Source organism: Helianthus annuus, chromosome 3 (assembly GCF_002127325.2).
Source record: "Helianthus annuus cultivar XRQ/B chromosome 3, HanXRQr2.0-SUNRISE, whole genome shotgun sequence".
Taxonomy (NCBI): Eukaryota; Viridiplantae; Streptophyta; class Magnoliopsida; order Asterales; family Asteraceae; genus Helianthus; species Helianthus annuus.
Window position 1 is genome coordinate 79,190,427 of NC_035435.2, and position 72,089 is coordinate 79,262,515.

A 72,089-nucleotide genomic window follows, 5' to 3' on the forward strand; every position below is an offset into this window, starting at 1 on the left:
TAATCTCAGCCTTGTTGCTCGATAACCAATCCATCCCTACTACCACATCGAAGCTTCCCAACTCGACTGGTAGTAGGTCCAAAGTAAACTCACGCTCTCCCAACTCGATCACACAACCTTTGACAACTTCATTAGCTTCAACCAGCTTTCCATTAGCCAATTCAATCGAGTACGGGATATCTAATTTACTAGCGGCTATCCCAAGCATATTCTTAAATTCTAACGATACAAAACTATAGTCGGCGCCAGTATCAAACAAAACGGATACAAAGCGTTGGTTTATGGGGAACGTACCAGTAACGATATCGGGATCCTGGCGCGCTTCCCTCGCCTCGATGTTAAAGACTCTTCCCCGTGCTTGGTTCAATTCTGGTCAGTTCCTTTTAAAATGCCCAATGTCACCACAGTTAAAACAACCCAATCTTTGCCCATTTCCACCTCCATTCCCAGCTTGATTGTTGTTTTGATTTCGATTCACATTACCGACTTGATTCGCATTGTTCCCTCGGTTTCCATTTCCTTCATTATTTCCTTGTGCACGATTTCCATTACCACCACGATTATTGTTCCTATTTCCAAAACCTCCTTGGCCTCCCCGGCCAGCACTCGCCCAGCAAGAATCCTTCAGGTGATCAACTTTTCCACAAGCTTCACATACTTTTGACCCACACCGGCCAGAATGGTGACGCTGGCAGGTGTTACACTTGGGATGTGTACCCATATAACCCTTTCCTTTCTTTCCAGCACCGGTTGCAGCTTGGACCAGTGTACTTGATTCTCCTTTCTTGCCAACACCGCTTGTGCCCTGCTTGAAGTTTAAAAACTTCCTTTTGTTCTCGCCAGACGACTCTACGTGAGTCTCCTTCTTCTTTGGCTCAACATTTGAAAACTTGTTTAGGCGGATAGCCTCCTCAGTAAGAGCCACGCTCAGATCGATGGCCTCTGTGATTGTTGCAGGCTTGGAAGTAGTGACCATACTCATGATCTGTGGAGCTAAACCCCAAATAAAGCGCTCGATGCGTTTGAATTCCGGTGTAACCATATAAGGTACCACATGAGACAAGTCGTGGAACCGCTGAACATATTCCGCAATTTTCGGACCTTCCATTTTCAAGTGCCAGAATTCAGTCTCCAACTTTTGAATCTCCGCACGGGAACAATACTTTCTTCGCATGAGCTCTTTCAGCTCAGTCCATGTCATTGCGTAAGCTGCGGCTTCACCAAGGGTTTGTACTTGTAAGTTCCACCAGGACAGGGCTCCGTCCAGGAATAGCCCAGAAATGTAGGTAACTTGTTGGTCTGGAGCGTACTTGCTCATTCGGAGAACAGATTCAGTCTTTTCCGCCCATCTTACAAAAGCAACAGCACCTCCGGTGCCGTCGAAGTTTACAGGCTTGCAGTCAAGGAACTGCTTGTATGTGCACCCTGCACATACGTTAGAATATACAAATGGCATTAGTGAACGCACTATAAATATCCAATTGTATCGTAGTATGTCCCAACGACTTAACATTACCATGAGGTGGATTGTTATTGCCGTTGTTGTTTGAATTACTCCCGCTAGTTCCTCCTTGTGAGGCTGCATACTGCGCAATGGCGGCAACAATGATTTGTTAGAGTTCTGCCTCGTTGGTAGGCATGCGCATCTGGCGTCTTGGAGGCATCTTCTAAAAGATGGTTCACGTTGGTCAGGTCATAGTAAGTAAAGGACCATAGTAAGTAAAGGATCATATGTATGCCATTTATCAAACACATAACATCTCATGTTACAATTAAACCAAACACATAACATCTCATGTTATAAATAAATCAACCACATAACATCTCATGTTATAGAACATAAACAATCTATCAAACATCACATATGATGAGAATACTGCGATTGCGTTGTCATAAATCAAGACCACAATGTAAGGTTTACAAGTTCACAACTGTATCGTACATCATCAATGACTAAGGGCCACATCGCCCTAGTCCAAACTATCTAATCAGTGTTAACAACAACCAAAATACAAAACATCAAAAATCATGATCATCCAAAATGCGGTCTCCAAAAAGGCTGTAAAGTCTGCGCAATCGCGGTCCTCTCATCAAAAGTCTACCCGTGTCGTACAAAATGGCCTAAGCTGATGGCAGTGGAGGAGGGGGAAAACGAGAAAAGAGCAAACGTCGCATATGAAGCCAATCCTCCTCCATAGTGCGATGAGAGCGCAACAGGTATGCTATCTGCTGCTCAGGAGTCCAAAAACGAGCGACATAATCGGGGGATAACGGACGAGGAGGGTGTGATACTGCAGGTGGAGTCTGGCACTGGCACGGGAGTCGCTGAGCTGTCTCCAGCTCCTGCACGCGTCGGGTCAGCGCCTCCTGCTGTATCATGAAAGATCTGAGAATATCCTCCGTAGAATACCCCACGTGATATGTGTGATACGGATCAGATGATGGCATAATGGGGGGGGGGGGGGCATAGTCTAGAGGAACGGCTCACTAGATGAAGCGAAGGATGGTACAGTAAATGGTGCAACTGTGGGAATAACGGTATGATGAGAACTCTGAGGCATAAACTGATCTCCTCCTGTCATGAAAGGTGTATTACCAAAAGGTTGTCGTGATGAACCCTCCCCAAGACGTGGTGGAGGTATGTCTTGGAGAAATGTGACCGGTAAGTCGGTGCGGTGGGCATCTGTGGTATGTGTGGGAAGCAAGGGTACATCAATAGGAACTGAAACAGGGGCTAAAACGGGTGCCACACGGGGTGTAACAGGTACCACGAAAGGTGGGAAATCATCGTCATCGTCTATCCACCCATTGTGGGTGTGAGCGTATTGTGGATCAATATGGGTCGCAAAAGGTGCGTGGTCGAACATCACCGGCACTGGATCAGGAAGATGTGCGACAACAGGATCAGCAGGAATGTCAGCAACATGAGGAGCATCAACATGAGCATCGACGGCATGATCATCCACCAATGGTGGAGCAACAACAGGATGATCATCAACAGGTATATCATCAACCAAAGGAGCAACAGCAGGTGCATCAGCATGAATAGGGTCATGCTCTAACGCGGGGTCGGGAGCAACAACTGGCTCAGGGGCCACAGCAGGCTCTGGATCGACAAACTCTATGTCAAAGTCAGCGGGATCAGAAAACATAGGGTCGACAGGGGCTACAGGATCCTCCAAGGGCTGGTCTAAATGGATAAACTCAATGTCATGGTCTGGATTAAAACCAGGTGGAAAAACAGGGTCTGAATCATCATCAACATCATGATCGAACTCAAAGCTATGGGCAGGTGCAGGTGCAGCGGATGACGCCATATCAGGGTCTGTGTCGTGTGAATGGTGCTGCACTCCCTGCGTGTGCGAAGGTGCGGATGCCACAGACTCAAAGGAGTCTGGAACTGGTGAATGAACGGGTGCCTCCTCTGCAGGAGCATCAGCAAGTAGTAGGATATCACCAGCAGCAATATGGGCCTCGCCCTCAAGCGGGTCCTCCTCAAATAGATCGACATCGTCGTCAGAGACTACGTCGAGGGGCATATCAACAACATGGTGTTAGGATCTGAGTTTGGATTGATTGTGATTTGCGTTTGAAATTAAATGAACAAGTGAAAGAGTGGTGCAGCGGAATTTATATGGAACAAACTTTTCACAATCAAACAGAAGAAATGCTATCAATCATACATTTTCAACAATGAATCAAATGATTAAATTTATTTTTAAACTTTGATTACAATGCAAGTATGATATGCAAACTCCCCCTCAGCCCGAGCTCAGTGTTTGTTCGTGGAGAAAGAAGTTAGTGAATGAGCTAAACAGAACAGTACAAAGTACTGTTCTATTTATAGGCACTTGCAAACCTCTGAGCATCTAAGCTAACGTCACCATGAAAGTGACATCTAACCTCCTAACAAAATCTAACAACTGATCTATACAAATACTGCTTATGCTAACTATTGATATTACATTACAATGCATAAACCAAATATAAACTACTGCTGCATCCTTCCATTGCTGTGAGCCCAGCAGATGTTGTCATGATCAGCAGTGCTTGATCCAAGGCGGTAGATTGAGCAGCAGAGCTTTAGTTCTTCTATCAGACTTTGTCTTGGTCAGTAGTTGTAGGTCAACAGATTGCATGATCAGCGGATAGGAGGTCAGCAGATGTTGAAACCACTTTCAAGGGGAGAGACTTGCAACCAAACATCTGCTTATTTTGAATCTACTGTTGTGATCCAGTTTTGGCTTTTATTATCTGTTCCTTTGGTAGGGTTCAATCCCAACAATCTCCCCCTGGAACAGATAATGCCAAAACTCTCCATTATTGTAGATTTTTATTGCCTCAACAACAGTTCCCTTATTTGCCCTTTGAATTGTAGTTCGAAGGTTAAGGCATCTGTATCATCTTCATCCCTGCTAAGTGGAAGATCAAGGAGATCCTGCAAATCTTCAAGTCTTAGGCCAAGAGCTTGTTCCCTTGTAAATTTCTTCACTTCGCCATCTGCCCTGACGATAGTCAATACGTGGTTCTGTTTGTCAGTTTTCCACTCTTGTATTTTTAGGCGAGATGGGTTTCTTGGGAGATTTTTATTTGTTGAGGAGTTTGGTGAGGCTGGCCTATTCATAACTGGCTGACCAATATGTGCAGATTTTTCCAGTTCAAATTCTTCTTTCAACATTACGAACGTGCCCGTTTGCACAATGGCTCTTCCAGTAAGAATTTCTGGAACTGTTTCAGAACCTAACTGGCTTTGTCTCCTTCTTTTGTAGATGGCAGTACTAGCAGGAGCAGTGGTTCTTTTGAGATATGGCTTTGATGATCCTTTCGAAACCTCTGCTTTGGAGTAGTCAGGCTTTTGTGGAGCTTTTGGATCTTTCTTCCTTAGTTCTTCCAAAGTCTTGTATATGGCCCTGACCCTCGCTTCTCCCCACTTAGACACAGAGTTCTTTGACCCATATTCAGCAATTATCAGCTCCTCTTTCATTCTCTTCAGTTCTAAAGCTTTATCAGCTTCAACCCTTTTGAATTTTTCTGGGGGAGTCTGCTTGACTTTATTCTTGATCATTTCATGAATCCTGGCTACTTCCTTTTCAAGCTCAGGAATAGTCCAGTTTCTGAACATGTGCTTCTCCCCCTTGTATGTCTTGTAGGTCATGATGTTTTCAATGTAGTCTTTTCTCAAGGACTCATCTGCCTTTTCTGAGATTTGCTGACATACATTCTTTGCAAACTGTTCCAAAGCTTTGACCTGTGTAAGTAGAAACTGATAGTTTTGTTGATACTCTCTATCAGATTTCCCTTGTTTGTTTTTGATTGAGATATCCTCTGCTTGTTTGGCCTTGATTTTCAAGTATTCTTCAATATTGGTTGGCCTGGGATATCCTTCAATCGATGGCAAACTCCTTTTGGCAGGGTCATCCTCATAGTAGAAGGACTTAATCTCTTCTCTGACTGTTACAAGTTCAAGAGGAAATTGAACACCTGCAGGAGGTAAGGGTTTGTATAGTTGAGCTGAAGAGAAAGGAATGGGTTTTGAAACTGTGACAAGTGCTTGGGATTTTGAAGCTTTTGGTGGTGGAGATGGAGAATCATCATCTGATATGACAACCCTTATCCTTTTTATTTTGGGAAGGGCAGATGATGTTTTAGGTGGATCAGTGGTTTGTGTTTGACTAACAGCTGTTGAAAAAACTGGTGTTTCAACCACTGTTGTCATTACAGCAGATGTTTTGTCATCTGCTGTCTTCTGCTTTAGGGCAGCGACAGATGGTGATGGTAAGGCAGTGGTAGTGGTGTGTGTTGAAGTGGTGTGTGTTTGAATGGGAGCAGTTGTTGTAACAACTGTTTGGGTGGAAGTTTGATGTAGATGGCTTTTGGACAGTGTTTTTGGAGAGTGCTTTGAAAGGCTGGATGGTGTGGATTTGGGTTTCCTTACTTTTCTAATAAGCTTTCCTTTTGGAATCGGATTTTGATCATCCTTTTCACCAGAACAACCCTGCGCATTCAGCTTCATGAAAGCTTTCTTCTCCTCATTCCACCTTGACAAGGCCTTTGCCATTCTATCCCTTTTTACACTTATGACAGCATCATCAAGTGCATTCCGGGTAACATCAACCTTTTTACTACCATCTGGCAAAGGAATATCTCTGAGCATTGCACCTGTTGTTGTATCAAGATACAGCCCATTATCAATCCCCTTCTTTACCCACTCCTTAATTTTCTCCCCCTTTTTGGCATTATCTGCAGGGAGGTCATCAATATAAAGTACAGTCGGAGGAGCAGTGCCAGTGGTTGTTAGCAATTGGGCCTTAAGAGCCTTGATGTCATCATTTGTATCCCGGAACCTAGACTCCATTGCCTTTTTGAGCTCTTGAACATGTTTTTCATGTTGTTGCTCGGCTAATTGAAATTGTTGATGGAGAAAAGGTTGAAAGAGGTTCCAGAGCTCATTTGTAACATCTGCTGGTGGTGGAGCAGGTGTTTGAGATGGAACAGCAGTGGATGGTACCTTTTGAATTGTTAACAACTGTTGCAGCATTTCTTTAATTTCTGCAACAGATGTGTCCAATTTTTTAACACGTGCCATCAATTCTTCGTACTTTAAACCATCACCCAATTTAATGGGATCATCTGATTTTTCATTAGCAGTGGTTTTATCAGAAGTTGAGGTAGGGAGTGTACTCCAAACATCAACAACTGATGCCCCTTTTTCTTGGTACTGGGGTCTTATTCCTTCAACACTTGATAATCTTTGGATGTTACCTGTGGTTAGTACAAACTCACTGGCAGATAACAGAGGTGTTATAGAAGGAATTGCCTCCAAGGAAGTCTTATTGATGTAACCACTGTCCAAGTGTAAACTTGTAGGTTCAACACTTGTAGTGGCTGCTTCACTTGGAATACCACCAAGAGTTACTTGTAACTCAAGGGGTGTAACCTCCTCAGGTTGTGTTGGTTGGTTAGCAAAGATTGATACATCAAGCCCAGTCTCTTGTTGAGGTATTTTCTCATAAACAGGTGATTGAGAAGGACTGGTTTGTGGTAGGTTCAAATCAATTGCATCCAACAGTAGTTTGGTGTTTGGTGGAAATGGGGATGTGAGGGTAGGTTTAGAAAGCGGAATTGCCCCGGGTATTGGGCTGTGGAGGATGGAAACGAGTGCTTCCAGAGCCTCATGATGTGGTGACCCTGTTTGTACAACCTGTTCTTTTTGTGAAGAGACAGGAGGAGTTTCAGGTAAGGGTGGAGATATTTCTACCAACTGCTGTGAGGAAGTAGCAGCAGTGGGTTGTTGTGATTTTTGTGCAATCACAGGCAGTTGCTCTAGTATCTCATCCTCCAGAGTTGCCTTTTTGATAGGTTTGGGGGGTTTTTGATTTTTCTTTTTCTGTGGCTTTTTGGTGATTTTAGGTGTGGGTTTCAAGACAGTTGTTTGGCTGCCTTTATCACGTTGAGCAGTGGGCTCAGCAGCAGATACCTGAGGAGCAGTGTTTTCTGCTAAAATCTGCTCAGGCACCTCTGCTCGTGTTTTACAAGGTGTTGACATTCTTGAAAAAGTTTCAGCAGTTAAGCTGTTCATTTGAAAAGAGTCACCTTGGTTTATTACCGCAATATCATCCTTACTGAACTTTTTCTCAAAATAATAACTTAAAAATCTTGGGAGCAGTAAGAATGATTTTGTTTCAACATTTTTAACCAAATCATTGAAAATTGCCTTGGAGTAGTTAAGATTTTCTTCTTGTAAAATAGCATACCCCAAGTTTTGAATTTTCAATGGTATTTCATTAAAAGAAGTGGTTTTGTTTGAAACACACATGAGAAGGGTATGAAATAAAAATCTGGTTGCAGAAGGGAAGAAGCCTTTTTCTAAGGTATCCCTCTTCATCATTGTGTCTGCATACCCTCTCTCAATGAAGTCAATTTTTAACTCGCTTTTAGGGAAAGAGTCTTTACCTTGCAGATCATCGAGTTGAAAGACTTCAGATATGGATTGCGGTGTTATTTGGACTGCTTTCTTCTGCAGAGTAGAGTTAATGGCTATGACATCTTTTCCTTGTTTTTCAAGGGTGACATTTTTCCAAAACTCTCTCTGAGTTTGCAGGTAAATTGGTGCATCAGCGGTCAACAAAGTTTTGTACTTTGAAGCGTTGATAATATCGAGGATGGAATTAAATGTATCGATATTGCCTGGTTTTGTGAGAAGACCCAGTAGATTGTGAGATGGTTTGTGTGGGATGTCGGTGGAGGTAGCCTTTTGAGAGGCACCTTTTGAAGCGGAAGATTTCGATTTTGTCATTTTGAAGATGAGGATCGAAGATGAGATTGTGGAGTGATTTGAAGAGATGTGATGAAAACTGTTTTGAGAAGAGAATTTTTGAGAATTCAATTCGACAGTGAAACCCTGTTTGGGTATGAAAGGGGGGTTTTATAGAGGAAGAGTGAATGCTGACGTGGCAACAGTTACAAAAGGTCTGACCACTAAGTACTGTCCGCATGCCATCCCCTGGTGAAGTGAAGGACGGTACTTTTGAACAGTACTTTTTGTGAAAACAACTGGTGAAAGCAGTAGTTACAATGGGAGTGGATGACAGTGGATGCTTTTCACTATCAGTAGATAGCTCAGCAGTGGATGCAACACTGATTATGATCATCAATGGTTATCAAGAAAAATGAGAACAGGGGATGACTTTCAGCAGTGGACAGACTTTTGTAGTAGCACAGACTTTTTGAACCCAATCAGTGGTTATGGCAGACTTTTAGGATTTTAATGAAAAATTCATTTTTAGCTATTTTTAAGGATGGATTTTTGATTTTCTGAAAACATTTTGATGCTTTTATTCATAGAAAAATAGGATTTTGCCTGTTATTCCATGTTGAGCATACCAATCCTAGAGATCAAGCTTTCAAAGGTAGATGTGTCTAATGCTTTGGTTAGCACATCTGCCAGCTGATCCTTAGTTGGAACATGATGCAGAGAAATCAAACCTTTTTCATAGCAATCCCTCACAAAGTGATGTCTGATGTCGATATGTTTGGTGGTTGAATGGGAAACTGGATTTTTGATGATATTTTCTGCTGCCTGGCTGTCCAACATGAGTGGTGTCTTTAAGGCAGTGATACCAAAATCCAGTAACTGATTCTGAAGCCAGAGCAGTTGGGCTGTACAGCTTGCAGCAGCTATGTATTCTGCCTCAGCAGTGTTTGTGGAAACAACTGCTTGCTTTTTGCTTTGCCAAGACACTAAGCAATTGCCTAGGAATTGGCACCCTCCTGAAGTGGACTTCCTTGTTTTATCACATCCAACAAAGTCACTATCTGAAAAACCTGAAAGCTCAATTTTACCATCAGCTGGATACCAGATACCAAGTATGGGAGCACCTTTGAGGTATCTGAATATCCTTTTTACAGCAATAAGGTTTGACTTTCTAGGGGCTGATTGGGATCTTGCACAGACACATGTTGCAAACATGATATCCGGTCTAGATGCAGTTAGGTACAATAAAGACCCAATCATGCTTCTATATAAGGTCTGATCAACCAAATCATCCTTGTCTTCAGACATGACCAATTTGTTGGTTGCAATGGGTGTACTACATGGCTTACAATCATCCATATCAAATTTCTTTAAGAGCTCTTTGGCATATTTGCATTGATGGATGAAAGTTCCATTTTGCAGCTGCCTTACTTGGAGACCAAGAAAGCACTGAAGTTCACCCATTGCACTCATTTCAAACTCAGCTGTCATGAGTTGTCTGAACTCTTCACACATTTTATTACATGTGCTTCCAAAAATGATGTCATCCACATAAATCTGGACAATCATCAAATCCTTCCCTCTCCATTTTAAAAACAGTGTTTTATCAATCCTGCCTCTGGTGAAACCAATGGAAAGTAAAAAGGTGGAAAGAGTTTCATACTAGGCTCTGGGTGCTTGTTTCAAGCCATACAAAGCTTTGTTTAGCTTGTAGACATGATCTGGATAAAATGGATCCTCAAAACCTAGAGGTTGACAGACATATACCTCTTCTTGAATCTTACCATAGAGGAATGCACATTTTATATCCATTTGATACACCTTGATATTGTAGTTGACAGCAAAGGCCAGAAAGAGTCTGATTGCTTCAAGTCTTGCAACAGGAGCAAAAGTTTCATCATAATCAATTCCCTCTTCTTGTCTGTAGCCTTGAACCACAAGCCTGGCTTTGTTCTTGACAACAATACCCCTTTCATCAGTTTTGTTTTTGAAGACCCACTTTGTGCCAATAGGACTTACATTCTCTGGCAGTGGTACAAGCTCCCATACTTGTTGTCTTCTGAACTGTTGGAGTTCTTCTTGCATGGCCTCTACCCAGCTGTTGTGTTTTAGTGCCTCTTGGTACTTGACTGGCTGATGGAGTGATAGAAAGCCAGCAAAAAGACAAATGTTTTGGGACTGCTTTCTTGTGAGCACCCCTTCATTGATGTTGCCAATGATTTGATCGGGTGGATGAGATTTCAAGAAGATTAGCTCTCCTTGGTAGGGAATGATGGCATTTTGTGGTGAAGGCTGCAGATGTGTATCATCTGAGCTAACCACTGCTGGTGACTTTGATGACCCAGCAGTGGCTTCAAAAGGTGGAGGCATTGGAGGTAAAGGTGTGAACATCTGCTGACTTTGATCCACTGTTTGAGGACTTTTGTCAGCAGTGTTTGATGAGGTGGAAGCAGTGGTTAAGGGGCTACTTTGACAACTGTTTTGAACAGCTGATGCTCCCCTTCTTGAGGCAGACTTTTGAGGAATGATGATTTCATATCCATAGTCTGGTGATGAATCCTCTGATGGACCTGCAGTGTTAGTCTTGACAGCAGTATTTTCAAAGGTGAATTTTTCAAGATCAAACAATTCTGCAGGATTTGCAGGGATTTTCAGTGATAAAAGTTCATTGAACTTTACATTCAAAGTCTCTTCCACTGCTTTGGTCCGTGTATTAAACACTTTGTAGGCCTTAGCAGTGGATAAGTATCCCAAGTGATATCCCATATCGATTTTGGCTGCAAATTTTGATATAGAATCTTTTAAGTTCAAAATGAAGCATGGGCAACCAAAAACTTTGAAATATGAGATTAATGGTTTTATTTTATACAGAATTTCATAAGCAGTCTTTCTGTGCCTGGAGTTGATTAACACTCTGTTTTGGACATAGCAAGCAGTGTTTACTACCTCTGCCCAAAAAGTTAATGGCAAACCTGAATCTGCAAGCATGGTTCTGGCAGCCTCAATCAATGTTCTGTTTTTTCTTTCAACAACTCCATTTTGCTCTGGTGTTCTAGGGATGCTGTACTGCCTTACAATCCCTTTCTTCACACAGAAGGCATCCAACTCCTTATTTTTGAATTCTGTGCCATTGTCACTCCTGAAGACTTTTACTGGAAGGTCAAATTGCTTTTCAACCTGTATCACAAAGTCTTGCAAAATGCCTGCAGTCTTATCTTTAGAATGTAAAAAGAAAGTCCATGTAAACCTAGAGAAGTCATCAATAATAACCAAACAATATCTTTTCTTTTTGAGACTCATGACTTGCACTGGGCCAAACAAATCCATGTGCAGCATCTGCAAGCACTGGGTTGTTTTGGACTCTTCAATGGACTTAAAAGAGCTCTTGTGCTGTTTTCCTTTTAAACAGGAAACACAGTGTTCAGGACATGAAAACATTTTTGTGGCAAGCCTCTTACTAAGCCATTTTTTGAAATTTCATTGATTGTTTTGAGATTTGTGTGTCCCAGTCTTTTGTGCCATAGCTCTGTCTCTTTGTTAGAGGCAGCTGAGAACAGACAGGCATCAGCTCTGGGACACTCTCTTGACATGTCAACAACATAAACATTGCCACTTCTTTGAGCAACAAGTTTTGTTGAGCCTTTCTTGATTATTGCTTCAATCTTACTAACCAATTCTGGTCCGATAATCCTACAACAATCCTTTGTGAAGAATGATCCAAACCCTTTATCACTCATTTGAGACACACTCAGGAGGTTGGATTTCAGATTATCAATAAGATTGACATTTTCAAATTTTACATTTCCAGACTTTACAGTACCAGACCCCAGAACCTTTCCCTTACTATTATTACCAAAGGATATATCACCCCCTCCATGGATTTTGAAATCTTGAAGAAGGGCTTTACATCCTGTCATGTGCCTGTAGCCTCCACTATCTACATACCAAAACTATCTAAGCATGCAGAAGCTCCCTGCACATGAAGTAAAGGATTAGTTCAAACAGGTTTCCGAATCCAACAGGGCTTTGGATAGGGTCTCACAGTGCCTGGGATGGAGGCAGATGCATGGACAGTGGTTAGCTCAGGGGTTTGTACATTTTTGGAAATGTATTTCTCTAACCACTGTTGGGGGTCTTGACCTATCATCTGTTGATAACCAAAAGGATGCCTGTTCACTTTTGGTTTAGAGGGCTTTTTGTAAGTCTCATAAACGTGTGGAATCCTTTGGTATGATGCTTTTTCCTTTCCTTTTCTGAATTGATTGGCTGGAGGTGCATCTGTCACCTGTACATCCCTTTGAACAGATGTTTGGTTCAGCTGTTTTGTGACAGCAGTTTGGACAGGGATGAACAGTGGTTGTTTCTTGGTGAACTTAACAGATGATGCTGATGAACTTAAGGATGTTTTTGCAGTGTACTCTTTTTTCTTTTCATCAAAGTTTTTGAGATACACACATTCCTTAGTTTTGTGGTTATTTTTACCACAGATGGTGCAGCTGGCAGCAAGTGAAATGTTGCTTGTTTTGTTTATATCATATGCTTTTAGATGAAAACAATCTTTTGTTAGATGATTCTTCTTTTCACATAATTCACAAAACAAGTTTTTGATCTTTTCTCTTTTCTTCCTTTTCTCAGATTCCTTTGCAACAGAGTTTTGAACCTCTATTGGGATATCTTTGATAGGAATGACTCTTGCTTTTGGAGCTTTGACACCATCAGTGGTTGTGAAATCCATTGGTTTGAAATTTTCAAGGATATCACACTCATCAGACCATGTGGGTTTAAATTGGTATTTCTCAATTTCCTCAAAAGTTAAGGATCCCACAGATCTTTCCAGAGTACTTTTGTTACCAAGTTTGTCGGTTATTTTAACCTCTTGGCCATTTTTGTTGGTTGGTATGATCTCAGAAGAAACAGCTTGCATTGCAGCAGTGCTTGCAATGTCATCATATTTTCTATGACCTATACCAAACTTGACATTGCTTTTAAGCTGTTTCTCAAGCATAACCTCATACCCTTTGCAAGACTCCACCCACCTTTCACAGGTGATCTAGGTAGACTCTAACTCCTTTTTGCAAACTTGGTATTTTTCTACCATAGTTTGGAGTTGAGTTTTGGTTATGCTTTGTTCTTCTTTCAAACTGCTGATCTCTTTATCTTTTTCAGTCAATTTGTTTTTCAGTTCTTTCAATGACTTTTCAAATTTGACCTCATCAGACAAGATTTTATCTCTAAGGTTTTCATTCACCTCTTTAATGTTAGCAAATGCAATAATACAGTTGTTTGAACACAGTTTTTCAAGAACTTGAGGTGATACCTTAGCAGCAGCCATCATGGCACAATCACATCGATGATTATCTTCTTCATCAGCTCTCTCTTCTTCATCACCAGCTTCCTTTGGTCCTTCTTCCTCTTTGTCTTCTTTGGACCAGGGGTTGGTTAGTGGTTCAATCAGGATTTCTGAATTTTCTTCCAGCAGTAGTTCACCAGCAACTGCAGTAACCACTACTTCAGCAACTTCATCCACTGTTTCAACACTTAGCCATTCACCTTCAGCTTCATCCCCTTCTGATATTGACTCTAATGCCATCAAACAAAATTCATCATTACAAGCATCATTAGAAGCATATAGAGCAAAATTTTCATCACTAAGTTCCTCAGGCATGCTGCTCCAATCAACAAAGCCTTGTGTGAAAAAGCTTTGCTGATCTGGTTGTGTCACAGTTGGAGCAGTTGTTTGAGGTGCAGCAGGTTGCACTTGTGCCTGAGGGACAGGGGCTTGAACATACTGAATTTGTGGAACAGTGGTTTGAACATAATGCACCGGCACAGGGGTTGCTTCATAATGAGCAGTGTTAACATGTGCTGCAGGGGCATATTGGGTATAGTGCACAGTGTTTTGTTGTTGTGGTCTAGGATTTGTGCTAGGGTGAGTTATTATGGGAGCAGTAGTTTGACTCCTACATTCTCTAGCAAAGTGACCTAGCCTACTACACTTGTAACACTTGATTTTAGATTTATCCAACCCCACCCTAAATTTCCATGAAGCCCTGGAAATTTTCTCCCTGTTCTTTTATAGAACTTGCTTGTTCTTACACTAAGCAAGGCCAACTGATGCAATATGTCCATTTCCTCTAAGTCAGTGGGATCAAAATGTTGCAGATCATTCAGCTCAAAGCACAAATTATCTGACATCTGGCTTTCAGAATTTGCTGTGAAAGCATAATTCGTTGAGTGAGGATCAGAGTTGGCAAAGTTACCCCCAGATGTTATGTCAATAAAGTGATCATAACTCTGATCCTTACTGCTACTGCCAGATTCTTCCTGACCGAACAGAGCTGTGCTGCCGAATGAATAGTTATCGACAACATTACCAGACTCTTGCAACCTCCTTTTTTGGTTCAACTCCCTTTCATAAGTCAGGAGTCTACCATGGAGTTGGGTCAGGGTCAGATCTTTAAATTCAGCTGAATTCCTGGTGACAAAAGCTATTGTGTCCCATTTTTCTAGCAATGATCTAAGGAACCTGCTATTTTGGGTTGCATTTGGAAATGTAACCTTAACAAGCCTTAGTTCACTGATGAGACAACTGAAACGTTCAAATTGTTGGGTTAGTGATTCCCCTTTGATGTGACAAAACGTTTCATACTGCTGATTCAGAATTTCCCTGTTGTTTTCGATAACCTCCTCTGTTCCTCCGAACTGTTCCTTCAATGCATCCCTCAATTCTTTTGCACTGTCACAATGTAACAGTCCAGCATAGATTTCGTTGGGGAGTGCAGAGGCTATGATGCTAAACGCTTTGGCATCCAGTTCAAACTTCTGAAAATCCAATTCAGTGTAATTTTCAGATGGTTTAGGAACGGATTTTTTGGCGTCCTCTGCGCTTGGCACCATAGGGACATGAGGACCGAAAACGACAGACCTCCAACATCCAGTGTTTTGTTGAGTGAGTGACGGGTGGTCCTTTGGACAACCCTTAAGCATGTTAAAAGATGAAATAATCCTCCATTTAGCCGTGTAATTATCTTGAATTAGATAACTACGATGCTTATGTTTCAGGTACGATTTAGGAGCTAAAAGATGGATCAAAAGCAGTTTTTGGAGGCTTTGGTGGAAAACGGGCCGAGAGGAGAACAAAAGAATAACAAAGAAGTTAAAGCAGCCGAGTACCGTAAATTACGGTTCTACCGTAATTTACGGTAGACCATTTTCCAGTTTATTCCCCACCGTAACACAGGCTGTTGTTGCCGTAACAAATTGATGTCCACCGTAAATTACGGTGGAGCCGTAATTTACGGTGGAGCCTGCGAGGAAAAAATGTAACTGCCATTATGTAATCGTTTTGGGAGTGTCTTTTGGTATTATCTCATGATTGGACGGTTCTTGGACACTTTGGGGGCGAATTTGGAGAACTTGTTGGGTTTGTGAACATTTTCAATCATTCGGTTTGTTATTTTGATTCGTATGAACACTAGTTTGATGTTGATGATGATTCACCGAGCCATGTCCGGCTAAACTCTTCGGTGATCATCCTAGGTGAATGTTTCTGAAACTTTTGTGTGTTTAATTTCTGCATTTCTAGAATGATATCTTGCGTTGCTTGAATGTCATGGTGTATGTTTGATTGTTTGTAGTTTGTTAATCAATATTGCAATTTCTAGTCTTAATCGTACGTTCTTGGTGCCATTGGCAACCGAGATATCACGGGAAGGGTTAGGGTTGGTTATTGGTTAATAGGTCATCGGGAAACAACCTCGCGTTATCTAATCCGAGTACTTTGTCCCCTTTTATCACTTCAATCACATATACACGAGTTATGTCTATGTTACTCTTTCTAGTGAAATTACACACAACTGTTTAAAGAAACTGAAACCTAGGGTGATCATTGTTCTCTCCTAATTGTTTACAACCAACTTTGATTTGAATTAGTTCTTAATTTAGTTTTCTAAAACAACAATCCACAATCTTGAATTTTAATTTTCTGCAATTTAGTTTAATATTAGTTTAAGTACGAAGCTATATAATCGACACATCTTCCACATACTCCCTGAGTTCGATACCCTACTACCACTAACTACAGTTGTTTGGGGATTAAGTTTGCGTGACCCACGACATCACGTCAAATTTTGGCGCCGTTGCCGGGGAGTAGTGCGCAACGTGTGTTAATTTAATAGTTTTGTTTGTTATTTTCGGGTTTACGCTGGTTGTGTTTAGTGTGCAGGTACTTCAGGTGTATGCATACTAGAGGCTCTCACAGGTCATCACCGCTATCGTTTGATCCGGAAATTGAAAGAACGCTACGACAAAACCGAGTTTTAGTGCGAGAAAACAAAATCATTGGTTCACCCACTTCACCCATTACACCGAGAAACATCATGGCTGATTCTCAGATTCCACCTACAACCAGTCAAACAACCTCATCCTTTATACCTACTTCCACCCAACCATCACCAAACACTACATTACCTAATACCACCGCTGAATTTACACCATCCAATGTCACCCAACCAATCACCACTCAAACTGAGCCTACTATCACCTACGATCCATCCACCACAATCCCACCATTATCTCACTTCTTTCCCCCAACTACGGGTCAATCATCATCCACCTTCACAATTGCACCCAATTCAACTATCGTGCATACTACTTCATCTTTTAGACCACAACAACAACAGTCGGGCTTTCAGTATTCGACCATCCCATTTGGGCAGACCTCAGGAATTCAAGGAGATGGTTATGATGAGGGATTTGAAGATTATGAGGGTTATGAAGATGATGGGTATGGTTATGGAGGTTATGGTGATCAAGGGGAGTTTGGGTATTTGCAAAGTCAATCTCAAGGAATGGCAAGCGTTGGTGGAATGCCACAACAACAAATTATACCACAACACATTCGGCCTAGACCACAAGGGCCACCAATCCAACAACCCATTCCATTGCAACAAGTTAGGCCACAACATGTACACCCACAATTTCAAAGGCCGAATCAATACCCACCGATGCCCCAACAACTAATTGCACCACAAGGGCCTATACCAAGACCAATGGGTCCTATTCGTCCAAGGGGTCGATTGGGCGTTCCAAGAAGGCATCTTAGGGAACAAGCAAGGGGAATAGAGGCACATTTCAGGCCAATCATTACTCAAAACCCTTCACCGGTGGTTATCCCTCACAACAACCAAGGGAGAACTTTTGAAGTAAGAACAAACTCGTTGCAAAGTTTACCGAAGTACAAAGGGTTAGCAACGGAGGAGCCATATTTCCATTTAGAGGCCTATGACTCAATTTGCAACACTTTTGGGAGTCAAGGTTTTTCGGCCGATGAAGTCAAGTTGGTCTTATTTCAGTTTTCTTTGGAGGATAAGGCAAAGAAGTGGTTCTACACTTTGCCTTCGGCATCAATATATACATGGGGGGAGATGCAACAAACCTTTTTGGATGAATTCTACACCGCCCAAAAGACCAATGATGCGCGGAAGGGATTGAGAAGCTTTCAACAACAACACGGTGAGATGTTTCATGAGGCGTTTGAGCGTTTTAACATGATGATTAAAAACTGCCCTCATCATGGAATTGAGTTATGGGAGTTGATGAACGCCTTTCATGAGGGGTTGAGTGCCGAAGACGCACGTGATTTGATGTCTATCACCGGAGGGACGTTTGGAACGAACTATGAGAATGAAGATTGGGAATTTTTGGAAAGCATGGCAACGACATCAAAGAGGAAAGCTCAAGCTTCAAGAAGAGCCCGACCGACCACTAACCGACCACAAGTGCACGCCATAGATGATGGTAATGTTCAAACCACTAACCAAATATATAATGTTTGTGCTTTGTGTAATGAAATAGGTCATGCGGCTGAAAACTGCCAAGGGATGTTGGAAAGGCAATACGAGGAAGTCCATGCGGTTCAAGGTCAAGGTCAAGGAGGAGGTGGTAGGAACTACAACAACATGAATTCTAATACCTACCACCCCGGATTGAGGAATCACCCGAACTTTAGATATGGGAACCCGTCAAATCAAGCGAACCCAAATTTTCAAGGTAGCCAAGGTAATTTTGGTTGACGGCCATCTTACAATAACCAAGGTGGGTATCGAGGCGGAAATAACCAAGGGTATCAAAAACAATACCAAACGGGTCAAGAACAAGGGGGGTTTTCGGGTGGAAACGAGGTGATGGAGATGCTAAAGAGCATGCAAATGGAGATGCAAAAACGGAACCAATTAGACGAAGTGCGAATGCAAAAAGACGAGGTTCGTGATAAAAGCATCCAATCACTAACAACCCAAATGGGTCAATTAGCAACCGATGTGGCGGAATTAAAGAAAGGTAAGGGTCAACTTCCAAGCGACACTAAGGTAAACCCTTCACATGGTTCGTCACGAGGTAACGTTAATATTAACCATGTTAGTGTTCTAAGAAGTGGGAAAGAGTTTAAGGCCAATTTGTCACCCGAATTGGTCGAGGGGGTGGTTGAGGACATCACGGGAATGGAAAGTGATGATGAACTTTCACCGGTTAAATCAAAAGAACCAATTATTAAAAAACCGGGTTTGGGTGAAAGTGAAAAGAATGAAAAAGTTGAGGGTGAACCGAGTCAAGTTCCATTTCCATCGGCCCTACTTGACCCGGGAAAGAAAAATTTTATTGTGTCAAGAGGTCCTCAAAAGGAGGAGATGTGGGATATGTTCAAACAAGTTAAAATAAATCTCCCACTCCTTGATGCAATAAAACAAGTCCCCACTTATGCAAAATTCTTAAAAGAATTATGTACACAAAAAAGGCAAAACAAGAAAAAAGTGCCTAAGCGGGTGGATTTAACCGGGCAAGTGAGTGCGGTGTTGAATGGGGAGCTTCCTCCTAAGCTCCAAGATCCGGGCACGCCATTGATTAATGTGCAAGTGGGTAATTTTCAAATGGCTAAGGCGTTGCTAGATCTCGGAGCCGGAGTTAGCATTTTACCGGGGGGCTTATACGACCAATATGACTTTGGTCCATTAGCAAGGGTGGAGACGACGGTTGTTTTGGCCGATTTGTCTCATAAGTTGCCTCGGGGTATGGTTCAAAATGTTATTGTAAAAATTGATGAGTTTTATTACCCGGTGGACTTCTTAGTGTTGGATTACTCATCGGCGGACCCTAAACAACAACAAAACATAATTTTGGGTCGGCCATTTTTAAGCACCGCACATGCTATTATCGATTGTAGATTTGGTACAGTTGATATGGCATTTGGAAACAGAAAAATGCGTTTGAATGTTTTTACTAACAATTCTAATGCTAACGGTGTTGATGAGTGTTTCATGGCAGATATAGTAGATGGATGCAACCCGCATGAGTATGAGGAGGATGGTTTGGATATTTGCCTGTGTGACTTTTCTGAACAGGTACATGCTTATGCACTACGGGTTGAAGAGGAAGCACAAGATGCTATGGCAATGAAAGAAGGTAGACCACCGTGGACCCACCAATTCGAGGGTCTACCGGTGGAAATCGATTCGGGTACAAAACCATCATTGGAGGAACCACCAAAGTTGGAGCTCAAGGACTTGCCTAGCCATTTGAAGTACGTATTTTTAGGGGATAATGACACTTTACCGGTCATTATTGCCTCTAATTTGGAATTGGCACAAGAGCAAGCGTTGATGGAGGTGTTAAAAGCGAACAAGGGTGCTATTGGATGGACGATTGCCGACCTCAAAGGAATTAGTCCATCCATCGTCATGCATAAAATTATCACAACCGAAGATGCCAAACCGACACGAGAAGCTCAAAGGCGGTTGAACCCGAACCTAAGGGAGGTAGTAAAAAAGGAGGTAATTAAATGGTTGGATGCGGGAATCATCTATCCGATTTCGGATAGTGCTTGGGTGAGTCCCACCCAAGTTGTGCCTAAGAAGGCCGGCATTCAAGTAGTCAAGGATGAAAGTGGTGAACAAATTGCCACCCGACCGTTTACCGGATGGCGGGTGTGTATTGACTACCGGAAATTGAATGCCGCCACTTCTAAGGACCATTTCCCGCTACCTTTTATTGACCAAATTATTGAAAAATTGTCGGGTCAAAAATATTATTGTTTCTTAGATGGGTATTCGGGTTATAATCAAATTGCCATACACCTGGATGACCAACACAAGACCACCTTCACATGTCCATATGGCACCTTTGCCTTTAGGCGAATGCCATTTGGTTTGTGTAATGCTCCGGCAACTTTTCAACGATGTATGATGAGTATTTTCTCGGACATGGTTGGAGAGTCGCTCGAAGTATTCATGGATGACTTCTCCATTTTTGGCACTACTTTTGATGCTTGTCTCAACGAATTGCAAAAGGTTTTAAAAAGGTGCGTTGAGAAAAATTTAGTGCTAAGTTGGGAGAAAAGTCATTTCATGGTGCAAGAGGGCATTGTGTTGGGACATGTGATTTCGGAAAGAGGGATGGAGGTGGATAAGGCAAAGATACGGGTAATATCATCTTTGCCACCTCCTAAAAATGTTAAGGGTGTAAGGTCATTCTTGGGACACGCGGGTTTTTATCGACGCTTCATCAAGGGTTTTAGTGTTATCACCAAACCCTTATGCAATTTGTTATTAAAAGATGTCCCGTTTGATTTTACTAACGAGTGTATGCAAGCTTTCACTGTTTTGAAGGAACACTTGGTCAAGGCGCCTATCTTGCAACCACCCGATTGGTCAAAGCCGTTCGAGATAATGTGTGATGCAAGCGATACCACTATTGGTGCAGTTTTGGGTCAACGGGTTGACAAGAAGCCGGTGGTTATTTACTATGCAAGCAAAACTTTATCCGAAGCGCAACTTAATTACACCACAACCGAGAAGGAATTACTAGCGGTGGTGTATGCTTTGGATAAATTTCGCTCGTATATTTGGGGAAGCAAGGTAGTGGTTTATTCGGATCATAGTGCGGTTCGGTATTTAATGGAGAAAAAGGATGCGAAGCCGCGTTTGATTCGGTGGGTCTTGTTATTACAAGAGTTCGATTTAGAGATCCGAGACAAGAAGGGAAGTGAGAATGTAGTAGCGGATCATTTGTCTCGGATACCGGTGGAAGGGACCGATGATGCAAGCGAGATTAATGAAAGTTTCCCCGATGAACAGTTGTTAGCCGTGTCCACTTTCGTTGCACCGTGGTACGCTCATTATGTCAACTATTTAGCCACGGGTGCCATTCCAACTCATTGGACCAAAAAGCGTCGACAACAATTCATGGTCCAAGTGAGGCAATACATTTGGGATGAGCCGGATCTTTTCAAGATCGGACCGGATCAAGTCATACGGAGGTGTGTGCCCGAGACGGAAGTGTTAGAAATCTTAACTCATGCTCATTCGTCCGCTTGCGGGGGTCATTTTAGTGGGCATAAAACCGGCTATCGGGTACTTTCTTGTGGGTTTTATTGGCCCACTATCTTCAAGGATGTAATTGAGTTCGCCCGGAATTGTGTAAATTGCCAAAAGATGGGTAGCATATCGAAGAGGGATGAGATGCCACTACAACCAATCTTGGTTGTAGAGATATTTGATGTATGGGGAATAGATTTTATGGGTCCGTTTCCGAATTCGAATGGCTTCCTTTATATTCTTGTGGCGGTGGATTATGTCTCGAAGTGGATTGAGGCTATTGCAACACGAACAAACGACCATTCGGTTGTTTGTAAATTTGTTCAATCCAACATCTTCTCTCGCTTTGGAATTCCGCGGGTCATTATAAGCGATGGTGGTTCACATTTCAAGAACTTCAATTTCGGAAAATTATTGAAGAGGTATAGCGTGAACCACCGAGTCGCCACACCTTACCATCCGCAAACGAGTGGACAAGTCGAAGTGTCCAACCGGCAAATCAAGGAGATCCTCATGAAAACGGTAAGAACGGATAGAAAGGATTGGTCGAGCAAGTTGGATGATGCTTTGTGGGCGTACCGTACGGCCTACAAGACTCCGATTGGCACAACACCTTACCAGATGGTGTATGGTAAGGGTTGTCACTTGCCAATGGAGTTGGCACATCGGGCGCATTGGGCGATCAAGACGGTCAACGCGGATTACGATGAGGCGGGTAGGTTGAGAAAGTTACAATTAAGCGAGATAGAAGAGATTTGAGATGAGGCGTACGAATGTGCATCGACTTATAAGGATAAGCTAAAGAAAGTGCATGATGCGAAGTTGCGCAAGAAAACGTTTGAAGTGGGGCAGAAAGTTTGGTTGTACAACTCTCGATTGAAAATGTTCGCGGGCAAACTTAAAAGCAAATGGATGGGTCCGTATGTTATTCGAAGAGTTGGGCGATTTGGTGACGTGGACATCCAAGATGAGCAAACGTTAAAACAACAAACGGTGAACGGTCACCGCTTGAAGCCGTACTTGGAAGGAAACGACATCAACAATTTGGAGCTTGACAAAGCGGGCTACATCTTACGCCCGGTCGACGAGGAACAACCATGAGAGGCCCAGGTTTGGTGGTAGTGTACATAGTAGTTTCGGTTTGTTTTGTTTGTATATTTGCACAATTGCCTTAGTTCCTCGAAGTCCGTGTTCGAAACAAGTGTGGGGATGTTCGGGTCACGAATTACTCTTACATTGTGTTGAGGACAACACGGGATTTTTGAGGGGGTAGGGTAATTTTTACAAGTTTTTGAAAAAATTAAAAAAAAACATAAAAAATCGAAAAACTAAAAAAAAAGAAGAAAAAAATCTGAAGTTTGTCATATAAACTTCGTTTTTGTCAAAATGTGGATGCCCAGCGAGCACCGTAAATTACGGTACAGCCGTAATTTACGGTGGAGGTTAAAAAGTTGTGTGCATTACGGTGAAAACCTCCTGAGTTACGGCAAGGAATTGACATTCAGTGATTACCGTAATTTACGGTAATACCGTAATTTACGGTGGTCATTGAAAATTGTTGGGTTTTACGGTAGATCTCTACTGTATTACGATGCAAGAATGGACATTCAGGTCTCACCGTAATTTACGGTGAGACCGTAAATTACGGTACGCAGCTTTCTTGTTTCCGTCGTTTGGGGTCCGCACACATGTAAAAAAAAAATAATAAAATCTAATACAAACAAAGTCTGGCCACGGGAATAAACCCTATCCACCCATTCATCTTTCACTTTCCATCACCATCTTCCTTTTCTCTAAGAACCCACAACCTCTATTGTTCTCCCACCTTCCATCTCTCATAAAACATTCAATTCCTGTCCAAATCAAGTGGGATCTTGGTCTAAATTGACTAATTTTTCACAAGCTTTGTGATTGTGAGGAGAGATTTCAGAGAAAACGCAATTTTGGGGTCGAAGTTTGAAACCCTAGTTTGAGATAATTTGGGGGTTTTGGGATTTTTGGTTTCACAAGCACTCTTCCATCTTGAAACAAGGTATGAACGCTTATTTTGTTATATTTTGGTGCTACATTATGAAGAACAAGGTGATTTAGGTTATGTGTTCTTGCCCACTTGCTTGTTGTTAAGATATGATTATGAAAGTGATTATTGAACATGGTTGATGGTTGTAGATGTAGGATTTGTGGTTAAAGTAGTGAACTTTTGGGATGCTCTACATTGTAGAGACACCATGCCCAATTTTTTTGAAAAATTATTGATATATTTTTGGTTCACTAACATCTACAACCATGATAACAAGCAAGTGTGGGGAGGATTTTGAAAATAGGGTTTAATTTGGTGTTTGTTTTTGTTGTTTGCCTCATGTGTGTAGGAAATGGCAAGGACCAAGGAAAAAGCGGGTTCAAGTTCATCTTCATCAAAGGGCAAGGGCAAGCAAAAGGAGCAACCATCAAAGAAGAGGCAATATATGGGTAGGGTTAGTGAAAGCGAAAGTGAAGGCGAAGAAGAACAGATGGAGTTAGACCCGAGTGATAAGCCGGTGTGGAATTCGGGGTCGTTGGATGATCAAACAGAAATTTGGCAGCCAACACTTTACAACGATTGTATGAACAAATTGAAAAACAAGGCTGCCGCATTTATTTGTGAAAAAGAGGTTGATGAACCCCAGTTTGGCCAGTTCGGGGTGTTTGCTAAGTTTCGTGCTTTGGGCTGGGAAGGAGCGCTCAAGTGTTTTGACAAAGATAAGAGCAATCTATTTATGACTGAGATTCAGGAGTGGATGGCAACACTTAAATGTCACAACTTCAACAAGCCATCACAAATGAAGTTGATCGGGATGGTACATGGGGTGCCAGTTGAGATGTCATTCGACACGTTGAAGAAGCTGGGAAAGTATGACAGTCTCCCGGCTAAGGAGTACATGATTCCCACGCTTGATGATTTATTGCTCAAACCAGAGAAGCACGTGAGATGGAACGACATGCTAGCGGATTTGTTTTTGCCCGGTAGGTACAGTGGTGTGTTATACCGGAAGAATTTGAAGATAGAAGCAAAACTGTTGCATACAATCTGCCTGCTTAATGTCATTCCAAGAAGAGGCGATAAAGAACAGGTGAGGTTTCCAGAGATACCTGTTCTGTATTCATTGATGCATGGGTCCCCACGCTTTCCAATACGCTACCTGATTATGCACCATTTGTGGATATGCCGGAACAAATACGGAAGAGACATCGTCCCGTACTGTCGCATCATAACGGGTTTGATGAAACAGCAGAAGGCACTCACATCCGAAGACCGAGGTTTGACGAAAAGGCACCAGCCTTTTACTTTGGATAGGTTGGGAAACGTTTGGACATATACTCAGTCTGAACGTTATCACAAGTTGAAATCAGAGGGTCAACGGTGGAGGGCATTGAAATTGGGTGCAAGGGAGTTGTTACCGGGAGAGCCGGATGAACCGGAAAGCGATGAAGAGTTGGTTCCTAGTGGGGACGAGGACTATGCAGAGGAGCCGCAGGGGGGTGCAAATGTTGGTTTTGGGGTTTTTGGTGGTGGTCATGGTGGTACGTTCTACGACTACGCGCAGCAACCGTATGTGCCGGGGTGGGCTTATAGTGGTTCAATGCAAGAGGTGATCGAGAGCCAACGCCCTCCGACGTCCATTTTTGATACTTGGTCGGGGCCGGAGAGGACGTTGTATGACCAAAACACAAGGAATAGTGCAAGCATAGAGCGGTCGTTAAAACATAGCTTCGATCGCAATGAGTCATGGAACCGTACCCACGCATACTCTCGAGAGGTAGATGCTAATAACAGATATCATGATGATCAAATGAGGCGGATGCATGCGGATTGGCATGCCGGAAGGCCGGTTGTTGAAGATCCACAACATGTGGACTATGCTTCATTGCCGCCTTATGATGGTAGCATTTCTTATCCGACTCCACCACTCCACCATTCTCAGTGGCTTGATCCAAGGCGGCAAGAGGGACCACAACAACAAGAGGGAAGCAGTAGCGGCGCATTCGGGTTTGGAGAGTGGAATGATATGATGTCATCCATCTTTGGGCCCCTAGGACCGCGCTATTATTGATCAGGTGGTATTCTCTCTTTTGTATAGTTTGTATATATTTGTTGGTTTATGTTGATTATGGTTGGGAGGATGGGTGGTGATTGATCATGTGATTGATTGTTGGGTTGGTGTTGGTTGGTGGTGTCGTGTTTAAAATGAAAAACATAAAAAAAAATATAAAATGAAAAAAATACAAAAATAAATTTGGGGTTTGAGATGAAAAGCTTTTTGTGGATGTTGATTGAGGTAGTGATCAAAGCCTCCCAAAGCCATACATTGGGGGCAATGTATCCCAAGTGTGGGGATGGGGGGAATTTTTTTGAAGATTTTTGAAAAAAAATTTTAAGCCGAGCAAAACAATGTGAAATCTTGACGCCCTAATTTATCCCAAGTTAATGCACCGGCAACCCTTATTACCCTTTTCATTCTTGGTGAGAGTTGTAGCCACACGTGTACATAAATAATCTTTGATGAGAGTGGCTACGGGTGGGGGTGCGTTAGAACTTGTGCTTGAATGCGATTTGAATCCTTAGTTAAACATGAATGTAGGAAGGATAAGGGCATTAGGTAGCCTCGTCGTTGGTGTGAGCGAGTGTGGGATTTGGGGGGTTGGACCTCATAAGTTATATATATGAGCATGGTAGTGAGAGGGGCGGGGGTTTGGTCATTTAGTTGCCCATTTTGTGCCTTTAAAGCTTATCATTTGTTTCCCCTAGCTACTTACTTGAAAATCTACCCAAATTTGACCCGGTCTTATAGTATTAGTGATAGAATTAGTAGTTTTGTGAGTTTGAAGTAGTTTTGGTTAATGTGTTATCGTATGATAGAAAAAAAAGAAAAAAAAAAGGAAAAGCAATGAGAAAAAAAAAGAGAAAGAGTTTCATTGTCTTGTATATAGTAGTGCATATTTGTTAGTTGGTGTTTGTGTTTGTAATAAAAAGACCGGGCCGAATTTTCGTTACTCATATATATTCCATTTCCTACCCTATACACCTAGCCACGTTACAACCTTGAAGTCCCTTTGATTTGCGTTCATGTTTGACCCATTTTAGGAGAATGATCGATTCAGGTACAAGCTTATGATTGTGCAACCACCCGTTTGCCTAGTGTGTGTCTAGCTTATCTTTGCTAGTTTTCACTTGTAGCCGAGAGGAGAGAATTTGAGAGGGGTGCATTGCTTGGGTGTTAAAAAGGGGTTGGTAAAGAAATTGCATGTTTTGTTTGGTTTGGTTTGATCGCTTGCTTTGAAATCATGTTGATGAGTTGCTTGGGACAAGCAACGGTTAAGTGTGGGGATGTGACGGGTGGTCCTTTGGACAACCCTTAAGCATGTTAAAAGATGAAATAATCCTCCATTTAGCCGTGTAATTATCTTGAATTAGATAACTACGATGCTTATGTTTCAGGTACGATTTAGGAGCTAAAAGATGGATCAAAAGCAGTTTTTGGAGGCTTTGGTGGAAAACGGGTCGAGAGGAGAACAAAAGAATAACAAAGAAGTTAAAGCAGCCGAGTACCGTAAATTACGGTTCTACCGTAATTTACGGTAGACCATTTTCCAGTTTATTCCCCACCGTAACACAGGCTGTTGTTGCCGTAACAGATTGATGTCCACCGTAAATTACGGTGGAGCCGTAATTTACGGTAGAGCCTGCGAGGAAAAAATGTAACTGCCATTATGTAATCGTTTTGGGAGTGTCTTTTGGTATTATCTCATGATTGGACGGTTCTTGGACACTTTGGGGGCGAATTTGGAGAACTTGTTGGGTTTGTGAACATTTTCAATCATTCGGTTTGTTATTTTGATTCGTATGAACACTAGTTTGATGTTGATGATGATTCACCGAGCCATGTCCGGCTAAACTCTTCGGTGATCATCCTAGGTGAATGTTTCTGAAACTTTTGTGTGTTTAATTTCTGCATTTCTAGAATGATATCTTGCGTTGCTTGAATGTCATGGTGTATGTTTGATTGTTTGTAGTTTGTTAATCAATATTGCAATTTCTAGTCTTAATCGTACGTTCTTGGTGCCGTTGGCAACCGAGATATCACGGGAAGGGTTAGGGTTGGTTATTGGTTAATAGGTCATCGGGAAACAACCTCGCGTTATCTAATCCGAGTACTTTGTCCCCTTTTATCACTTCAATCACATATACACGAGTTATGTCTATGTAACTCTTTCTAGTGAAATTACACACAACTGTTTAAAGAAACTGAAACCTAGGGTGATCATTGTTCTCTCCTAATTGTTTACAACCAACTTTGATTTGAATTAGTTCTTAATTTAGTTTTCTAAAACAACAATCCACAATCTTGAATTTTAATTTTCTGCAATTTAGTTTAATATTAGTTTAAGTACGAAGCTATATAATCGACACATCTTCCACATACTCCCTGAGTTCGATACCCTACTACCACTAACTACAGTTGTTTGGGGATTAAATTTGCGTGACCCACGACATCACGTCAGTGAGGATGTGACGCATCCTTCGCTCCCAGATGTTGTACTCATTTCTTTTCAGCATAGGTGGTTTAAACAAAGAGCCAATGTTATTTTTATCATCTTGAGATTGCGACATCTTTCCGGTTGTTTTACAGCTACTGATTAATCAACTTTATCGGTGATTAAACCTTACTCTGTTTTTCAACACAACGAACAAACGATCAGTATCAACAATTTCGAGCTGAACTATTTACGTCAAAATGATTGTTAGATCAAGTTTGACTGTCCTAGCTCTGATACCAATTGTTAAGATCTGAGTTTGGATTGATTGTGATTTGCGTTTGAAATTAAATGAACAAGTGAAAGAGTGGTGCAGCGGAATTTATATGGAACAAACTTTTCACAATCAAACAGAAGAAATGCTATCGATCATACATTTTCAACAATGAATCAAATGATTAAATTTATTTTTAAACTTTGATTACAATGCAAGTATGATATGCAAACTCCCCCTCAGCCCGAGCTCAGTGTTTGTTCGTGTAGAAAGAAGATGGTGAATGAGCTAAACAGAACAGTACAGAGTACTATTCTATTTATAGGCACTTGCAAACCTCTGAGCATCTAAGCTGACGTCACCATGAAAGTGACATCTAACCTCCTAACAAACTCTAACAACTGATCTATACAAATACTGCTTATGCTAACTACTGATATTACATTACAATGCATAAACCAAATATAAACTGTTGTTGCATCCTTCCACTGCTGTGAGCCCAGCAGATGTTGTCATGATCAGCAGTGCTTGATCCAAGGCAGTAGATTGAGCAGCAGAGCTTTAGTTCTTCTATCAGACTTTGTCTTGGTCAGTAGTTGTAGGTCAGCAGATTGCATGATCAGCGGATAGGAGGTCAGCATATGTTGAAACTACTTTCAAGGGGAGAGACTTGCAACCAAACATCTGCTTATTTTGAATCTACTGTTGTGATCCTGTTTTGGCTTTTATTATCTGTTCCTTTGGTAGGGTTCAATCCCAACACAGGTTAAGCGGCAAGGGGCACAGGAGCAGGGATCACCGCGAGTGGCAAATCCCCAACAAGATGGCCATCAGCAGGCTCTGCTACGACATCGGGCAGCGCAAAGGGCTGGAAGTCGTCATCGTCCGTGCTGGTAGTATCTGAAGTATACACCTTGTGCTCTGATGAAACTATGTCGTCTGATACTATAGCCATGGGGTCTGTAGTGTCCGACTCTCCAGTACCAGATGAAGGCATGTCGTCTGTAACAGAAACACACATATGCATAAGCAATCAATCATATAGTCAAATAAACATGTTAGTCACCAATAGGCAATCAAATAGTTCTCCTAGTCCCACTAGTCTAACCTCCCAGCCTCCCAGACTGAACCTCCTAGTCTCCCAGACTACCTCCCCAGTCTCTTAGACTGAACTTCCTAGTCTCTCAGACTAACTCCCAGCCTCTCAGACTGAACTCTCTAGTCCCACTAGGCTAACCTCCCAGCCTCCCAGACTGAACTCTCTAGTCCCACTAGACTAACCTCCCAGCCTCCCAGACTGAACTCTCTAGTCCCACTAGACTAACCTCCCAGCCTCCCAGACTGACTCCCTAGCCTCTCAGACCAGAACCTTCCCAATCTCTCAGATTGGCCCCTCAGTCTATATGACTGAACCATAAATTTGGAAAAAGCGCTCATACTTTTGTTTGTAAAAACTTTTGTACTCTGGATCTGGACGTAGTGTATGCAATGTAAAAATGTTTTCGTGAGAGCCCTAGTGATCATACTCTAGACTCGAGAAGGAATCCTAGTTCGCTATGATCAAAGCTCTGATACCAAGCTGTCACACCCTGGTTTTGCGGAAGCGTGGGTTTATTTGGTGTGACTTCTTAATACCATAGCTTAATCACAACAAAGCTATATGAAAGTAAAACCATGCAGATCATCCATTGATTCATGTTTTTAAAGTAAAACTACCACAACATTGTTTGAAACGTCGACACATGCAATGGGATTACAACATAACAAAATAAAAACATTGTTCATAAGATACAACCACAAACATGACACAGTTTAAGACTTGTGACTCGTTCAGGTAAAAGCCACAACCCCTAAACTTGGATGACCTCATAACTCCTACGCAGCGTGAAAACGTAGCATACCTCGACAGATCCTTAATTCCCTGAAATACATGTAAGTTGGAAAAATCAACAAAAATGTTGAGCGAGTTCATGTAAAGTGACTATGTAAAACCTTTGTAAGTATAAAAATCCCTGGTATGTAGCAAATAAGGAAATAAAGAGATCACCAATGGTTTGCAAGGCCATTGATATGTGTGAAGTGCAGTAGGAAGACTCAAACCTAGCAGATTTTTGCGTCGGGCTCAAAGTCACCCCGAGGTCCGTTCTGTTGGGCCTGGGGCTGGGCTCGCTACACCCAGATAGATCTACCGCTACTGACCCTCGGTCCTACAATGAGGATTAATGGCCTCCAGTTCCTGCCTACTCACTCACATGATCTAAGAAGTAACCCTCCTTACGCTAACCATACAATGTAAAAGTATTCGTAAACATTGTAACATGTATTTCACCCCTGAAGTATAAAAACTGAAAAAAGTTAAGAGAAAAAGGGGGACATGAACTCACAGAAGTGCGTCTCGAAATAGTAACTCCCAGTCAACCTGCTGCGTGATGACCTACACGTACTAATTTCTATTAGACGGAAGGCCGTGCCTTGGCTTAAGGTTTAAGTTTTTGGGAAATAGTTAGACAACTATTTCGTGTTTACACTTCTTAATTATTTAGTAATTATATTCCTTCCCAAGGATGGGGGTTTCGATACATGTGCGTTTTCTTATAATTCCAAAAATATATTATTAAGTCTCACTTAATAAAATATATTTTAATTCATTTGTCTAAAATATTCTATCTCCAAAATATACATATTTTTCCCAAAAATATTATATTTTATTCCATACAATTTTCCCAAAATAATACCTTTGTCAAAATACGCATGTAAGAGTATTTTCATAAGCCACATTTTAGAGTTCTTGTGGTAATAATAATACCGGTGTAACTTAAATATTTATTTGTGAAGGCGTTGGTATTATTTTGGAGTCGTTATTGTTCAATGTATTTTAGTAATATTATTTTTACTCTAAAAATAATATTTATGTAGTTCACAAAATAATCATAAAATCGCACAAGCATTTTTCTATGAAATATATATTCTAAATATATATTTAACAAGTTTTATTTACGAAAATCCACCTCCGACACTTGGAAATTTTGTAATAAAAATCATGGCGAATTTTATTTGGAAAGACAAGTTAAAAATATATTCATAACACTTGTTGCAAAAATATTTTCCAAGTGTTATATTTCTGGAAAAATTTCGCCAGAGTTTCCTCTGTAACTGGAGGTGGCCACGCTTACAAGCGTATCATTTTCTTTTAAAAACTCAATCAACAACTTTTAAATCATCAATATACAATATTCAAAGCAACAAACTAGTCAAAAATAAGCATAAATCGCAAACACATGAACTTGTAAGTTATGTAAAAGTATGTAGTAACTTTCCAATATTTTTAGTAGATCTTTCTATTTCTAAAAATAAAATCAGTTTCTTGGAATTCTCATCTTTAAAGAAAATGTAACTTTACAACTTCTTAGTCATAAATTACGAAAATATTTCTTTGTTAAAACCTTTTGTCACACAAGTGTTTACACACTTGTTTGTTCACAAAATTGCTTTTGTTTCATGAAAGATCCGGCTTTTAAACGTGGTTTGCATCTTACACTTGGTTCTTCGAAAATACCACTTGTAGATATTTAGATCTACTAGTTTAGAACTCCATTTTACAAGAAAAATCACTTTTACACAAGTTCATGTTCATAAGTAGTAGAGTTCATCATCTTACAATTTTTACACTTAACATAACACTAGTTCATGTTTCATGAACATGACCTAGCCTGGTTAGATGACGATCCGTTCCACTACTAGCATCAAACAACATAAAATAACCATAACTAAACTAGTTTCATAAGTTTTACACCACTATTTACTCTTTATCCACCATGTTCATCTTTCGTCCAAGTCTTTTAGTTTTAATCTTTAGTGTTCTTGATTTTCATCAGTTAATCCTCTTATTAACCACTTTAAACATGAACAAGAGAGTGTTTAGAAGCACTTACAACTAGCTCAAGGCTAGGGAAGAATCAAAGCGAAAACTAGGTGGATAAAAGCGATGTAGAGAGGTCCTTGAGATTCCGTAAGCACCGGGTCTCCTCGTATGATCTCTTGCACCTTGGGATGTATGTAAAATAACAAGATCAAACTTCAATGATGGTGGTGGCTATGGGGATGTTCTCGGCCGAGCTTCAAAGAGAGGGAAAGGAGATAGAGCTAATTCTTGTGTGAAGTGATTAGTGAATGTAGTTCTTGTCCATTAAGCATAGATATAGACCATCATATGTGATTGACCCATATGTAAAGTGTAGGATAGATATGAGACAACCTCAAATAAAATATTCAAAAATGTGTGGTGTGTGTCCCACATGGGGACCGATTCGGTTGAGGGGGGGGGGGGGTATTAAGTTTGATTTCAACTATATAGTTTAGTGATTAGTGAGTTTAGTTAGAAAATTAGTTATTAGTGTGTAGTGTATTATAACGGGTGTTAGGGTGTTTGGGGACCCTAACTAGCTCAGAAAAGGAAAAACAATGTCATTGACAATGTCTTTATGTTCCGGGTAAAGTCCGGTTGTTCGGTTGGATACTGATCCGTTAAAGTGCTAAATAAGCATTTAGAGTGTCTTTAATGTTATTTTTAGTGACACAAAGAATTCCCGACACTTTGGAAAGTGTCTTGTATTATTTTCCCATGTTTTTGCACTTTACTAGCTAAATAAAATGTTGAATTTTGTAATAAAGTGCAGAATTTTGTAGTTAAAGCATGTTTTAGGCACATCCGGTCACTATAACTACCACCTAGTGACGCAGTTTTATAATCCTCACCTCCCTACACTCCCTACCAGTGTAGTAATCTATTTCCGGCCCATACTGGCCTCAGAGACAGTGTCTGCCTGGTGCTGGCTATCTCAGCACGTTTACTGGGTTATCCGTTCATCGTGCTATTGTGCTTTTGTGCATCAAGTTTGTCACTATAGTTCTGTGTAAATAAATGGAGTGACAGTAATAAAGTATGATGCATGTATATGTATGTATCAGAAATCAAGTAGCAGTTTAACCACAATTGTAAGCAAGCACAGTAATTAAGCATTAATTAAATATTAATTAATTCGTACGGATACCTGATTTGTGAGGGTTGTCACAATATTCACGTAGTTTCCTTGTTTGTCAACTTTAGCCCTTTTAAAGTATTCTTTCACACGTTCAAGCTTATGACACCTGTCAATACATTATTGGACATAACTTTTCGAGGTGTTACATCCTCACCACCTTAAAAGAAATCTCGACCTCGAGATTTACTGAAACAAATGAGGGTACTTCTCTTTCATTGTGGACTCTAACTCCCACGTATATTCAAGACCTCTGCGGGCATCCCATTTTACCTTGACAATAGGCATAAGCTTCCTTCGAAGCTTCTTTACCTGTCGATCCTCAATCGACACAGGTTTTTCCACAAATTTCAAGCTCTCATCTATGCGCACATCCGTGTGTGGTATGACTAGTGATTCATGAGCTAGACATTTCTTCAGATTGCAGATGTGGAATACATTGTGAATACCACTGAGCTCTTCAGGTAAGTTTAACTTATAAGCCACTGTTCCTACACATTCAATGATCTCGAATGGTCCTATATATCTTGGGCTTATCTTACCTTTCTTACCAAATCGCATTACCCCTTTCCAGGGTGATACCTTAAGCAGGACTTTATCACCAACCTCAAACTTTAGAGGTTTTCGCCTTTTATCAGCATAGCTTGTCTGCCTATCCCTGGCAGCTTTCAGGCGATCACGAATCTGGACAATCTTGTCCGTCATTTCAAATACTATGTCGGGTCCTAACAACTGAGCTTCTCCTACTTCAGTCCAACAAATAGGCGTTCTGCATTTTCTACCATATAATGCCTCAAAAGGCGCAACTTGAATGCTGGTATGATAGCTATTATTATAGGAGAATTCGACCAAGGGTAGATGCTTATCCCAACTACCACCTAAGTCAATTACACATGCACGTAGCATGTCTTCCAGAGTTTGAATGGTACGTTCACTCTGTCCGTCCGTCTGAGGGTGGTAAGTTGTACTGAAATTTAAGCGTGTGCCCAAAGACTGCTGGAAACTTTTCCAAAAGTGTGACGTGTATATGGTATCTCTGTCAGAGATAATAGCCACTGGTACTCCATGCAGAGATACAATCTTATCAACATACAGTTGGGCTAACATGTCAGAACTTTGAGTTTCCTTAATGGGTAGGAAATGTGCTGACTTAGTGAGTCTATCTACTATCACCCATATAGTATCATTTCCTTTCTTTGTCTTAGGCAACTTGGTGATGAAATCCATTGTCACCATTTCCCATTTCCAAGTGGGAATTTCAGGCTGTTGTAGCAAACCTGACGGCTTCTGATGTTCAGCTTTAACTTGCGCACACGTCAAACATTTAGCTACATAGGCAGCTATAGACTTCTTCAAGCCTATCTGTCACGACCCCCGACCCCATCTGGCCGGAATTGGTGCCGTGAGCAGTCCAGTGGTACCGGTGATTATTTTGAAAAACATTGCAGCGGAAATTTCATCAGGACCGTGAGTTAGGAAAAATATCAGAGTTTAGAAACACCGGATTTTATTTCAAAAGATGGAATAAATTCCATGTTTTACAATGGTAGCTTTTAATAAAAATAATATTTCTTAATTTGAAAATAAGCCACTTCTTGTAGTCCTTCAGTGTCGGATCCAATCCTTACTCCAATATATTGTAATTACCTGAAACGCGTTTTAAAAAGATTTTGTCAGCGGGAAATACTGAGTGAGTTCATTCAGTTTTTAGGAAATCACCCATAGTTATAAATTACAGCATAAGAGCGATTACAATGGTTCACATCTTATCTTTATCTGGCTTTCTGCCACAATGGTGACAAGTCACAATGGTGACGATGGTCATACCACTATTAGGTTAATGAACTCTAATAGTGACGTTTCTCCCTAGTAGGTCAATGAACCTAACTGGGAGAAATAGTAATGTGCACAATACCCCACTAACCAATAAATCAAGATATCCACGACTTAGTCCCTGTAATTATAACACTTTGAAAATAATTTGGAGTATTGTAAAACAGTTGATAAAAAGAGAATGACTCACAATATAAGCATGCAGTATTTGAATTAACAAGCTTTATGGTTCAGATTCTTCTGAGAATTAGCATCTACTTTGATTGTAAGTGTATTGAGACTAATAATCCTAATTTAGGAAATGATGCACACAAAAACCGGGTTAATGATCAATACAGCAGTTACGATAATTTACGAGATCAAATTCTCCCAATGAATGACCAAGTGCAATACATCAACTCATTTATCGTATTAACGACAAACGACAAAGTATAATACTTCAACTCATTTATCGAATGATCGACAAACGACAAAGTATAATGCTTCAACTCATTTATCGAATTATCGACAAACGACAAAGCATAACCCAATGTGGGCGGCACTTAGACATTCTTTGGACATATTGATCCCGGAAATGAATCGTAATAGCGATCGAGTAATTACCCCGATTGCGGCAGAATTTCGAGATTATGTGGGTTTTTGTAGTATTTCGACGATATCTCGTTGCCTGAATCGAATTTGCTCGTCGAACCAACGCAGGAAATCAAGTGCCAAACTCCTCTATTTATACTGGAAAAACGGCGCGCTCGCGTGTCACGACAGGGAAACCTGGTCCTGGCGCGTGGCGCGAGAGGTCACTTTTAATATGAGGTAGCCACGCGTCCCAGTAGCTTGGGTGAGTCGACGGTTCGTTAAAATTCAATTTCTATCGAAAACAGTTTGGATAATACTAACTAGGAAATCCCCCCCCCCTGAGTTTTAGGGGCCCTGATCCTGATTCCGATTGTTCTGAAAATTTTAGGGTTCATGCAGTATCACTTGGGGTTCTCAATTAGGGTATCCTATTGGACAAAATATAATAAGAAATAATAGTTTTGGTGAGAGTTGTTACATCCTCCCCACCTTAATAAAAATCTCGTCCTCGAGATTTGGACTAGGATATTTTCTTGGGTTATGTTTCTTCTTCTAATTAAGAGAAACAATGTATCGTGGAATGGAATCAAAAGATATTTTGAGGGGTATGAAAATTTAAAAAAAATAAAAATGATCTATAGGAACAATTGGATTCGAAATGAATTTGCTTTGATCAATTGAGGGAGATTCTGAATGGATAAATATCTATTTGTGAATGGGAGTATGGAAAATGATTTGTTAATGATTATCCGAAAATCAGTATTGTTTACTTAAATGGTAATGGACAACAGGATTTAGTGTATTGTAATCTGAGTACATAATTGTAACAAGAAAATGACGAATCAAACGAATGACTCATGAATAGGGTTTAACACAGGCTACAACTCTATTCGGATGCTACAAAGCGTTTGTAATGATTTGAAAGAATTCAATAATGATGACCGAATAAATTTACCGTTTTCGACATTGTGAGTTTCAAGGAAGCGAATTTGGATATTTCAAAAGATGAGATCTTCCGATGAAATGATATAGTTTCCAAGGTGATTATGTTTAGGCCAAAAGATATATGATCTATAGATTCTTAAAATGAATGTGAAGAAGTTTTTGGAATTAGTAAAATTCTTTGTCAGAAGAAAACTTACCTTGATTGGTACCTAAGGAAGATTTAAGATTGACCGGTTCAAAATGAAATGAAAACATGAAAATGTTTTGTCATATATCGAATTATGATATGAGAAAATCAATGTGCTGAGATGGGTAATTTGTAAGAATACATGAAAAGGCAATGAAGTTAGAGTATTTTTGTCTTAAAACACAATTGTATTCAGATGATTTTGAATATGATGGCTTCAATTCATCATATGGGACTTTGAATGGAATATGTATTGCGAGCAAGTTAACTGGGTTTGGATAAAACGAGTTTTAATAAGGAAGTTCGGACATGATCACAACAGAAACCATGTATACCCTTCAAAAAGAAAATCGAGTTTTTCAAGAAATGCATTGATTCGATATTAAAGAGTTATCGCTTTGTAAAATGCGGTTTACGATGCAAAGCTCAAGTATAGCAAAACGAGATTTGAACTTTTGATAAAACAACAAATTGGAATGGAGCCTTCCTATGGTCTTCGTAACTCAAATGAACCACATGCGCAACAAATGGTGCATGTGTACCGTGTGGATTTACCAAGAAACGAAATGGATCAATATTTGGTATGATGACCATTAGAGGAAGTAGAAACACGAAAGTCAACTCTTTATAGGCAGAAGTCAGAATTGCAACGAAAGAAATATAAGAGCTTTATCTGGAATTTCGTGTGATAACTTATTTGTTTAATGACATTATTAGAGAATGTCGAATGAAGTGAAATGAAATAGGGAATGTGCAAAACTATATGACTTCTTTTGTAGTACTAATAATTATGACTCAGGTTAGACTATGCACCGATGTTTGTGAAATATTGTTCCAACGTAATTCAGCGATATTTTGATTATTTGTAAGGTCATCTGGCAAAGTGCCGATTTTTGATTTAGGAGTTCTTTTACTGATGGAATTAGTGTAGGTATCATCGTGCCTAATTTATATTTTTCAAAGATCTTGCCTAATTTATATCATCGTGCCGATTTATATTTCTTTACTTTACATTTGCCCATATGACTCATTTAACACAATCACGGTCAGACTATCGACACTTCTTATGTAGACTAGTTTCGTCTTTTATACCTTAAATTTGTTTCGTGGATTCGAATGCATTATTCATACCTTTCGTACCTTCTATGTTTTGAATCCGTCTTGCGGATTCAAACATTGCATTCGCATCTTTCATTCTTTGAATCCGTCTCGCGGATTCAAACATTTCATTCAAACATTGCTGATCCGTACTGTCTTACGGATTCAACATTCTTCATTCTTATCACTCATACTTTTCACTCTTACATAGTACTCTCAATTTCCCGAGAGTCTTACTACCCATTTCACCGCACGCCCACCTGTTACCCAGTTCTACCGGACACACCTGCGATAATTACCACGGTCTCACGAACGTCATATGCTTCTTGCGTACTGGCCAGGTGCGCAATCCACATACTAGTTTCGTGCCTTCGTGTAATCATCGCCTTATGTCCGAGAAATGGGTTTCAGTTTCGTGCACATTTCTAAAATTTCCCAAGACCACATCATTGCCTTTCGTTTAATAATTACCTTCCCAAGGAGATTTCTTCCTTTTTTCTTTCAACATTGATACCCATACATATTAATAGTGTGTACCTGGGGTTCATTAGCTTATTTACACCTTTGCCAACCTTAGTATTCATCCTATCCTGCATCCACGGACCATCCTCTTCAGACACTTATGTTTACCTTGCACATATAAAACCGTTAGTTTCTTTATATGAATGTATTCATACATGCTTTCATTCCATTTCTACCTTTAGATCTTGATCGAGTCGTGGATTGTACGGGTTCTTTATCACAAGAGCACACAGGTTTGAGTTCAAGTATTTATCTTCTCGTACTCGATTCGCTCAAACCAGGGCTCTGATACCAACTTGTAAGACCCTAATACGTATTTGACTAAAAGTCGCAGCGGAAGTTCAAGCCATAAACTTTCTTTCATTATAAACACCTTAACTTATTTAAAAATTAACTTTAACATAACTCTTTCACATAAATCCATCAATCGACTTATTTACTAAGTAAAAACATAGCTTATGTTTACTACATTATATACATCAACGTCCCGTACAATCTCACTAGTGACTCGATCCTCGATCTCTATTCCTTGATGATCCTCATGACTCGTACTACCTGCGCTCACCACATAAAATTCATAACATTAGTACGCATTATAAACATACAAGATTTATTCACGTTTACTTTCTGTTCCGTTAACTCTTTACATCCCAGCTTCCCATCTGATCGTACAATCCGTGGGGAGACTTTCTCATTGTACCTGCGGTACACTTCGTTCACAAGGCACACTATTATTATCGTCAATACTCAATTTCATTGAATACATGCGTATATACTTTCATACGTACTTACATACATGCATCCGTTCACACATAACTACTTACAAACCTACGTACCTACATTCTTACGTACGTTCCTACATACGTGCATACCTACATACATACATGCATACATGTCTACATACATACCTATTACATGCCTTCTCACAACCCTACATACGTGCACACATTCGTACGTACTCACTTGGATATATATATACACATACACATACTACCTACATACACACCTACATACATACATACATACATTCATTCATTCATACATACCACTTATATTCACACATACATACATACATACCTTCATTCATACATACCACTTATATTCACACATACATACATACATACCTTCATACGTATCTACTTAAGGAAATTCTTAACTTAGAATCCCACGTTTAAGTACCATATTACTACATATTCTTTAGGATCCCACATTTAGGTACCATATTACTATATATTCCTTAGGATCCCACATTTAGGTACCTTATTGCTACATATTCTTTATCCCACATTTAGGTACCATATTACTATGTATCCTTTAGAATCCCACTTTTAGGTACCTTATTGCTACATATTCTTTAGGATCCCACATTTAGGTACCATATTACTATGTATCCTTTAGAATCCCACTTTTAGGTACCTTATTGCTACATATTCTTTAGGATCCCACATTTAGGTACCATATTACTATGTATCCTTTAGAATCCCACTTTTAGGTACCTTATTGCTACATATTCTTTAGGATCCCACATTTAGGTACCATATTATTATTTATTGTGTCTTTTATCTTTGGGGTGTTACACGTCATGGGTATTCGTGCATAAAAAGGTCTACGACATACAAAACCCTATACTTCTCACTTTCATACTTGACTAAAACATTACACCAATCGATTAGCTTGTTTCTAAACTACTTTTAATATCGTTAGCCCAATTTACCCTTCAAGGGCGTTTTTGTCAACTTTGTTCCATCCTTTACTATAAAGGGCTTCCTTAAACATTTGACTACTCCCATGACTTAACTACAACTCTAATCGCACATACCTGGCTCGGATCAAAGCTATGACCCGTTTTAATTCTTCGTGCACTAATTGACTAAGTAATAGCAACATAATCCCTTTCGCTAATCATCCTGTGAATGCATAATACTTGACAAACAATTCATTAGTCAATATTGCCAAATGGTAATGTCTTCACCGATTTCATACAGCCAAAACCATATCAAATTTCATTCATCATCATGCTCAATTAACTAACACTACATTACTTAAACAAAATAAGAAGTGATTACGGAAATCACTTACCTCGTGCATCCATGTTCGTAACCGCTTCCTTGCCTCATTTCGACCCGTTAGCCTTTCATGCTTGGTCCATGCTAGTGTGGTTCCTATCCTTTCATGTCGTCATGCCATAATAATGTTAGTACTCATGCTTATTCATATTAATACACATTTTCCAGCTCTTATCTACATTGACTTTCACTAACACGCATACGACATAAATTGTCAACCACATTGTTCAGTTAGACAACCTAACGTAATTCATAACATCATCCTTTACTAGCATGGTCATATATTATATATTTAGTACACATTCACTTCTTGATTGAAATTAAGTGATTAATAAAAACACATGGGGAGCATCGCCCGTTCAAGCACAACGTACAAGCTTCTAATGCATAATCTTGATCATCACATACATTCAACCCGAATTCTCTTTATGAATTTCCTCTAAGGCACATTATTCAAGTTAGTTTACTACCAACCTCGTCATTCCCCAATTCATTCATAAATGTCAAGCCCTTTGATAAAATTCTCATATCCTAATATCACTTGGGCATTTCATCAAACACTTGGTGTGCATGCCATCACTTAAGCCTATAGTACAAGTATTTTATGCATACTCTTCCTAGTTCATAACATAGATCATCAATTTCAACTAGAATCATATAACTTTTATGCCATTATCTAACAATAATTCATCATACCCACATAATACATCATTCTTTCAACAAGAATTAAACATAAATGGTGATTCAAGTCATCATCCTCACCATAACAAACGGGTTTCGCATCTAAACTTCAAATTAACACAAATCTTACATAACCCATGTTCTATATGATGTTTCTAACCCTTATACATAATCAATTTCATATTATCTCACGGATTAGAGCATAACCCACTTCACCCATGATCACCAATCTTAAATTTAAAACATACCTTATGATCTCCTCATGTTGGTGATCATTAATCCATGCTCGGTTATAGATTTAAGCATCATTTAGCCTTTCAATTTGGATGATCTTTCATGCTTAGGGTTTGGAGTTCTTGAGAGCTCCTGAAGCTTCACGAACACACACGTATGTGTGTTTGTGTGTGTGTTGATCTTTTAATTAGTAAACAACTTTCATTTGTTTCCACTTTAGCCCCTCGGGTTTTCCTTTAAAACATAAATGACACTACCTTTCATTACTTAATACTTTTGACCATACCCTTAACTATGTTAAATAGCCTAATTATTTATTTCATGACGTGTCATAAAGGAACATCCGACAAATATTAACATTCAGATTTTGGGGCGTTACAAGTCTACCACCCTTAATTGAGGTTTCGTCCCCGAAACCTTTCTTACCTTTATTTAACACTAATTATTCCTTCTCTACATACACTCGACACAACCACGAGCTCATCACAATGGCTATCATTCAATTTCAAAAACATTCCTATTAATGTTTCTTTCATGTTTATTTCATTATTCATATCATTGACTTCTCCCTAACAATTCCATACCTTCCTTATCATAATTTCGCATATCATTTTCATTTCCTTGGTCTGACAACCACGGTTCAATATACATACTTCTTTGACTTGTAATCACACACACCTATGTACTTAACTCTAACGTGATCATCCTTCTATGTTTTCTACAATTACTTGTACCATGCATACCTTTACGTTACTTTCTAACCATCTTTTCATTTCACCTTACAATTATTCTCACTTCGTGCATTATTTAGTTTACATACGCATGTGTATCATGTAGTTCATCTTACGAGAATTTAACCATTACCCGAAATCTATACATACTCATATATGCTTAACTTTAACGTTAACCTTATTCTACCTTTTCTACATTTACGTATACCTTGCATACCTTTATAGTATCTTTAAATCATTCCGTTCATTTCACATTACTATCGCTTTCACTTCATGCATTACTTAATTCACGTGTATAGACAGTTCATATCTCTCCAATCATGAGTTAGACATTTTACTAACCTCTTTTTCATTTCCCAACCACGATCCGCAACCCTGATCGATCATCTTCTCCTCGTGCACTAGCCGTACAGGCCAAGTTTCATTCCTTCGTGTTATGAGCTTTCGCTCGTGCACGTCCTTTCACCAATACGATTGGTTTCATCGCATCAATAGTTCTAACATTATCATCAACACATCGGCGGTTAGCATATGTCATTCAAACATTCATAACACTAGGTGATTACACACCTATAATTCTGTTACATATTTCCTGCGTACATGCTATAACATATCTTACATTCCATGTCTTACACGCAATTTTTTCATTTTAGTTACTTATTTCGTCAACCTTTGCAGTTTGACCTTTTAAGGTTAAACTGAATTTTCTTACTTATCATAGATGCATTGAAGTACACATTCATGCTTCCTTCCATTCATGCTTACTTACAAAGACATTCATTACATCGTTTTAGTATTCTTAACAAACTTACCCTTTTTGTTCATACTTAAACCATTGTCGGGGTCATAGCCCGTCATTCATTCTGACTTCTAAGAGTCGATTTCTAACACATTTAACACATACCTTGTTCAAAACTTCCTTCTTTCGTTTTATAACTTAGGTCTGCATGCTCATTACGATCATTCTTTTGTTTCTTTACTTTACATTTGCCCATATGACTCATTTAACACAATCATGGTCAGACTATCGACACTTCTTATGTAGACTAGTTTCGTCTTTTATACCTTAAATATGTTTCGCGGATTCGAATGCATTATTCATACCTTTCGTACCTTCTATGTTTTGAATCCGTCTTGCGGATTCAAACATTGCATTCGCATCTTTCATTCTTTGAATCCGTCTCGCGGATTCAAACATTTCATTCAAACATTGCTGATCCGTACTGTCTTACGGATTCAACATTCTTCATTCTTATCACTCATACTTTTCACTCTTACATAGTACTCTCAATTTCCCGAGAGTCTTACTACCCATTTCACCGCACGCCCACCTGTTACCCAGTTCTACCGGACACACCTGCGATAATTACCACGGTCTCACGAACGTCATATGCTTCTTGCGTACTGGCCAGGTGCGCAATCCACATACTAGTTTCGTGCCTTCGTGTAATCATCGCCTTATGTCCGAGAAATGGGTTTCAGTTTCGTGCACATTTCTAAAATTTCCCAAGACCACATCATTGCCTTTCGTTTAATAATTACCTTCCCAAGGAGATTTCTTCCTTTTTTCTTTCAACATTGATACCCATACATATTAATAGTGTGTACCTGGGGTTCATTAGCTTATTTACACCTTTGCCAGCCTTAGTATTCATCCTATCCTGCATCCACGGACCATCCTCTTCAGACACTTATGTTTACCTTGCACATATAAAACCGTTAGTTTCTTTATATGAATGTATTCATACATGCTTTCATTCCATTTCTACCTTTAGATCTTGATCGAGTCGTGGATTGTACGGGTTCTTTATCACAAGAGCACACAGGTTTGAGTTCAAGTATTTATCTTCTCGTACTCGATTCGCTCAAACCAGGGCTCTGATACCAACTTGTAAGACCCTAATACGTATTTGACTAAAAGTCGTAGCGGAAGTTCAAGCCATAAACTTTCTTTCATTATAAACACCTTAACTTATTTAAAAATTAACTTTAACATAACTCTTTCACATAAATCCATCAATCGACTTATTTACTAAGTAAAAACATAGCTTATGTTTACTACATTATATACATCAACGTTCCCGTACAATCTCACTAGTGACTCGATCCTCGATCTCTATTCCTTGATGATCCTCATGACTCGTACTACCTGCGCTCACCACATAAAATTCATAACATTAGTACGCATTATAAACATACAAGATTTATTCACGTTTACTTTCTGTTCCGTTAACTCTTTACATCCCAGCTTCCCATCTGATCGTACAATCCGTGGTGAGACTTTCTCATTGTACCTGCGTTACACTTCGTTCACAAGGCACACTATTATTATCGTCAATACTCAATTTCATTGAATACATGCGTATATACTTTCATACGTACTTACATACATGCATCCGTTCACACATAACTACTTACAAACCTACGTACCTACATTCTTACGTACGTTCCTACATACGTGCATACCTACATACATACATGCATACATGTCTACATACATACCTATTACATGCCTTCTCACAACCCTACATACGTGCACACATTCGTACGTACTCACTTGGATATATATATACACATACACATACTACCTACATACACACCTACAAACCATTGGGTGTCAGCCCAATGGCCACCAGCCCGCATTCTAACCCGGAGGTGGCGGGTTCGAGTCTTGCTCGTTCCCAATGCCCCTACGGTAGCGGATTTACCCCTAGACTCAGGCTTGCTGGGTGGCGGTCTGCGAGGTGGGATCACCTCGGCGGTTGGGAGGACCGTGGAATATCCCCCCCCCCCACACCTACATACATACATACATACATTCATTCATTCATACATACCACTTATATTCACACATACATACATACATACCTTCATTCATACATACCACTTATATTCACACATACATACATACATACCTTCATACGTATCTACTTAAGGAAATTCTTAACTTAGAATCCCACGTTTAGGTACCATATTACTACATATTCTTTAGGATCCCACATTTAGGTACCATATTACTATATATTCCTTAGGATCCCACATTTAGGTACCTTATTGCTACATATTCTTTATCCCACATTTAGGTACCATATTACTATGTATCCTTTAGAATCCCAGTTTTAGGTACCTTATTGCTACATATTCTTTAGGATCCCACATTTAGGTACCATATTACTATGTATCCTTTAGAATCCCACTTTTAGGTACCTTATTGCTACATATTCTTTAGGATCCCACATTTAGGTACCATATTACTATGTATCCTTTAGAATCCCACTTTTAGGTACCTTATTGCTACATATTCTTTAGGATCCCACATTTAGGTACCATATTACTATGTATCCTTTAGAATCCCACTTTTAGGTACCTTATTGCTACATATTCTTTAGGATCCCACATTTAGGTACCATATTACTATGTATCCTTTAGAATCCCACTTTTAGGTACCTTATTGCTACATATTCCTTAGGATCCCACATTTAGGTACCATATTACTATGTATCCTTTAGAATCCCACTTTTAGGTACCTTATTGCTACATATTCTTTAGGATCCCACATTTAGGTACCATATTATTATTTATTGTGTCTTTTATCTTTGGGGTGTTACACGTCATGGGTATTCGTGCATAAAAAGGTCTACGACATACAAAACCCTATACTTCTCACTTTCATACTTGACCAAAACATTACACCAATCGATTAGCTTGTTTCTAGACTACTTTTAATATCGTTAGCCCAATTTACCCTTCAAGGGCGTTTTTGTCAACTTTGTTCCATCCTTTACTATAAAGGGCTTCCTTAAACATTTGACTACTCCCATGACTTAACTACAACTCTAATCGCACATACCTGGCTCGGATCAAAGCTATGACCCGTTTTAATTCTTCGTGCACTAATTGATTAAGTAATAGCAACATAATCCCTTTCGCTAATCATCCTGTGAATGCATAATACTTGACAAACAATTCATTAGTCAATATTGCCAAATGGTAATGTCTTCACCGATTTCATACAGCCAAAACCATATCAAATTTCATTCATCATCATGCTCAATTAACTAACACTACATTACTTAAACAAAATAAGAAGTGATTACGGAAATCACTTACCTCGTGCATCCATGTTCGTAACCGCTTCCTTGCCTCATTTCGACCCGTTAGCCTTTCATGCTTGGTCCATGCTAGTGTGGTTCCTATCCTTTCATGTCGTCATGCCATAATAATGTTAGTACTCATGCTTATTCATATTAATACACATTTTCCAGCTCTTATCTACATTGACTTTCACTAACACGCATACGACATAAATTGTCAACCACATTGTTCAGTTAGACAACCTAACGTAATTCATAACATCATCCTTTACTAGCATGGTCATATATTATATATTTAGTACACATTCACTTCTTGATTGAAATTAAGTGATTAATAAAAACACATGGGGAGCATCGCCCGTTCAAGCACAACGTACAAGCTTCTAATGCATAATCTTGATCATCACATACATTCAACCCGAATTCTCTTTATGAATTTCCTCTAAGGCACATTATTCAAGTTAGTTTACTACCAACCTCGTCATTCCCCAATTCATTCATAAATGTCAAGCCCTTTGATAAAATTCTCATATCCTAATATCACTTGGGCATTTCATCAAACACTTGGTGTGCATGCCATCACTTAAGCCTATAGTACAAGTATTTTATGCATACTCTTCCTAGTTCATAACATAGATCATCAATTTCAACTAGAATCATATAACTTTTATGCCATTATCTAACAATAATTCATCATACCCACATAATACATCATTCTTTCAACAAGAATTAAACATAAATGGTGATTCAAGTCATCATCCTCACCATAACAAACGGGTTTCGCATCTAAACTTCAAATTAACACAAATCTTACATAACCCATGTTCTATATGATGTTTCTAACCCTTATACATAATCAATTTCATATTATCTCACGGATTAGAGCATAACCCACTTCACCCATGATCACCAATCTTAAATTTAAAACATACCTTATGATCTCCTCATGTTGGTGATCATTAATCCATGCTCGGTTATAGATTTAAGCATCATTTAGCCTTTCAATTTGGATGATCTTTCATGCTTAGGGTTTGGAGTTCTTGAGAGCTCCTGAAGCTTCACGAACACACACGTATGTGTGTTTGTGTGTGTGTTGATCTTTTAATTAGTAAACAACTTTCATTTGTTTCCACTTTAGCCCCTCGGGTTTTCCTTTAAAACATAAATGACACTACCTTTCATTACTTAATACTTTTGACCATACCCTTAACTATGTTAAATAGCCTAATTATTTATTTCATGACGTGTCATAAAGGAACATCCGACAAATATTAACATTCAGATTTTGGGGCGTTACAAGTCTACCACCCTTAATTGAGGTTTCGTCCCCGAAACCTTTCTTACCTTTATTTAACACTAATTATTCCTTCTCTACATACACTCGACACAACCACGAGCTCATCACAATGGCTATCATTCAATTTCAAAAACATTCCTATTAATGTTTCTTTCATGTTTATTTCATTATTCATATCATTGACTTCTCCCTAACAATTCCATACCTTCCTTATCATAATTTCGCATATCATTTTCATTTCCTTGGTCTGACAACCACGGTTCAATATACATACTTCTTTGACTTGTAATCACACACACCTATGTACTTAACTCTAACGTGATCATCCTTCTATGTTTTCTACAATTACTTGTACCATGCATACCTTTACGTTACTTTCTAACCATCTTTTCATTTCACCTTACAATTATTCTCACTTCGTGCATTATTTAGTTTACATACGCATGTGTATCATGTAGTTCATCTTACGAGAATTTAACCATTACCCGAAATCTATACATACTCATATATGCTTAACTTTAACGTTAACCTTATTCTACCTTTTCTACATTTACGTATACCTTGCATACCTTTATAGTATCTTTAAATCATTCCGTTCATTTCACATTACTATCGCTTTCACTTCATGCATTACTTAATTCACGTGTATAGACAGTTCATATCTCTCCAATCATGAGTTAGACATTTTACTAACCTCTTTTTCATTTCCCAACCACGATCCGCAACCCTGATCGATCATCTTCTCCTCGTGCACTAGCCGTACAGGCCAAGTTTCATTCCTTCGTGTTATGAGCTTTCGCTCGTGCACGTCCTTTCACCAATACGATTGGTTTCATCGCATCAATAGTTCTAACATTATCATCAACACATCGGCGGTTAGCATATGTCATTCAAACATTCATAACACTAGGTGATTACACACCTATAATTCTGTTACATATTTCCTGCGTACATGCTATAACATATCTTACATTCCATGTCTTACACGCAATTTTTTCATTTTAGTTACTTATTTCGTCAACCTTTGCAGTTTGACCTTTTAAGGTTAAACTGAATTTTCTTACTTATCATAGATGCATTGAAGTACACATTCATGCTTCCTTCCATTCATGCTTACTTACAAAGACATTCATTACATCGTTTTAGTATTCTTAACAAACTTACCCTTTTTGTTCATACTTAAACCATTGTCGGGGTCATAGCCCGTCATTCATTCTGACTTCTAAGAGTCGATTTCTAACACATTTAACACATACCTTGTTCAAAACTTCCTTCTTTCGTTTTATAACTTAGGTCTGCATGCTCATTACGATCATTCTTTTGTTTCTTTACTTTACATTTGCCCATATGACTCATTTAACACAATCATGGTCAGACTATCGACACTTCTTATGTAGACTAGTTTCGTCTTTTATACCTTAAATATGTTTCGCGGATTCGAATGCATTATTCATACCTTTCGTACCTTCTATGTTTTGAATCCGTCTTGCGGATTCAAACATTGCATTCGCATCTTTCATTCTTTGAATCCGTCTCGCGGATTCAAACATTTCATTCAAACATTGCTGATCCGTACTGTCTTACGGATTCAACATTCTTCATTCTTATCACTCATACTTTTCACTCTTACATAGTACTCTCAATTTCCCGAGAGTCTTACTACCCATTTCACCGCACGCCCACCTGTTACCCAGTTCTACCGGACACACCTGCGATAATTACCACGGTCTCACGAACGTCATATGCTTCTTGCGTACTGGCCAGGTGCGCAATCCACATACTAGTTTCGTGCCTTCGTGTAATCATCGCCTTATGTCCGAGAAATGGGTTTCAGTTTCGTGCACATTTCTAAAATTTCCCAAGACCACATCATTGCCTTTCGTTTAATAATTACCTTCCCAAGGAGATTTCTTCCTTTTTTCTTTCAACATTGATACCCATACATATTAATAGTGTGTACCTGGGGTTCATTAGCTTATTTACACCTTTGCCAGCCTTAGTATTCATCCTATCCTGCATCCACGGACCATCCTCTTCAGACACTTATGTTTACCTTGCACATATAAAACCGTTAGTTTCTTTATATGAATGTATTCATACATGCTTTCATTCCATTTCTACCTTTAGATCTTGATCGAGTCGTGGATTGTACGGGTTCTTTATCACAAGAGCACACAGGTTTGAGTTCAAGTATTTATCTTCTCGTACTCGATTCGCTCAAACCAGGGCTCTGATACCAACTTGTAAGACCCTAATACGTATTTGACTAAAAGTCGTAGCGGAAGTTCAAGCCATAAACTTTCTTTCATTATAAACACCTTAACTTATTTAAAAATTAACTTTAACATAACTCTTTCACATAAATCCATCAATCGACTTATTTACTAAGTAAAAACATAGCTTATGTTTACTACATTATATACATCAACGTTCCCGTACAATCTCACTAGTGACTCGATCCTCGATCTCTATTCCTTGATGATCCTCATGACTCGTACTACCTGCGCTCACCACATAAAATTCATAACATTAGTACGCATTATAAACATACAAGATTTATTCACGTTTACTTTCTGTTCCGTTAACTCTTTACATCCCAGCTTCCCATCTGATCGTACAATCCGTGGTGAGACTTTCTCATTGTACCTGCGTTACACTTCGTTCACAAGGCACACTATTATTATCGTCAATACTCAATTTCATTGAATACATGCGTATATACTTTCATACGTACTTACATACATGCATCCGTTCACACATAACTACTTACAAACCTACGTACCTACATTCTTACGTACGTTCCTACATACGTGCATACCTACATACATACATGCATACATGTCTACATACATACCTATTACATGCCTTCTCACAACCCTACATACGTGCACACATTCGTACGTACTCACTTGGATATATATATACACATACACATACTACCTACATACACACCTACAAACCATTGGGTGTCAGCCCAATGGCCACCAGCCCGCATTCTAACCCGGAGGTGGCGGGTTCGAGTCTTGCTCGTTCCCAATGCCCCTACGGTAGCGGATTTACCCCTAGACTCAGGCTTGCTGGGTGGCGGTCTGCGAGGTGGGATCACCTCGGCGGTTGGGAGGACCGTGGAATATCCCCCCCCCCACACCTACATACATACATACATACATTCATTCATTCATACATACCACTTATATTCACACATACATACATACATACCTTCATTCATACATACCACTTATATTCACACATACATACATACATACCTTCATACGTATCTACTTAAGGAAATTCTTAACTTAGAATCCCACGTTTAGGTACCATATTACTACATATTCTTTAGGATCCCACATTTAGGTACCATATTACTATATATTCCTTAGGATCCCACATTTAGGTACCTTATTGCTACATATTCTTTATCCCACATTTAGGTACCATATTACTATGTATCCTTTAGAATCCCAGTTTTAGGTACCTTATTGCTACATATTCTTTAGGATCCCACATTTAGGTACCATATTACTATGTATCCTTTAGAATCCCACTTTTAGGTACCTTATTGCTACATATTCTTTAGGATCCCACATTTAGGTACCATATTACTATGTATCCTTTAGAATCCCACTTTTAGGTACCTTATTGCTACATATTCTTTAGGATCCCACATTTAGGTACCATATTACTATGTATCCTTTAGAATCCCACTTTTAGGTACCTTATTGCTACATATTCTTTAGGATCCCACATTTAGGTACCATATTACTATGTATCCTTTAGAATCCCACTTTTAGGTACCTTATTGCTACATATTCCTTAGGATCCCACATTTAGGTACCATATTACTATGTATCCTTTAGAATCCCACTTTTAGGTACCTTATTGCTACATATTCTTTAGGATCCCACATTTAGGTACCATATTATTATTTATTGTGTCTTTTATCTTTGGGGTGTTACACGTCATGGGTATTCGTGCATAAAAAGGTCTACGACATACAAAACCCTATACTTCTCACTTTCATACTTGACCAAAACATTACACCAATCGATTAGCTTGTTTCTAGACTACTTTTAATATCGTTAGCCCAATTTACCCTTCAAGGGCGTTTTTGTCAACTTTGTTCCATCCTTTACTATAAAGGGCTTCCTTAAACATTTGACTACTCCCATGACTTAACTACAACTCTAATCGCACATACCTGGCTCGGATCAAAGCTATGACCCGTTTTAATTCTTCGTGCACTAATTGATTAAGTAATAGCAACATAATCCCTTTCGCTAATCATCCTGTGAATGCATAATACTTGACAAACAATTCATTAGTCAATATTGCCAAATGGTAATGTCTTCACCGATTTCATACAGCCAAAACCATATCAAATTTCATTCATCATCATGCTCAATTAACTAACACTACATTACTTAAACAAAATAAGAAGTGATTACGGAAATCACTTACCTCGTGCATCCATGTTCGTAACCGCTTCCTTGCCTCATTTCGACCCGTTAGCCTTTCATGCTTGGTCCATGCTAGTGTGGTTCCTATCCTTTCATGTCGTCATGCCATAATAATGTTAGTACTCATGCTTATTCATATTAATACACATTTTCCAGCTCTTATCTACATTGACTTTCACTAACACGCATACGACATAAATTGTCAACCACATTGTTCAGTTAGACAACCTAACGTAATTCATAACATCATCCTTTACTAGCATGGTCATATATTATATATTTAGTACACATTCACTTCTTGATTGAAATTAAGTGATTAATAAAAACACATGGGGAGCATCGCCCGTTCAAGCACAACGTACAAGCTTCTAATGCATAATCTTGATCATCACATACATTCAACCCGAATTCTCTTTATGAATTTCCTCTAAGGCACATTATTCAAGTTAGTTTACTACCAACCTCGTCATTCCCCAATTCATTCATAAATGTCAAGCCCTTTGATAAAATTCTCATATCCTAATATCACTTGGGCATTTCATCAAACACTTGGTGTGCATGCCATCACTTAAGCCTATAGTACAAGTATTTTATGCATACTCTTCCTAGTTCATAACATAGATCATCAATTTCAACTAGAATCATATAACTTTTATGCCATTATCTAACAATAATTCATCATACCCACATAATACATCATTCTTTCAACAAGAATTAAACATAAATGGTGATTCAAGTCATCATCCTCGCCATAACAAACGGGTTTCGCATCTAAACTTCAAATTAACACAAATCTTACATAACCCATGTTCTATATGATGTTTCTAACCCTTATACATAATCAATTTCATATTATCTCACGGATTAGAGCATAACCCACTTCACCCATGATCACCAATCTTAAATTTAAAACATACCTTATGATCTCCTCATGTTGGTGATCATTAATCCATGCTCGGTTATAGATTTAAGCATCATTTAGCCTTTCAATTTGGATGATCTTTCATGCTTAGGGTTTGGAGTTCTTGAGAGCTCCTGAAGCTTCACAAACACACACGTATGTGTGTTTGTGTGTGTGTTGATCTTTTAATTAGTAAACAACTTTCATTTGTTTCCACTTTAGCCCCTCGGGTTTTCCTTTAAAACATAAATGACACTACCTTTCATTACTTAATACTTTTGACCATACCCTTAACTATGTTAAATAGCCTAATTATTTATTTTATGACGTGTCATAAAGGAACATCCGACAAATATTAACATTCAGATTTTGGGGCGTTACACTTATAGATATACATATCTATATAATCATATATTTCACATGCTGTAATATACATATCCTTTATAAAATCAAATGTATTTATCAAATTCATATTTCCAAGGACCAGTCAGAAATCTGGTTAAGATATTATTTAGGGAAATCTTGTCACTTGTTTGACATATCATATACCCCTGTCTTACCCGGTACTCGCCGGAGAGGTAATCTCAGTATATCCGGACAAGCTGGAGAGTCTGCTACTCTATACCCAGTTTTGCCGGAGAAAATTTTCTATTTCCCATAAATAGTATCTTTTCAAGATTTTAAAAGTGCCTCTTTTATTAGGACTTTTATCCAGAATCAAAGAAATTTGTATTCCCATAACATATCTTATTCTAGACCAAATAATATCAATAAGCAAGAATAAATAGCAATTAAGTGCTATTGCCTGCTAACTGTCATTCTTATGACATACCAGTATCCATTACATTATACTTATATAAGTAATTTACCTTAAAGTTTATTTTAAGGCAAAATTCTTAAGTTCAAGTCTAAATATCATTCAGAATGTTATCAGATAATATTAAGTTTCTAATTTTCTGTTTAAGCTTAGGTATTATTATAACACCTATTTGCGTAAACAAGTGGCTTAGCTTATACTAAGGCATCTTTTCTTATGTGCAAGTCTAAATTCTATCAGATGTGCTACCAGTTAATAGCAATCTCCTAACTCTTTTATTTAAGTATTGTTATCACAACACTTATAGGCTTAAAGCAGTGGCTTAGCTCTGATACCACCTTCTGTCACGACCCCCGACCCCATCTGGCCGGAATCGGTGCCGTGAGCAGTCCAGTGGTACCGGTGATTATTTTGAAAAACATTGCAGCGGAAATTTCATCAGGACCGTGAGTTAGGAAAAATATCAGAGTTTAGAAACACCGGATTTTATTTCAAAAGATGGAATAAATTCCATGTTTTACAATGGTAGCTTTTAATAAAAATAATATTTCTTAATTTGAAAATAAGCCACTTCTTGTAGTCCTTCAGTGTCGGATCCAATCCTTACTCCAATCTATTGTAATTACCTGAAACGCGTTTTAAAAAGATTTTGTCAGCGGGAAATACTGAGTGAGTTCAATCAGTTTTTAGGAAATGACCCATAGTTATAAATTACAGCATAAGAGCGATTACAATGGTTCACATCTTATCTTTATCTGGCTTTCTGCCACAATGGTGACAAGTCACAATGGTGACGATGGTCATACCACTATTAGGTTAATGAACTCTAATAGTGACGTTTCTCCCTAGTAGGTCAATGAACCTAACTGGGAGAAATAGTAATGTGCACAATACCCCACTAACCAATAAATCAAGATATCCACGACTTAGTCCCTGTAATTATAACACTTTGAAAATAATTTGGAGTATTGTAAAACAGTTGATAAAAAGAGAATGACTCACAATATAAGCATGCAGTATTTGAATTAACAAGCTTTATGGTTCAGATTCTTCTGAGAATTAGCATCTACTTTGATTGTAAGTGTATTGAGACTAATAATCCTAATTTAGGAAATGATGCACACAAAAACCGGGTTAATGATCAATACAGCAGTTACGATAATTTACGAGATCAAATTCTCCCAATGAATGACCAAGTGCAATACTTCAACTCATTTATCGTATTAACGACAAACGACAAAGTATAATACTTCAACTCATTTATCGAATGATCGACAAACGACAAAGTATAATGCTTCAACTCATTTATCGAATTATCGACAAACGACAAAGCATAACCCAATGTGGGCGGCACTTAGACATTCTTTGGACATATTGATCCCGGAAATGAATCGTAATAGCGATCGAGTAATTACCCCGATTACGGCAGAATTTCGAGATTATGTGGGTTTTTGTAGTATTTCGAGATTATGTGGGTTTTTGTAGTATTTCGACGATATCTCGTTGCCTGAATCGAATTTGCTCGTCGAACCAACGCAGGAAATTAAGTGCCAAACTCCTCTATTTATACTGGAAAAACGGCGCGCTCGCGTGTCACGACAGGGAAACCTGGTCCTGGCGCGTGGCGCGAGAGGTCACTTTTAATATGAGGTAGCCACGCGTCCCAGTAGCTTGGGTGAGTCGACGTTTCGTTAAAATTCAATTTCTATCGAAAACAGTTTGGATAATACTAACTAGGAAATCCCCCCCCTGAGTTTTAGGGGCCCTGATCCTGATTCCGATTGTTCTGAAAATTTTAGGGTTCATGCAGTATCACTTGGGGGTCTCAATTAGGGTTTCCTATTGGACAAAATATAATAAGAAATAATAGTTTTGGTGAGAGTTGTTACATCCTCCCCACCTTAATAAAAATCTCGTCCTCGATATTTGGACTAGGATATTTTCTTGGGTTATGTTTCTTCTTCTAATTAAGAGAAACAATGTATCGTGGAATGGAATCAAAAGATATTTTGAGGGGTATGAAAATTTAAAAAAAATAAAAATGATCTATAGGAACAATTGGATTCGAAATGAATTTACTTTGATCAATTGAGGGAGATTCTGAATGGATAAATATCTATTTGTGAATGGGAGTATGGAAAATGATTTGTTAATGATTATCCGAAAATCAGTATTGTTTACTTAAATGGTAATGGACAACAGGATTTAGTGTATTGTAATCTGAGTACATAATTGTAACAAGAAAATGACGAATCAAACGAATGACTCATGAATAGGGTTTAACACAGACTACAACTCTATTCGGATGCTACAAAGCGTTTGTAATGATTTGAAAGAATTCAATAATGATGACCAAATAAATTTACCGTTTTCGACATTGTGAGTTTCAAGGAAGCGAATTTGGATATTTCAAAAGATGAGATCTTCCGATGAAATGATATAGTTTCCAAGGTGATTATGTTTAGGCCAAAAGATATATGATCTATAGATTCTTAAAATGAATGTGAAGAAGTTTTTGGAATTAGTAAAATTCTTTGTCAGAAGAAAACTTACCTTGATTGGTACCTAAGGAAGATTTAAGATTGACCGGTTCAAAATGAAATGAAAACATGAAAATGTTTTGTCATATATCGAATTATGATATGAGAAAATCAATGTGCTGAGATGGGTAATTTGTAAGAATACATGAAAAGGCAATGAAGTTAGAGTATTTTTGTCTTAAAACACAATTGTATTCAGATGATTTTGAATATGATGGCTTCAATTCATCATATGGGACTTTGAATGGAATATGTATTGCGAGCAAGTTAACTGGGTTTGGATAAAACGAGTTTTAATAAGGAAGTTCGGACATGATCACAACAGAAACCATGTATACCCTTCAAAAAGAAAATCGAGTTTTTCAAGAAATGCATTGATTCGATATTAAAGAGTTATCGCTTTGTAAAATGCGGTTTACGATGCAAAGCTCAAGTATAGCAAAACGAGATTTGAACTTTTGATAAAACAACAAATTGGAATGGAGCCTTCCTATGGTCTTCGTAACTCAAATGAACCACATGCGCAACAAATGGTGCATGTGTACCGTGTGGATTTACCAAGAAACGAAATGGATCAATATTTGGTATGATGACCATTAGAGGAAGTAGAAACACGAAAGTCAACTCTTTATAGGCAGAAGTCAGAATTGCAACGAAAGAAATATAAGAGCTTTATCTGGAATTTCGTGTGATAACTTATTTGTTTAATGACATTATTAGAGAATGTCGAATGAAGTGAAATGAAATAGGGAATGTGCAAAACTATATGACTTCTTTTGTAGTACTAATAATTATGACTCAGGTTAGACTATGCACCGATGTTTGTGAAATATTGTTCCAACGTATTTCAGCGATATTTTGATTGTTTGTAAGGTCATGTGGCAAAGTGCCGATTTTTGATTTAGGAGTTCTTTTACTGATGGAATTAGTGTAGGTATCATCGTGCCTAATTTATATTTTTCAAAGATCTTGCCTTTGGAAGTCGTGTGTGATAAACTTCGACATTTGTGGATGTATAATTTAAGTTTCATGTGTTTTCTTGTGCATTAGCACAACTTTACCGGCTTCTTACTGGCGTTAGTAGTTTATGGTAACGTATTGGAAATTCTTATATATTTTTGATGGTGTCCCAATTTAATGGGTTTCCAATATTATTTTGTTGCACGAGTTACGAGGTAGATGATCAAACGAAAGAATGTTTGACATCGAAATTAAAGATATATATGCCAGAGATTCCTGATAAAGAAATCTATATACATATGCTTGTGCTTTATTCCTAATTATCTATTGTTATGGCTTTTGAAATTTCTTATAGATATACATATCTATATAATCATATATTTCACATGCTGTAATATACATATCCTTTATAAAATCAAATGTATTTATCAAATTCATATTTCCAAGGACCAGTCAGAAATCTGGTTAAGATATTATTTAGGGAAATCTTGTCACTTGTTTGACATATCATATACCCCTGTCTTACCCGGTACTCGCCGGAGAGGTAATCTCAGTATATCCGGACAAGCTGGAGAGTCTGCTACTCTATACCCAGTTTTGCCGGAGAAAATTTTCTATTTCCCATAAATAGTATCTTTTCAAGATTTTAAAAGTGCCTCTTTTATTAGGACTTTTATCCAGAATCAAAGAAATTTGTATTCCCATAACATATCTTATTCTAGACCAAATAATATCAATAAGCAAGAATAAATAGCAATTAAGTGCTATTGCCTGCTAACTGTCATTCTTATGACATACCAGTATCCATTACATTATACTTATATAAGTAATTTACCTTAAAGTTTATTTTAAGGCAAAATTCTTAAGTTCAAGTCTAAATATCATTCAGAATGTTATCAGATAATATTAAGTTTCTAATTTTCTGTTTAAGCTTAGGTATTATTATAACACCTATTTGCGTAAACAAGTGGCTTAGCTTATACTAAGGCATCTTTTCTTATGTGCAAGTCTAAATTCTATCAGATGTGCTACCAGTTAATAGCAATCTCCTAACTCTTTTATTTAAGTATTGTTATCACAACACTTATAGGCTTAAAGCAGTGGCTTAGCTCTGATACCACCTTCTGTCACGACCCCCGACCCCATCTGGCCGGAATCGGTGCCGTGAGCAGTCCAGTGGTACCGGTGATTATTTTGAAAAACATTGCAGCGGAAATTTCATCAGGACCGTGAGTTAGGAAAAATATCAGAGTTTAGAAACACCGGATTTTATTTCAAAAGATGGAATAAATTCCATGTTTTACAATGGTAGCTTTTAATAAAAATAATATTTCTTAATTTGAAAATAAGCCACTTCTTGTAGTCCTTCAGTGTCGGATCCAATCCTTACTCCAATCTATTGTAATTACCTGAAACGCGTTTTAAAAAGATTTTGTCAGTGGGAAATACTGAGTGAGTTCATTCAGTTTTTAGGAAATGACCCATAGTTATAAATTACAGCATAAGAGCGATTACAATGGTTCACATCTTATCTTTATCTGGCTTTCTGCCACAATGGTGACAAGTCACAATGGTGACGATGGTCATACCACTATTAGGTTAATGAACTCTAATAGTGACGTTTCTCCCTAGTAGGTCAATGAACCTAACTGGGAGAAATAGTAATGTGCACAATACCCCACTAACCAATAAATCAAGATATCCAAGACTTAGTCCCTGTAATTATAACACTTTGAAAATAATTTGGAGTATTGTAAAACAGTTGATAAAAAGAGAATGACTCACAATATAAGCATGCAGTATTTGAATTAACAAGCTTTATGGTTCAGATTCTTCTGAGAATTAGCATCTACTTTGATTGTAAGTGTATTGAGACTAATAATCCTAATTTAGGAAATGATGCACACAAAAACCGGGTTAATGATCAATACAGCAGTTACGATAATTTACGAGATCAAATTCTCCCAATGAATGACCAAGTGCAATACTTCAACTCATTTATCGTATTAACGACAAACGACAAAGTATAATACTTCAACTCATTTATCGAATGATCGACAAACGACAAAGTATAATGCTTCAACTCATTTATCGAATTATCGACAAACGACAAAGCATAACCCAATGTGGGCGGCACTTAGACATTCTTTGGACATATTGATCACGGAAATGAATCGTAATAGCGATCGAGTAATTACCCCGATTGCGGCAGAATTTCGAGATTATGTGGGTTTTTGTAGTATTTCGACGATATCTCGTTGCCTGAATCGAATTTGCTCGTCGAACCAACGCAGGAAATCAAGTGCCAAACTCCTCTATTTATACTAGAAAAACGGCGCGCTCACGTGTCACGACAGGGAAACCTGGTCCTGGCGCATGGCGCGAGAGGTCACTTTTAATATGAGGTAGCTACGCGTCCCAGTAGCTTGGGTGAATCGACGGTTCGTTAAAATTCAATTTCTATCGAAAACAGTTTGGATAATACTAACTAGGAAATACCCCCCCCCCCTGAGTTTTAGGGGCCCTGATCCTGATTCCGATTGTTCTGAAAATTTTAGGGTTCATGCAGTATCACTTGGGGGTCTCAATTAGGGTTTCCTATTGGACAAAATATAATAAGAAATAATAGTTTTGGTGAGAGTTGTTACACTATCCACCAATAGTTTGCCTTTAAATCCTGGTACATCTTATCAGCTCCAGGATGAACGGAATATTTGGAACTGTGGGCTTCCTGAAGGATGACATCCCGAAGTCCTTCATAAACAGGAACCCATATTCTTCCATTTAATCTCAGGATTCCGTCTTTGCCATAGGATAACTGTTCTTTAGTTACTCCTAAATTTTCATCGGGATAGTTAGCTTCCAACACAACTTCCTTCTGTGCAGCTAACAACCTTTCATTTAAACTACTCTTTATCTCAATGCTTTTGGCATTGATTCTTACTGGCTTCACTCTTTCCTTTCTACTCAAGGCATCTGCGACTACATTGGCCTTGCCCGGATGATATCTTATTTCACAGTCATAATCATTCAAAGTTTCCATCCAACGTCACTGCCTCATGTTTAAATCCTTCTGATTGAACAGATGCTGAAGGCTTTTGTGATCAGAATAGATCACACACTTAGTTCCATACAGATAATGCCTCCACAGTTTTAGTGCGAATACAACGGCACCCAGCTCCAAGTCGTGGGTGGTTTAGTTCTTCTCGTGCACCTTTAACTGTCGTGAAGCATAGGCAATGACCTTGCCTTTCTGCGTAAGCACAGATCCCATCCCGGTGTGTGATGCATCACAATATACTACAAACTCATCAATTCCTTCAGGTAATGTCAGCACTGGAGCGTTGCTTAACTTCTGCTTCAAAATATCAAAAGATTCTTGCTGCTTAGGCCCCCAATCAAAGTTGCTATTCTTGCGAGTGAGAAGAGTCAGGGGTGCTGCAATTCTTGAGAAGTTTTCGATGAATCGCCTGTAATACCCTGCCAATCCTAGGAAGCTGCGAATCTCCGTAGGCGTCTTCGGCTCTTGCCAGTTCATAATAGCTTCGATCTTAGCGGGATGTACTTGGATACCACGCTCACTAACTACATGCCCAAGGAATTGGACTTCTCGAAGCTAGAATTCACACTTAGAAAATTTCGCATAGAGCTTTTCTTGATGAAGTAGCTTCAGAATACAATGGAGATGCCTCTTGTGGTCAGCTTGGCTTTTTGAGTAAATGAGGATGCCATCGATGAAGACGATGACGAATTTATCCAGATAAGGCTTGCAGACCCGATTCATGAGATCCGTGAATGCGGCAGGTGCATTAGTGAGCCCAAAAGGCATCACTAGGAACTTGTAATGACCATAACGAGTCCTAAATGCAGTTTTGTGTACATCTTCATCTTTGACCTTCAATTGATGATAGCTTGACCTCAGATCAATCTTGGAAAAGTAGCTTGCTCCTTGTAACTGATCGAATAGATCGTCGATCCTAGGCAAAGGATACCTATTCTTGATAGTGACCTTATTAAGCTCACGGTAGTCGATGCATAAACGCATCGACCCATCTTTCTTCTTGACAAACAAGATTGGTGCTCCCCACGGAGACGAGCTAGGTCTAATGAAACCTTTGGCTAGCAAATCATCCAACTGCGTCCTCAATTCCTTCATCTCTGTTGGTGCCAACCTATATGGTGCTCTTGCAATAGGCGCTGCTCCTGGAATGATGTCGATTCTGAACTCTACTTGTCTATCTGGTGGTAAACCAGGTAGTTCTTCCGGGAAAACTTCAGGGTATTCAGAAATGACTGGGATATCTTCAATCTTGGGCTTCTTCTCATCAACGGTTATCTGTGCCATATAAATGACACAACCTTTCTTTAGACATTTGGATGCCTTGAGCATAGCCACCTGCTCAGGCAATCCATGTTGGGTATCTCCCTGAATGGTAAGTGGCTCACCAGACGGAGTCTTGATCACCACTTGTTTCTTGTTGCACACAATCTGGGCTTGGTTATGCGATAACCAATCCACGCCTATCACTATATCGAAACCGGCTAGCTTAAAGGGAAGCAGGGACAAAGGAAAAGAGTAGTTCTTAATGGATATGAAACATCCATCTAAAATGGTTGATGCGGTTTCTATGGTTCCATCAGCTAATTCTACTTCATACTTCACACTTAAGGCTTTAACAGGCATTTTCAACAACTCACAAAACTTATTATCTACAAACGATTTATCTGCTCCAGAATCAAACAATACTCTTACATAGATATCATTAATAAGAAAAGTACCTGTTATGACATTATCATTCTGGATCGCCTCCTGTGCGTTTATTTGGAAGACCTTGGCATTGGTCTTCTTCCCTTCATTAGCTTTCTTTGCAGCTTTTGGGCAATTTGTCTTGATGTGCCCTTTTTCATTGCAACTGTAGCAAGTTGCATCCTTCAGTTTCTTGCACTCTAGGGTCTTATGCTCAGTTGATTTGCAAATCCCACATGGCCTTGGCTGAGACTGGGATTTTGAGTCATATCTGCACCTCCCAAAATGGTGCTTCTTGCAAACCTTACACTTGGGCTTATCTCCAGATTGATGCCCATCCTTCTTAGATTCAGACCCCTTCTTGTGGTCGTTGTTTCCCTTGTGCTTCTTGCTTGACCGTCGTGAATTGTCATCATCACGCTTCCTTTTCTCGGCATCCGTGTTCCTCAGCGATCTCTGCCGGACCGCGTCCAATGTGAGGGACAAGGATATATCAGCTACAGACCTGAATGTAGTTGGCCGAGAAGCCTTTACGCTTGCCTTAATCTCCAGGGCTAAACCCCCAATGAAGCGAGCTATTCTTTTGGGTTCAGGGGTCACAAGATAAGGAACCAACCTAGACATTGTATTAAAGCTCGTGAGGTAGGCTTGGGAATCCAGGTTTTTCATCACCAATGACAGAAAATCAGACTCAATCTTTTCAACCTCATGCTGAGGGCAGTAGTTCTCTTTGATCAGTGCCACAAACTATTCCCAAGACATGTTATACAATGGGATCTTCCCTGTAGCTTGGATCAAGGACCTCCACCAAGCTAATGCCTCACCCTTCAAAGACCGAGATACAAACTTCACAATGTCTCTTTCAGCACACCCACATATATCTACCACAGTGTCCATTTCATCCAACCAAGTCATGCAATCCACTGCCCCTTTCTCCCTAGTGAAATCCCGGGGTTTGCAGGAAACGAAGTATTTATATGTGCAACCTTTGGCACGTGGTGCATTATCAAACACTATCTTCTTGGGTGGAACACTGTTTTGGTTTGAGGAGTGTCGATCATCATCTTTCTTTGGTTCTTCCTTCTTAGGCTTAGGTTGGGTAGAGGGTGGCTTGCTGTGAGCCTCAGAATGAGTCTTAGGCTTCGAATGTGGTGTAGATAGGGTCCTACTTCGAGTCCCACTAGACTCACTATTCTGCCGATCCAAAGCCCTTGTAACAACATTATCAACTAGTGCTTGGAGTTCTGCACCAGTCAGCTGTATCCTAGCATTATCGTGGTTTTCCACCGGATGACTATTTACCTCATCTGGCTCGGCCATGTAGCTTCAATTGCTACATAAAAAAAGTTTAATGGGCAAGGTTTTATTTAGAAGCTTTTACAATATTTTATGATTTATTAACCATGGTTTTAATAGCCATTTTTGGTTAATTTGATAATTATTTATATGTTTAGGACCTTTATTATAATCGTATATTTTAATTTATTAATAGCACAAAAGGGCATAGTCATAGAGACAAATTAAATTTATAAACCAAGACTTCTACGGAGTCAAGGTATTAAGCTTTAATCAAAGTTTATTGCCTTATTCTAGACAGGGAGTTATAAGCTACTACTGTCTTTAGTCCAAAAGGACATTAATTTTAGCCCGTAGGCACTTCATCCTTAAGGGATGGTTATATAATTAAGGGAATTTAAAACAACCCAATTAAGAGATGACCTATGTGATTTTATCGCATCACAGTTTGTCATGAATGTTAACATGCTTTCAGCTGTTTACAAGAGTTGGATTCCTTTGTGTAGGTTCTACCATCTTGGCCATGTCTGCAACGACATATAGGCTAGGTTTTACCTTTAAGATTCTTTTAATAATTAACGCAGAACAGTCCTAAATTGAGATGTTAATGTGGATCTGAATCTAATTATGGAACTACCATCTTGGCCCTGTCTTAAGATGACACATGGCTAGGTCTTGTCCTTTTTAGATTTTGCCATTTTAGTATAATGGTAGATCTTTTAATAGGAAAATTTATTTTCATTTATTTTATGTTTCATGATCATGCACATAATTAATAACAAACAAAATGAAAATTTAAATTAAACATCTCATTAAAATTTCAAACAAGTATATTGCCCTTAACGGGACTTCTACAAAATAACATGCCCACGCAGGGGTGAAACAATTAAACATACCCACGCAGGGGTCAACATAAAGACATGCCCACGCAGGGGCAGAGTACAAAAAGACAAGCCCACGCAGGGGCTGAGTACTGAAACAAAAGTCCACGCAGGGACTTGATTACAACTAAATAAATTAAATAAACTAAGGTCTTCAATGACCCATTCTTTTGGACTTCCCCTTGAGTAGGTCTGTCAGACCCTTGAAGAAGCCTCGGTTTCTTTCACGCTCCCTTTGAATGTCCTGCTCACATTTGCCCAATCTTTCAAGGACTTCTTGCTGGCGTTCCGGTGGGATTAGCTGCGACTGCGGCGACTGCTGATACCGAGGTTGAGGAGGTGGCGGTTGCTGGTACACATAAGGTCAGTACCCAGTTGTCCAAGGACCACCATAGGGCCCCTCAGGGTGACGAGCGTTGTAGTCCCATGCCTCCTGGTACGGGTCCATATTGGCATAGTTGAAGCTGTTGTGGCCCGGTAGCTCAAACGGGTTATATGCCGCTGAACCGACATAAGCAGGGATTGGGTTATGAAAACCCAATGGCGGGCGCCACAGGCGCAGAGTTTGCCTCTGAGACGGGGTTTGATGGTCCCCCATCTGCGGGTCTTCTTCCTGGAGTGGCAGATAGTGACTGCCACTTGAGGGTTGAGGAGTGCTGATGCAGACTCCTCCTCACACGGACATCCGTGCGTTTGATCTATGTCGCCTCGGTGGCTCCGGAGGTGGCTGCTGAACTGGTGGTGGTGGCTGTGGAGTAACTGCCACAAAGCGTGAATCCTCAGAAGGATCCTGCTGATGCTGCTGGTAGGGAGACGAGTGTTCAGAGGGTGTAAAATACTAGTCCCACTGGTTGCACCTCGCCTGGTAGCTATCCGGACCGCGGTAAGGCGATCCATGAAACGAGGACCCATCCGAGATCTCGATGGGATGGTTTGGGGTCCCGGTTGCAGGCTCCACGGGATCCATATCTTCATCCATATCGTTGTCACCCGAAAAATGATCTTCGGGTCCTAGTGGGTTGAAACCCACGGGTTCTTGAATGTAATTAGCCGGGTTAAACCGGCTCTGAAAGGCGGGAGTGGGGTCGCCGAAAGAATGGTGCGAGTTTGATCGCTGTAGTGGTATGAAGGATGCTTGGGGGTTGTTGGGCTCGTTTTCAGACTGAGGCCCAAATGAGTGTAGGTAGGATGGTGAGGAGCTTAGGGAGACAGATCGCCTCCCGGGTTCGATATACGTCCTCCATGGCTCCTGAGGACTTGTGCTTATAGTGATCGAGGGTGTACGCCGGTGAGAAGGCCCAGCTTCATGGTCATGGCTAGTAAATGGAGCCTTACCTTGTCCTCGTCTCATCCTGGGCGGCATTCTTAAACCTGTAAGCATAATTAAAGATAACAACAAGAATATATAAAATAAAAGACAAATAAAACAAAGCAGAATTTGTCCTATGTTTTTTGTCTAGACTCGGAACTCGAGGAATGTGCAATTTATGTAACTGAGATTAAACACAAAAGGCTAGTGTTTAATTCACTCAGTGTTGGCTCTGATACCAACCTGTCACACCCCTATTTTCCACGTGTCACCGGTGGGCCCGGTGGGGGTATCGTGACGTAGTTGATATCGTCATAGTCAAACAACACAATATTTAAATGCACAGCGGAAGCAAAAGATAGATTTATTTCAACAGAATAAATATTGTAAAATTAAGTATCACAAACAGTTGAAATAGATCCACAGGCAGATCAAAAGAAAAAGGAAACTTGTTCAACAAATTTATTTGCATCCAAGCTTGCGAGACTCTAAACGATGCTAAGGAGAGGCCAGCCTATTACGCGTAGTACCTGCACTTAATCTTTTGGGAAAATACGTCAGTTTACACTAGTAAATACAATTTAACTGACTCATTTTGAAAAGGTTTAAAATTGATTTGAATGCACAAGGCACAAAAAGATTTTTATAACTTGGGATAATTATTTGAATATAAACTTGTAAAAGATTTACATGTTTCTTATGCGTCCAATAGCCCGGGTTGACACCGGGTTAAAGATAAATAGACACACCACATGGTATAGTCCCGCAGCGGTTAAACCCAAAACCGGCGGTTATACCTTAATATTTATTTATGCACTAACGGGTGTACGCCTACACCCGTATGCTTAGGTCGTGGCCATTTCGTAAAATGATGCCAAGGATATCCGGGACATGATCATTAACCCCCCAAAGGCTTTAAGCAAACAAAACAATTTTTAACGGGTCATTTGAATGATTTAATCTACATTTGATTAAAGATTCAATGCCCGACCAAGCGATATTTTATATACCGTACCCCAAGCCCGTATAGGGAAAATAAGTTAAAAGTATTTACCTGAGCAAGTATAGTCACAATAAGCAAGTGCAAATATCTTTTACTGGATCTCCTATTCTGGAACGAAGGTTTATAATAACCTATTAGAATCCTAACGGGTCTTTAATTTAGCCTAAGCTTAGACCGGTTAGTTTTAGAGAAAGAATACGGTTTAAACGCATGATTAAGCGAAGACCGTTTTAGAATGTGGTTTTGACCCGACAAGCTTGTATGCTTGTTTAATATGGGTAACTAAACACATTCTGGGTTTTGGGACAATAATGATATGGTTTGACCCGTTTCGGCTAAAATGTGTAAACTAGTTACATAAGCCGATCCGAACGCGGAAAGTGCGTAAGAGTAACCATAAGAGTCATATACAAGTTTCCTAAGTTAATATGCCTTAAATATGTTGTGACATCAGTAGGATATCTTCTATTATGCCCAAAATGATTTTAAACTCAAACTATGCCTCATAAGGGCATTTTGGTCATTTTAAAGGGTATAAAAGAGTTTAATTTGTAATCTGAGTTACAGGTCTGATTTATTTAGTAAATATACTTAATTTGATAAGTCATATCAGTAGGGAATCATGTATATGTGAAATTTATTAATTATAACCATACTATGCACCGTAGGGGCATTTTGGTAATTTCACATAAGCGTAAAAGGCCAAAACTGGAAATCTGAGTTTAAAACCTTTGATTACTGTTATAATATAAAAATTCACTGAATATATCAGTAGGTATCAAACCTTATATATATATAAACTAGTTTTGATACATACTATGTCGTTAAAATGCTTAAAAAGACGATTTGGAGCTATTTCCAGGTTTTGTATAGAAAGCTGATATTTTTAATATTCCAGAAGGCTTAAAATAATTTATTTAACATAATAAATCAGTAGAAAAAGGTTTGAGGTCAAAAGGATTTATAAAACTCATTTTATAGCCCAAAAGGGCAAAACCGACAATAACCGAATTAAGCTTAGAACTCTAAGTTATGCTCAGCCTAAAAATAAATAAAAATCTCCAAAAATCCCAAGATATTATTTTATATCAGTGGGTAAAAAGTTTGATATCAAAAATCGGGTTTAGATAGGCTATATGCTAATTATGTCATTTAATTACTAAAAGGCTTTCTAATTACGCTAATGAGCATAACTCTTAATCTAGACCTCAAACTGATGTCAAATTTTAGGTACAAGTTAATAAATCAGTAACTAAGGTGTCTACTCTTTTACATTTTCAAAATTCACATTTTAAGGTGAAGAGGGCATAATAGTTAACATTTAAGCAATTAACGGAAACATGCATATGAATTAGATGTCTAATGAACCAAGTTGTATAATCACAGAGGGTTATACTAACATGTAATTAGGTCCAAAAGGAGCTCTAAGGCAATCCTAAACTAGGCTTAAATGGGTCAGAACTGAAAGTCAAAGCAGAAGTCAAACTATGCGACTTTCGGTCCCGAACCGAGCCTAAACTGAAAATTGGCGGGGTGAACATGTTTAGACATGTTCTTACATTATTTACCAAGTTATATTAATGATAAAACAGGTTGCATGGATCCTACATTGCTAATTATGCATTAATTTGAAAATAAGCATTCTGTTGACTTTTTAAAGTAAGCTTTGACCCGACAATTGACCTAGTTAGAGTGGGAATCAGAGAGTACCCTTTTAAAGGTTTATTACCCACATAATTACCCACTCATAGGTATTTTTAATTCGAGATTTGACTGAATAAATTATGAGTAATCTCGATGTCAAACCTTAATTACGACGGTTTGACTTTTAGCTAATTAACTAAGCTAAACTGAATTAGGAAGGGTTAAGGATGCTTACAAGAGTCCTAATTACGACTAGAGACCACTAGGAAGCTTGCTTGATGACCAGAGAGCTCCAGGAAAGAAGTTGTGAATGTTGCAAATGAATGAACAAAGTTGTTGCAACTAGAGCTCCTTATATATGCATTTTGATTCAATAAGATCATGCCAAGGAGGTCTACAAATGTTATAAGATCAGTCCAAGTGCCCCTTATGCATGTTAAACCATTGGAGGGATCCCTGGTATAAGAAAACAAGCCTTTTAAGTCGGTTACAGACCTGAACTGGCAGCTGTGCATGTGTTTCTGTCGCTGTGCTGCTCTCGCGGGCCGCGTAAACCCTTAAGGGTTTCTTACGCGGGCCGCCTGGCCTCCCATAACCAGCCAAACAAGTTTTACTTAATTGCATTTCAGCCCCTGGTCCTTTGTAACGTGGTTTTAAGCTCCCATTTTGCATTTTCAGCCTTCTAACCTTACTTTTAAGGGTCTTTAGACTTATACAAACTTGGTTAAGCCCTTGTTTAACTTTGTGGTCACCCGTAAGGCCTCAGAATTTAACGTTGACGCTTTTAATCCCTCGTATACGAATTTCATCATAACTTTCTCATTTGTTAATGAAACTTTATGAAATTTTTGTCACATAATCTAGTGAGCATAATTTATCGTTACAAAGCTTCGGGTTTGCTAAAAGGTCACTCAGAGGTAAACTTTAAACATGTTGACACATTTAACCCCTGTAGTTTGTAATCTCTCACTTTCTTTCATTTTTAGCTTCGTATGATCCATGATTTATTCGTTGGAAGGTATAAACATTATGTAGGAATATTTTAAAATATATTTATCCATTGTTGACACTTTGGACCCTTATATTCACGTAGTTTCCTTGTTTGTCAACTTTAGCCCTTTTAAAGTATTCTTTCACACGTTCAAGCTTATGACACCTGTCAATACATTATTGGACATAAATTTTCGAGGTGTTACAACGGACCCATGAAATGTATTCCCCAAACATCAAATACCTCAACCACCAAAATTGGTTGTAAAGGCATTTCATCCCTCTTTGATATGCTTCCAACCTTTTGACAATTGATGCAATTCCGGGCAAACTCACAAGATTCTTTGAAAATTGTGGGCCAATAAAACCCACATGACAACACCCGATAACCCGTCTTGTTCCCACTAAAATGCCCTCCACATGCCGATGAATGAGCATGGGTCAAAATCTCTAATACTTCAGTTTCGGGAACACACCTTCTTATCACTTGATCGGGTCCAACTTTAAACAAATCCGGTTCATCCCAAATATATTGTTTTACTTGACTCAAGAATTGTTGTCGTCTCTTCTTCGTCCAATGATTCGGAATTGCACCCTTGGCCAAATAGTTTACGTAATGGGCATACCGCTCGTTAATTTCACTCAGGTCATCAACACCCTCCAATGGGATCCGGGACAAATGATCCGCAACAACATTTTCACACCCCTTTTTGTCTCGAATCTCTAAATCGAACTCTTGCAACAAAAGCACCCAACGAATCAACCGGGGCTTCGCATCCTTCTTTTTCATTAAATATCGGACTGCACTATGATCCGAATATACGATCACCTTGCTCCCCCAAATGTATGATCTAAACTTATCCAAGGCATACACCACTGCTAATAATTCTTTCTCGGTTGTGGTGTAATTCAGTTGCGCCTCGGACAAGGTTTTACTTACATAATAAATTACCACCGGCTTCTTATCAACTCTTTGACCTAAAACCGCTCCAATGGCTGTGTCGCTAGCATCACACATAATTCAAACGACTTCAACCAATCTGGTGGTTGCAAGATAGGAGCCTTCACTAACTGTTCCTTCAACACACGAAAAACTTGCAAACATTCGTCAGTAAAATCAAATCGAACATCTTTCAATAATAAGTTACATAAAGGTTTTGTAATTACACTAAAACCCTTAATAAACCTTCTATAGAACCCCGCGTGTCCCAAAAATGATCTCACCCCCTTAACATTCTTTGGTGGGGGTAGAGATGAAATTACCCGAATTTTTGATTTGTCTACCTCCATTCCCCGGTCCGATATCACGTGCCCCAACACAATACCCTCTTGAACCATAAAATGGCTCTTTTCCCAACTTAGCACCAAGTTTGTCTCTACACACCTTTTTAAAACTTTTTCTAATTCATCAAGACAAGACTCGAAACGTGGGCCAACGATGGAAAAATCATCCATAAACACTTCAAGAGATTCCCCAACCATATCCGAAAATATACTCATCATACATCTTTGGAATGTGGTCGGGGCATTACATAGTCCAAATGGCATTCGCCAAAAAGCGAATGTACCATATGGACATGTAAACGTGGTTTTGTGTTGGTCGTCCGGGTGAATAACAATTTGGTTATAACCCGAGTACCCATCCAAAAAACAGTAGTATTTTTGACCGGAAAGTTTTTCAATTATTTGGTCAATAAAGGGTAACGGGAAATGGTCCTTGGAGGTAGCGGCGTTTAGTTTTCTATAATCAATGCAAACTCGCCACCCGGTGACCGGGCGGGTGGCAATTTGCTCACCTTGTTCATCTTTTATTACCTGGATACCAGACTTTTTAGGCACTACCTGAGTCGGACTTACCCACGCACTGTCCGAAATAGGATAAATGACCCCTGCATCCAACCACTTAATTACTTCTTTTTAACCACTTCTCTCAAGTTTGGGTTCAACCTTCTTTGTGTTTCACGGGTTGGCTTCGCATCTTCACTTGTAATAATTTTATGCATTACAATGGACGGACTAATACCTTTCAAGTCGTCTATCGTCCACCCAATTGCCGCCTTGTGAGCCTTCAACACCCGTAGCAATTCCTCCTCTTGAGCTACCGCCAAATTGGAAGTAATGATCACCGGTAAGGTGTCATTCTCCCCCAAAAACGCATATTTCAAATGTCTCAGTAACTCCTTCAATTCCACACTTGGTGGACATTCCAATGAAGGTTTTGTACCCGAATCGATTCCCACCGGTAAACTATCCGTTTGGTGGGTCCATGGCGGTCTTCATTCTTTCACTGCAAGAGCCTCTTGCTCCTTCTCTTCCATTTCCAACACACATGCACGTACCTGCAAAGACACATCACAAACACACGAACCCAATATCTCCTCCTCGAACTCCTTTGGGTCGTATCCATCTATGAAATCTGCTAGAAAACACTCATCACCATAAACATTAGTACCGTTAGTAAAAACATTTAATCTCATCTTTCTATTACCGAATGTCATGTCGACCGTACCATATCGACAATCAATAACGGCATGTGCGGTGTTTAAAAACGGCCGACCCAAGATAACATTTTGTTGTTGAATTGGGTCCGCAGGTGAGTAATCTAGCACAAGAAAATCCACGGGATAATAAAACTCATCAACTTTAACTATCACATCCCGTACAATACCCCGAGGGAGTTTATGAGACAAATCGGCTAATACCACCGTTGTCTCAACCCGTTTTAATGGACCAAAATCGTATTGGTCATATAACCCTCCGGTAAGATACTTACTCCGGCTCCAAGATCCAATAACACCCTTGCATTTTGAAAATTTCCCACTTGGATGTTTAT

General features: G+C 39.3%; 1 protein-coding gene and 1 non-coding gene across 2 annotated transcripts; one reads left to right on the top strand and one right to left on the bottom strand.

Annotated features, from left to right (window-relative positions):
* The first annotated feature begins 15,337 nt into the window (after positions 1–15,337).
* On the top strand, positions 15,338–25,712 carry LOC118490426. The gene is made up of 7 exons (XM_035988064.1): positions 15,338–15,446; positions 18,110–18,168; positions 19,651–20,610; positions 20,707–21,582; positions 21,709–22,143; positions 23,991–25,474; positions 25,547–25,712. The coding sequence occupies exons 1-7, from the start codon at positions 15,338–15,340 to the stop codon at positions 25,710–25,712; spliced, it is 4,089 nt and encodes a 1,362-aa protein (XP_035843957.1).
* Positions 17,729–17,834, bottom strand: LOC118490984. The gene has a single exon (XR_004890209.1). It is a non-coding gene; the product is annotated as a small nucleolar RNA R71 (small nucleolar RNA).
* Positions 25,713–72,089: the final 46,377 nt, after the last annotated feature.

What these genes read in the sequence shown, in the direction of transcription:
- LOC118490426 (XM_035988064.1), top strand. Translation starts at nt 15,338, where the DNA reads ATGGATCAAAAGCAGTTTTTGGAGGCTTTGGTGGAAAACGGGCCGAGA. An exon ending in AATACGAGGAAGTCCATGCG is followed by an intron (nt 18,169 to 19,650) that starts GTTCAAGGTCAA and finishes TTTTCTGAACAG; the next exon opens with GTACATGCTTATGCACTACG. An exon ending in AGGAGATCCTCATGAAAACG is followed by an intron (nt 22,144 to 23,990) that starts GTAAGAACGGAT and finishes TCATGTGTGTAG; the next exon opens with GAAATGGCAAGGACCAAGGA.